The sequence below is a fragment of the Anomaloglossus baeobatrachus genome, chromosome 1 (assembly GCF_048569485.1).
Source record: "Anomaloglossus baeobatrachus isolate aAnoBae1 chromosome 1, aAnoBae1.hap1, whole genome shotgun sequence".
In the NCBI taxonomy this organism is placed as follows: Eukaryota; Metazoa; Chordata; class Amphibia; order Anura; family Aromobatidae; genus Anomaloglossus; species Anomaloglossus baeobatrachus.
Genome location: NC_134353.1, coordinates 63339430 through 63411518, shown reverse-complemented (window position 1 = coordinate 63411518; position 72089 = coordinate 63339430). Strand labels below are relative to the sequence as shown.

The window sequence follows — 72089 nt, the reverse complement described above, 5'->3', positions numbered from 1 at the left end:
AGCAGGCTGTGGTACTTGGCAAATGCCACACGGTTTTTTAATTGTCTTTTGTTTAGTGCTGGCTTCTGGGCACTGATTCGACCATGGAGGCCATTTTAAGACAGAATCCTACAAACTGTTCTACTTGACACAGGGACTTGAGGTGACCAGGCCTGTTGGAGCTCTGCTGCAGTGGAAGAGGGGCTTTCTTTGGATTTTCTAACCAACAAACGTTCCTCCTGAGCAGTTGTCTTGCGGGGTCTGCCAGACCTGGGCTTGTCAAAAGCATTTCCAGTCTCTTCAAATCTTTTTTTAATTCTTTGTACTTGACACTGAGACACATTAAAGGTGCCAGCCACCTCTGCAGTGGATCTGGTCTTCAGCCTCTTGATAATCAAGGCTTTGGTCGCAGGGTGGATTTTTGGCATGTGGTCAGAGGTCAAGTTGCAGTTCAACTGAAGGTCTGGGGTGCTGGGTTTCTATTTATACACACCCACTAATTAACCGATCATTTAGTGAGCACAGGTGAGGATGTAAACTAGGATTGGGTGCATTATATGACAAGGCGAAAAAACGTTTGTCTTGCCAAAATCTGACCTTTCTGTGTTCATTAAATGATCAATATTTCAGCTTTGCAGCAACTTTATTTTCATAACCTAAACCAAATTTGGGAGTGTTTCAGTTTTCAAAAGAGTAATTTATAAAACCATTGGATGAATTTAAAGTCAGGTTATAATCTTTTATTTACATAACATGGATAAGCGACAGAACTTCTCAGTGACTGTATGTGTCCTAAGGGCACAGACAAAGTTGCTGTTGGACATATTCCTGACCTCTGGTGACAGCTCCCCAAATTTGGGTCTGTCCCTTTGTATGTTGGAAGGTATGATGCCACATGTATCAATTATGTCACTTAATCATTGGCGTTCTGTAATTCCGTAATTCTAGAATTCTTGCAGCCGTCACTGTATATCAAGTGACTTCACATATCTCCAAAACAGTGACAATAATTGCATACATCATTGGTAATATTCCTTTTTGATGTACTTCGTAATGGCACATCTCTCTACATCTGGTCTCAGGATATAAGTATATATACATTTGCAGGGTCTGCACCAAAATAGGGTTTCATTTGCAGAATATGTTAGAGCGCCATCTACTGGATAAATATTGTATTTGGTGAATATAAGGTCATCCAGAGTAGGAAACAACCAAAACAAACATAAACATGTAAAAAACAACTCTTTGACTTTTCTCTTTTTTGGTACATTAAGTGAAATATATATAAAAGATATATAATAAAATATACAAAAGTGAAATATAAGTAAAAATATATAATAAAATCTACAAAAGTTAAATATATGTTATAAAAATAAATAAAATATACAAAAAATATATAAAAAAAAATAAATGAAATCTGAAATAAAATTGTATTTTTCTTTCGCTAAAATCTTCAAATTCTATCACTGGTGGTATTTGTAGGGTAGTCAGGCTCAAGGTCCTTAACATCACATATGACACTAAGGGGTACTTTGCAAGCCGATGCTGCGATGCCGAGCGCGATAGTCCCCGCCCCCGTTGCAGCTGCGATATCATTGTGATAGCTGCTGTAGCGAATATTATCGCTACGGCGTTTTCACATGCACTCACCTGCCGTGCGACGTCGCTCTGGCCGGCAAACCGCCTCCTTATTAAGGGGGCGGGTCGTGCGGCGTCACTGCGATGTCACACGGCAGGTGGCCAATAGGAGCGGAGGGGCGGAGATGAGCGGGATGTAAACATCCCGCCCACCTTCTTCCTTCCGCATAGCCGACGGGAGCCACGGTGACGCAGGTAGGAGATGTTCCTCGCTCCTGCGGCTTCACACACAGCGATGTGTGCTGCCGCAGGAGCGAGGAACAACATCGGACCATCGCGTCAGCGTAATTATGGAATTCGACGATGCTACACCGATGATACGATTATGACGATTTTGCGCTCTTTAATCGTATCATCTAGGATTTACACACTACGATGTCAAGAGCGACGCAGGAAGTGCGCCACTTTCGACATGACCCCACCGACATCGCACCTGCGATGTCGTAGTGTGCAAAGCCCGCCTAAGCGTGAGAGACAGACTTTTTTTAACCCTTGTACCATAAACAAAAATCACTAGTTGTACCAAACTGCTTGGGGTCACATTGACTCACTGTGACCAGGCAGGGGTTAGTGAAATCTCCATTATGATATGACCATATGTATTTATGACATCAGCACATAAGTAGTTACAGGTATTATACCAAGTGTCACATGGTAGGTGGGGTTGAAAATGTCACCGTCAATGGGTGGTCCATTGCAGAAGCAACATTTTTTCATGGAAAGCCATAGGGGAGGTCATGTGGTGACCATAGGGGTGATGGATATGGATATAGGTATAACAGCAAGACAAAGAAGGCATAAGACTGACTGATGGCTGCTTGAGGACAGTGAGCACCATTGATTCTTGTTTGATGGACTCAGATTGTGCGGTGCCTCATTATAATTGGGGCTTATGTGACGCCCCTGGACTAGTCAGGGCGTCACAGGGTACTGCACTTTCTACTCTTTAGTGCAGGACTCAATCCCCCATAGTTCTGGGTTCCCAGCCTATGGTACTGCCCCCATCAGCGTCCAAATCCCAACCACACCTCACACAACACCCTGTTAGGCACACCAGTGGGCTGCCTAGCTGGAATAGGGCCATCCACCTAGGGGTCAGGCAGACTGGTGGGAGGGAAGTAGAGAGAGTAGTGTTAGCCCTTGAAGAGTGAGGAGCTGAGGGAGTGGTGGCTCCCTGTATGTTACAGGTTGGGTCGCAGATGGTGGTCTGGGCCCGGAGGAGTCGGAGACCCAATCGCAGGGTATTGAGGCTGGGTGCCTAGACCCAGTCTTGGAGGACTGTCAGCAGCTCGATCCTAATAACCAGTCCGGGACCGAAAGCACAGCGGGGTACAGGACCCTAGGTCGAGGAGTAGCTTCAGGCAACCTGGCAATTAACCTGTGGAGGATAGTGACTTTATGGACTGTCCCCAAGAAGCTCAGAGATCAGGGGCACTAGCGCAACGAGGGGGATAGGGCTTTCCAACCCACGCAGCCCACAGAAATCCCAAGTATGAGCCCTTGAGAGTGCAGCTCCACTAACAACAAGTAGGGAGCGGGGCCCGGACAGTTTTAAGCCAATGGGCAACCAGAACACTTCTAATTTGTGCACGGAGGCAGGCTCCGGACCACCCGGCAGTACCAGAGAGGACGGATACCCGGACGAGCACCCCCAAGAGGGCAGCAGCACCCAGAGACTTGGTTTACCTTGTCAGAGTCTGCTTTGCGGTCGCTTCATCACCAACACTGCCTGAGTGAGTACGTGGTCCTCCCATGCTTCCAACCAGCTCTGCACTCCCCTACACCAGTGTGCCGCCCCCGTGCCAGCAGCCGACGCTGTTCGCATCCGGGCCTTCAGGGGTGGTGGCTCGAGGGTCTCTGGACCCGGGGGTCTCGCGGACACGCCGAATAAATGGGGGGGACGTAGATGTACGGGCTAGACCGTAGTAAGTTCGTAACGCCACCCACGGTGTGTGGTGAAGTGGGACACCACCGCTGCTGTTATGGCGCACCCGGGGGAAATGTTGTGCAGCAAGTTGTTAACCCCTCCGTGGGCAGGGATGGTGGCCCCGGGACCCGGTGGCTCAGTGCAGGAGATGGCGACCGCAGGGGTTGCTGGTGTACTCACTGTTAGTAAAACACACAAGTCTCTGGTAAACCAAGGTGATGGTGGCCGGTGCCGCGGCCGGTTGCGTTCGGGTCCCCCACCCGGCTGGTGGTCTCTATCCTTTTCCTGCACTGCTTTGTGTAAGGTGGACTTTCCTAGTGTGAAACTCAGGAGTCTGCTCCCGGCTGGATGTGGCCTAAGGCATTGGATTTATGGACCCTGGCTGTGACCTCTTATCCGTAATCGGTGGGCTGTTGTCTTCTATGAGGGACTTTGGGTGGGACAGGACCTCTAGTTCTGGCCTCAATCGGTTAATCAACCAGTTCCGCTTGGTTCCGGTCCTGGCTTCAGGGTCCGAGTACCCCCCTTTGTGCTACGGTTTCCGGGTCGGTTCCCCGTGTCGGTACCGGCGAGCTACAACCCTGTCCCGGTCCACCTCGGTTCTGCCGAACCGCCTTCCCGTCTCCTGCTGACGGAGACCACCGTCTGCCTCCTAGCCAGTGGCATCAGGGCTCCTACCCTGGTACCGTTCAACTTCAACTTCCTTGCTGGAGCTACCCTTAGCTCCAGCCCATACTCCTCTCCAAACTGAACTTCCAAGCTTAACTGCCTGTTTTCCCGCCCCGGGCTGTCTAAACCCCTGGGTGGGCGTGTCCCAACTGCCTGGTCACGCCCACTGGTGTGTCTATCTTTCCCTAAGGGGGGGTGACTAGGGTTTCTGGTTGGCTGTGTGTTTCCTAGTGAGGGAACGGTGTAATGCGGGGACCTAACTGTGCGCAGATGGAGCTCTTGCCTCAAGATCTCATCTGCACGCGGTGCCTCCAGCCCATTGATCTCCCAGCAGTGGACTTAAAGGGAACCTGTCACCACTTTTTTGGCGTATAAGCTGCGGCCACCACCACCAGGCTCTTATATACAGTATTCTACACCCTACGCCACCACCGCTCCTGCCTCCTTTGGGGTGCGTCTTATAATCCAGTGCGTCTTATAAAACGAAAATTATAGTATATTCTATATAGCAGTAATGCAGTTTACATTTCATATAGTCTATGTTTGCATATGGTACAGATCACTGCCTACCTTCTTGTTTGTGTTTTGTGTAGTTATAAACGCTGGCACCTGTTCACACTAGCTATGTTTTATTTGGAGATGCAGTTTTTTAGTATTTGCCTTATACATAGACGGTATGTATGGAGTTACTGGTGAGTTCTACCTTGGAGGCACAGATCACACACATCCCTAATAAGAAACATTTTCACTTTCCGTTGTCAGTTCGGCACAAGGATCCCTTCCCTACACGGCCCAATTTGCCCACTGGAGATATTGTGCATATTCAGCGAGGAGGAACTGATGTTTGAGATTTTAGCAGGGAGCAATTTGCGGCCACCGTCTTATATGTTATTCCTTTTTTTTCTGCTGTCTACCCTATTAGATCACATAAGAGGCTGCCTTCTCACCAGGCGGCCGCGACCGCGCTCTCATCCTTATGTACAGGACATCTAACTCTACAGCGGATCTCCAGGGGTGCAGATGGAAGGCGTTCAGACGTAGCAGTTGTATTCTTGCCTTTATGCCTGAGGGCGGAGGGGGGCCAAAAAAATTCTCCAGATAAAAAGACTCCAGTATTATAAATAGTACAGAGCAGGTAGGGGGCCTCTCACTGAGCTTATACTGAGGCCTAGATTTATTTCTTTTACTAAAATTTCCTTAGTAAAGCTTGTAAAGTTTGCAAGTATTTTTAGACAACATAATACCGCCATATAGTGCCAATAGAATGCTACCGCTTTACTACTTAAATTTATTCTTTTCAATTGTATATTCTGGGAGCTGTAGATAAGAAAAGCCTGTAATTGAGGTTTACAGTAAATGACATACAGATAATATTACATATAATACTACATAATGTAACATCAAATGCAAACACAGTAAACCTGACTACACCAGAGACACACCGGCAAGAAGGGAGACAAGACCGTGCCTGGAGGAGATTCAGTGCTACAATAGAAGGGGGAAGAAGCAGACATTGCTCACATGGCAGTGTGGGGCTCGGGTTTCATATTTTTTTTTTAAAGGTATTTAAGGAGGAGAAGAAGAGGACTTGTTGCTGTATCTGAATGTCTATCGAAGTAATAAGGAGGGTAGAGGTCAAAGGACAGGTCTGGAGGAGGAGCACAGAGTAATATAGAAGGCAGAGGACAGGTCTAGGAGGAGGAGAATAGGGTAATGTAGAAGGTAGAGGACAGGTCTAGGAGGAGTAGCACAGAGTAATGTAGACGGTAGAGGACAGGTCTAGGAGGAGTAGCACAGAGTAATGTAGAAGGCAAAGGACAGGTCTAGGAGGAGGAGCACAGAGTAATGTAGAAGGCAGAGGACAGGTCTAGGAGGAGGAGCAGAGAGTAATGTAGAAGGCAGAGGACAGGTCTAGGAGATGGAGCAGAGAGTAATGTAGAAGGCAGAGGACAGGTCTAGAAGGAGGAGCAGAGAGTAATGTAGAAGGCAGAGGACAGGTCTAGGAGATGGAGCAGAGAGTAATGTAGAAGGCAGAGGACAGGTCTAGAAGGAGGAGCAGAGAGTAATGTAGAAGGCAGAGGACAGGTCTAGGAGATGGAGCAGAGAGTAATGTAGAAGGCAGAGGACAGGTCTAGGAGGAGGAGCAGAGAGTAATGTAGAAGGCAGAGGACAGGTCTAGGAGATGGAGCAGAGAGTAATGTAGAAGGCAGAGGACAGGTCTAGGAGGAGGAGCACAGAGTAATGTAGAAGGCAGAGGACAGGTCTAGGAGATGGAGCAGAGAGTAATGTAGAAGGCAGAGGACAGGTCTAGGAGGAGGAGCACAGAGTAATGTAGAAGGCAGAGGACAGGTCTAGGAGATGGAGCAGAGAGTAATGTAGAAGGCAGAGGACAGGTCTAGAAGGAGGAGCAGAGAGTAATGTAGAAGGCAGAGGACAGGTCTAGGAGGAGGAGCAGAGAGTAATGTAGAAGGCAGAGGACAGGTCTAGGAGATGGAGCAGAGAGTAATGTAGAAGGCAGAGGACAGGTCTAGAAGGAGGAGCAGAGAGTAATGTAGAAGGCAGAGGACAGGTCTAGGAGGAGGAGCACAGAGTAATGTAGAAGGCAGAGGACAGGTCTAGGAGATGGAGCAGAGAGTAATGTAGAAGGCAAGAGGACAGGTCTAGGAGGAGGAGCACAGAGTAATGTGGAAGGCAGAGGACAGGTCTGGGAGGAGGATCACAGAGCAAAGTAGAAGGCAGAGGACAGGTCTGGGAGGAGGATCACAGAGTAATGTAGAAGGCACAGGACAGGTCTGGGAGGAAGAGCAGAGAGTAATGTAGAAGGCACAGGACAGGTCTAGGAGGAGGATTACAGAGTAAAGTAGAAGGCAGAGGACAGGTCTGGGAGGAGGATCACAGAGTAATGTAGAAGGCAGAGGACAGGTCTAGGAGGAGGAGCATAATGATCAGGTTTAGAAAGAACAAAGTAATGTTATGATGCTTTGACAGCTCACTACTAATGATTGATTACAGTGACGTCTGACTTTGGTCAGAAGACAGATTGTAGCTGGGTAGTTAAAAATTGAGTTGGATAATGTCGCGGGCGGAGGAGGGGACGCTGCGCTCACCCACTGCTCGGGTCCGGCTGCTGCTGCTGCTCTCTCGGTGGCTCGAGCGGTGGGCCGGATCCCGGGGGCTCAAGCGGCGCTCCTCGCCCGTGAGTGAAAAGGGGAAATGGTATTGGGGATTTATTGTCCGTGACGCCACCCACGGTTGTGGTGAGGTTGTGGCACCACCGCTGCTCTGGACGGGGATCCCGGGAGCGATGACAGGGAGCAGCTTGGATGTTGTTTCTCCCCTCCGTGGGTAGGGGGATTGGTTGTCCCGGGGCCCGGTGAGGGAGGGATGGCAGGTGGGTTACGGGGCCTGGTGAGGTGCAGGGTCGCGGGGGCCTATGATGAATGCAAAGTCTCCGGTAAAACAAACGGCTGGATGGACGGGTCCCATAGACGGCTGCGGTAGTTCTCACGGTAGGTTGGCGGTGACTGCCTTTCCCTGCACCTGTGTTGTATTCACGGTTCCAATGGCTTCCAACCGGTAACCCGCTCCCCAGCTTGGATGGATGCTGAGGGAGCCCCTTTTGCCCGCAGTCTCTAGCCCTGGGAACTGTAGCCTTGGCGGTGACTGTGTTTCCCTTCACGGTTTGAGCTGTTGCCTTCAATCGGGTCTTGGCTGCTGGGAAACCCCGGAGGTTCCCCTCGCTAACGGATTTGACCGGTTTTCTGGCGACTCCTAGCCTGGTCGGGGTCCGTAAGTCCTGCCGAATGGTGCTGGCTTCTCTTCGCTCCCCGATCCTGTACCGGCGGGCCACCGCCCGTCCCCGGTCCTTACGGTTCACTTCAATCAGCCTCTCCTGCAGACGGTCACCATCGTCTGCCAACCTTGCTGTATGTGCCCGGGCCACGCACCCGGACACGGTTAGTCTCCTCTACTACCACTTCACTCTCCAAAAACTAATCTGATCTGACTCCTTTTCCCGCCTCCAGGACTGTGAACTCCTCGGTGGGTGGGGCCAACTGCCTGGCCCACCCCCTGGTGTGGACATCAGCCCCTGGAGGGAGGCAACAAGGATTTTTGTTTGACTACGGTGTGCCTAGCCGGGGTGTGGGATGTGTTGTTGTAGTACCTGTGACGTCCTGGCTTGTCCAGGGCGCCACAATAAGAGATAGGAAGTCAGTCCGATGATGACATGTTGTTCTAGGAGATTTGAGTCAAGCAACAGAGATGAGGTGGTAGTTGGAGAAATTACAATACCACCACTAGTTTTAATAAAAAATGTCAGTATCCATAATATAGAGGAATAAACATTGGAGAGCTAAAGAGAGTATTAACATTTCAAGTGTATGTGTGTCGCGGGCGGAGGGGACGCGCTAGCCACGCTCGGGTCCGGGGCTTCTGCTGCTGCTGCTTGGTGGCTCGAGCAGTGGGCCGGACCCGGGGACTCGAGCAGCGCTCCTCACTCGTGAGTTAAAGGGGATGGTTTGGGTGGGGAGATTGTTAGTGACGCCACCCACGGGATGTGGTGATTATTAGCACCACTGCTGCTGGTGACGGGGATCCCAGGAGAGATGGTAGAGAGCAGCTAGAGTGTTGTCCCCTCCGTGGGTAGGGGGTTGGTGATCCCGGGGCCCGGTGGTGTAACGGGGAGGCTGGATGGCTGGGGTGCAGGGTTGCAGGGACAGCGCGGCGCGGTGCCGGACGGCACTGGTGTACTCACTCAGATAATCACTGACAGAGTCTCTGGTAAACCAAAACGGCCATTGATGTAAACAAAAATGTTTGCATTGTCTGACAGTCAGCACAGATCTTGAAAATGGCACGAAAAAATAAAAAAACACTAAAAGCTGTAGAAGTTTTTTTTATTAAACATCGATTGGGTCAAAGGGTTAAATTACAGCTCCTAGGTCCCTCCAGGCTAGGACTGGCCCACCAGAGAACCGGAGAATCCTCCGGTGGGCCCCTCTGCGGTAGTTTGTCACTTACCTCCCAAACATAATGAGTAGTTGGCACAATACACTGGGGTATGAAATATACATTACCAGTAGAGATCAGGAGTCATTGCTCATTTAGCAGTTGCCGTCAGTTCAGCGCACGCTTGCCAAGAAGCCCACTATCCGACAACATGTGCTTTCTATTGCTCTTTCACAATTTTCTTGCTCTACTGCAGTATGGCTAGGATTTTATCTACAGTATAATGACATGTGCCAGGAGGCAATACACAAAGGAAGATTAAAATGGGCATGTAAACATCTAAGGCTGCTTTCACACATCAGTTTTTTGCCCTCAGGCACAATTCGGCAGTAACATGAAAAAACGCATCCGGCTTCTGTTGACGCCGGATGCGTTTTTCCCCCATAGACTTCTACTGGCGCCAGATTGTGTTGGATGGTCTTGCGTTCCATCCGGCTTTCTCCGGATCCGGCAAAATTTGCTTGTCCGGCGGCCAGATGGAACGTTGAGGTGAACGTTTTTTGTCTCCGGCCAAAAACCGTATCGCCGTACGGCGTGTTTTATAATGGAACCTAATGGATGCAGGATCCGGTGTAAAAATGCAAAATCGGATTACGGACGTTTTTTGAACTGAGCATGCTCAGTATCAAAACGGATTCGTCAAAAAATGGAAGAAACAGATGGAAAAAACTGATCCGTTTTTTCGCCGGATCCGTCACATCACTTTTTTCGCCGGATCATACCTGATGGCAAAAAACTGATGTGTGAAAGTAGCCTAAACCCTCCCGATTCCCACGCTTTTCTCATTTTCCACTTTTAGTTTTTATTACATTTATTAATTTTACTTTTATCTGTATACTAACTATAGTACCCGGCATTACCCGGGATAGAAACTGTCTCTGTGTTTCTCTCCCAGTCTCTGTCTGTCTCTCTATCTGTGTCTGTCTCTCTCTCTCTCTGTCTCTCTCTATCTCTTTGTCTGTCTGTCTCTTTCCCTGTCTCTCTGTCTCTTTCACTGTCTGTCTCCTTCCCTGTCCGTCACTTTCTCTGTCTTTCCGTGTCTGTCTCTCTGTCTCTTTCACTGTCTGTTTCTCTCTGTCTCTTTCCCTTTGTCTCTTTCCCTGTGTCTGTCTCTTTCCCTTTGTCAGTCTCTTTCCCTGTGTCTGTCTCTTTGTCTGTCTTTTTGTCTGTGTCTGTCTCTTTGTCTGTCTCTGCCTGTCTCTGTCTGTCTCTTTCCCTGTCTGTCTTTCCCTGTCTGTCTCTTTCTCTGTCTGTCTACTTTCCTGTCTCTTTGTCTGTCTCTTTCCCTGTCTCTGTCTCTCTTTCCCTGTCTGTGTCTGTCTCTTTGTCTGTCTCTGTCTCTTTCCCTGTCTCTTTGTCTGTTTCTTTCCCTGGCTGCATTGTGACATGCCAACATTCTATTTAAGGGCGGGGCTGCGCATTCTTCTGAAGTTCTGGCTGCATTGTGGCTCCCAGCTCCATTGACTTTAACGGAGGCAGGTTTATTGGCAAATAACTAACGCACGGGGTTAAATTTTCCCCCAAAAACATAGTCTATGACGTTCTTTGAGCCAAAAGGAGTGTCTGTGCAAAATTTTGTGATTGTACATTCGACGGTGCAAATTCCTTTTAGCGGACACACACACATACCTATCTACATACATACATACTGCGAAGACCAGAAATCCCAGAAAAAACCCACATAAACCACAAAAGAACACACAAACTCCATGCAGATATTAGATTCAAAGTGGCCTATTTCCATTAAATTTTTATGTTAGGTTTATGCTTTAATAGTTTTGTTGGGCTTTTTTTTTCCATATTACTCTCCATTTTAAAAAAAAATATAAGTAAATGTAAAATCTTACCTTTTTTTTATCTAGTCACAGAGCCTAGTGTAACTTGACATTGTGGTTCTGATCTTTCCTGTAGAAAACACAGTATTTGCTATTGTACTTCCTCCTCCCTGAATAATAGACCTCTGCATACGTCTTAGAACATGCCTGTCTGAAGGTTAAAAACCGCTACTCTCTTACAAATATTAATGGGAAGGTGTCACAAAAAAAAAATAATTTTCAAAACAGAAAAAATATAAAGTATTAATGTTTTACTGTTATGTTTAAATAATATTATTTGTTTTTAATTCAGAAAAAATAAAAAAAACATTTAAAAGTTTCATATTTTCCACTCTTAAACACTAAGGGGAGCAGGTGCTGAAATCCTACTGTAGAAATAGCTCACATTACAGCTGCAGTAAAAGTGGGCGGAGTCTGCTCTCTTCGGTATGTGATGTCACCTCCCCTCCCAATCTGGGTGTTTCCAAAAGGATAAGAGAATAAAGTTTAGGATCACAGCGCGGAGCCATTTTGTGGTTGGCCGCAAAGTGATTGTAAAATGTCTAAAGTATCACCAAGGACAGCTGCATAGTGCTCCACTGTCTTCCTAACAAGGGAAAGGGGGAGAGGGGCTGAACGGCGGAGCGGGACGGGGGCTGAACGACAGAGTGGGGGAGCAGCATGCCAGGATCAGTAACGGTGCAATCACCGTTGCCTGGCGTTGGTACTCACCCCATCCATCCTGGCGGGTGATAGGGGGAAAGTGGAGCACACAGCATACGCTGTGTACTCCACAAAGATGGTGCTGATCTCCTCCCTTCTGATGTGATCTGGACAGCCCAGGGGGCGCGTCCATTTCACAGCAGATGCCTTCTCTAATGTTAGTGTGAAGCCCCACAGGTGTTGTATCAGTGCATACCTTCAGGGACTCCACGTAGCTGGTGCTGGTCACAGGTAGGGAATCTTCAGTTTTGATCGTGACGCCACTCTCAGATTTGCGGTCAGAGGGGACCGCCACTGCAGATTAGGAGGCACCTGGGGCCGATGGTGGGTGCAGTCGGGTGTAGTAGCCTCCTGAGAGTGAGGCAAGCCCCAGGGCCCTTTGTAAAGCTGTAGTACCACAAGTCGCAGAATGACCACACACAGGCAGAGTGTCTTTCAGGGTTTTTACTCACTTCAGGTGGCAGGGTGAGTAACCCGGGCGTAGCTGGGATGAACCAGGTGGGAACCAGGTATCCTTCCGGCTGACTGTATGAGGGTGACTACAAACTCGCCTTCCTTAGCCCTTGGTGGTTTGGGGTGACCCCGACTTTGAGTCCCTATGGGGGTCACCCAGGGAAGATGCTCCAAGCCTCTCTCCCCTTCTTGTTTTGCCGTGTGCTTGTTCCCCGGGCCAGGCCACTCCAGCCTCTTGCCTCCTGTGACCTATGGGCCCTACTTGCGGTTACGTGGCTGCGGCTTTTGGTTGTTGTGGTGTGGGCTGTAAGAGCCCCACACCGGCAGGTTTAGCAGGGAAAGGTGAATCTATCCTTGCTTCGGGATCTGCCGCCCGGTTGGGCCTGGTGCTCTCTAGAAGTCTCCTTACTTCCCACTCCGTGCACTCTCTAGCTGAAGCTGGCTTTCAGGCAGCACTCCTAGTTGACCGTTCTCCCCCGTCTGTAGCCACTGCGCGGGCGCTGTTAGACAGCAGCAGCCCCACAGGTCTGCTCCTCACTGAGCCCTCTGGAGTTCTCTGCTCTAACTGACTCACTGCTCCTCCTCTCCTGTTCTTGCCTACGCCACCTAGCAACCAGACTCTCCACCACACCCCTTGAGAGGAGATGGAGGCTTTTAACCCCCTGCCACTATTCCAGTGGAGGTATAGGCTTTGCCCCCTCCTGGGATCCCCAGGGGTCCTCTCATGGGTACATGTGTGAGACCTGATCACTATGCGCCTGTGTTCCACACCCCTGTCAGCCTTCTGGATTACCTGTATTGTACTGTTCCCAGCATGGGTGCAGCACTTAGTGGTGCCTGACCAGGTCAGGGGCGCCACATTCCCCCTTAGTTATCACCAGCACGTCCTCGGGCTGCAAGACAACATTTTAAAATGCATAAAACATTAAAACATGTAAAACATTTAAAAGCACCAGGTATCAGACATCACCACCCTCCACCCACAAGTCCGTTAACCCACCCAAAACCCTCTCAGGAGGCAGGTCACCGGTCCTGTTGGTAACCAGGTCTGGGCCATCCGTTTCCCCAGACCTTTCCTCCAATCTTCCTCTCCCGTTGGCCGCGACTTCAGCCACTTCTGGCAGGATGTAGAGGCGGCTTTCATGGGCTGGTGGTTTCAGGGTATACCTGGCCTGGTGGATCCGCGCCTTCAGCCTCTTCTGGCAGGATGCAGAGGCGGCCTCCACAGTTGGTACTGACCAGGTACCCTCTTTGTGGTGGTGAGCCAAGGCCCCATAAACAGGCGTGCTCTCTGGTCGCAGGTGAGCCAAGGCCCTTTTCTACGGACGGGCCCCCCTGGTTGCAGACGAGCCAAGCCCCTAAACAGGCTGGCCCTGGTGGTGGTGCCACTGGTGTAACTATTTACACTGCGAGAGTTTGTGGCTATAGCAAGTTCATAGCCTTAAAGTTTATTTCTCACAATAGTTTTTGTGGGCGCATTTCTTTAACGTTGCAAACAAAACTTTCAAAACTTTAACTTCTGTACTTCTTTTCTGTACTTTACTTTACTCCTCTTTTTCACTAGGGCGAGGGCACGTTGGGCACTGGCACCTGTGACTTTCTTGCTCTTTGTCTCTTTCTTCATCTGTGGTTGCCTCATCTGTAGGTTCTGTGTCTTTCCTTTCTTGGTCTGCATCTGATTCCTTTTCTGTATCTGTTTCTTTATCTCTGTCTTGTCTTTCTTGTCTTTCTTGTCTTTCTTGTCTTTCTTGTCTTTCTTGTTGCAGGGGATGGCTGTAAGGTTTGTTGGGACATAGCGTTACGCCCAGAGCATACAATCCTCTTTCGCCTTGATGCAGGGTGAACTGAACGGAATCTCCCATCTTTAGATTTCTGCAAGGGTGTCCTCTTGGCAGATGAGCATTCACATCTCTGCGGTTTACAAATATCCCTTCTTTTATTCCTGGTGCTACAATGAATCCATAGCCGCTTTTCAGATTAAAGTCTTCCACTACGCCATAACACAGGGGTCCTCTAGCCTGGGCTTTGGACTCTCTCAACAAACGCTTCTCCTTTAGGTCTCTGGCGGTGACTGCTCTCTGTTCAGGAGACTGTGGTGCTGGAGCAAACTGTGTTCTTCTGCGCCGTGTCTTGCGGGCTGGATCCATGCCTGTGGGCTCCCAGGTGAAGCTCTTAGGCAGCTCTTCTTCTGCAGAGGGGGTCAGGTCCTCCTCGTCCCAGCGGGAGTATGGCAGCATTTCCGGCTCTGAATACACAACTGCTACTGGTGGCACTGGAGTCGGAGTCAACCCTTCTGCTTCCTGGCCTCCTCTCCCCCTTAGTTCTTCCTGGCACTCCAGCTGTGGCAGTGCCGGGGATGGCTGCTCTTCGGCCGGCCCAGGTGAGGGACTCCTTGGTGTAGCTGCTGCAGGAGTTAGCAGGAGACTCTTTGGGGTATGCGGAGGGGGTATGTACTGGCTCACCAACCATTGTGGAAATTTGGCCTCCAGGTCAGCCCTCATCTGCCAATATGCAGGGTCTTCACCCACCGTGGGCTGCCTATCAGGAACCTCTGTGGACCGGGGAGCGGTGTCTGCTCTGGCCTTACAGGCCGGGGTAAATGCTGAGGTAGTCTTTTCTTGGCGGGCCGCGCCTGGCATGGCGGCGGCCTGGTCTTGGCGGGCCGCGCCCTGTATGGCGGCGGCCTGGTCTTGGCGGGCCGCGCCCGGGATGGCGGCGGCCTGGATCAGTGTCGCTGTTGCAGGGGGCTCTGTGCAGGCTGGGCTGGACGTCGCTGCAGCAGTCTGGGCTTGGCGGGCCGCGCCCTGTATGGCGGCGGCCTGGTCTTGGCGGGCCGCGCCCAGGATGGCAGCGGCCTGGTCCTGGCGGGCCGGGCAGGGCATCGCTGCAGGGACTGGGTCTTGGTGGGCCGAGCAGGGCATCGCTGCAGCCGCTGGGGCTTGGAGGGCCGCACCTGGCGTGGCTGCGGCCTGCTTCAGCGTCGCCGCACCGGACGCCTCTTCAGGGACCGCGGACGTGGCAGCAGGGGTCGGGGCACTTGCGCGGGCCGGGGCATCATTCGACTCACCCGTTGTTGGTAGCACTGGGGTCTGCGTCGTCGCCGTCCCGCCTGACACCCGGCGCGCAGCTCTCCCTTCATAGGCCCGAACCGCCGCGGTCATCTCCTGCAGTTCCATCCGTTCCTCCCGAATCTGCTCCACGACCCGGGTCTCCAGCCGGTTGCAAAACTGGGCCAGCTCTCGGTACCACCAGGCAGCGGAGCCTGGTTCTGGGTTCCTGCGGTCAGACGCCATTTCTTCTGCGCCGTCTTCTGCACGGTCTCCCAGCAGTGGACTCTTCGCTGCCTCCTGTAACAAGCTGTCCAGTTTCTGCTCTGCCTCTTTCAGCAGCTCCTCTCCCAGCAGCAGGCTTGTGGCTTCCTTTCCTTCCCGCCGTCTCTCGACGCTTCCACTCTCATAGCTGGCAAGGTCAGAACTCTGCAGGGGATCTCTGGGTAGCCACACCTCTTCGTGGGCGGTAACTTCTTCCAGCGCGGGCTGCTGTTGTTTTTCAGCGCGCTTTTCATGGTGGCAATATGGCGGCGCTTCCAATTTTTCACGCGGACCGCCCAGGCACATGGTCACCTGTCTGGACAGGTCTAGTCCTTATCCTGTTCGTGACGCCAGATGTGAAGCCCCACAGGTGTTGTATCAGTGCATACCTTCAGGGACTCCACGTAGCTGGTGCTGGTCACAGGTAGGGAATCTTCAGTTTTGATCGTGACGCCACTCTCAGATTTGCGGTCAGAGGGGACCGCCACTGCAGATTAGGAGGCACCTGGGGCCGATGGTGGGTGCAGTCGGGTGTAGTAGCCTCCTGAGAGTGAGGCAAGCCCCAGGGCCCTTTGTAAAGCTGTAGTACCACAAGTCGCAGAATGACCACACACAGGCAGAGTGTCTTTCAGGGTTTTTACTCACTTCAGGTGGCAGGGTGAGTAACCCGGGCGTAGCTGGGATGAACCAGGTGGGAACCAGGTATCCTTCCGGCTGACTGTATGAGGGTGACTACAAACTCGCCTTCCTTAGCCCTTGGTGGTTTGGGGTGACCCCGACTTTGAGTCCCTATGGGGGTCACCCACGGAAGATGCTCCAAGCCTCTCTCCCCTTCTTGTTTTGCCGTGTGCTTGTTCCCCGGGCCAGGCCACTCCAGCCTCTTGCCTCCTGTGACCTATGGGCCCTACTTGTGGTTACGTGGCTGCGGCTTTTGGTTGTTGTGGTGTGGGCTGTAAGAGCCCCACACCGGCAGGTTTAGCAGGGAAAGGTGAATCTATCCTTGCTTCGGGATCTGCCGCCCGGTTGGGCCTGGTGCTCTCTAGAAGTCTCCTTACTTCCCACTCCGTGCACTCTCTAGCTGAAGCTGGCTTTCAGGCAGCACTCCTAGTTGACCGTTCTCCCCCGTCTGTAGCCACTGCGCGGGCGCTGTTAGACAGCAGCAGCCCCACAGGTCTGCTCCTCACTGAGCCCTCTGGAGTTCTCTGCTCTAACTGACTCACTGCTCCTCCTCTCCTGTTCTTGCCTACGCCACCTAGCAACCAGACTCTCCACCACACCCCTTGAGAGGAGATGGAGGCTTTTAACCCCCTGCCACTATTCCAGTGGAGGTATAGGCTTTGCCCCCTCCTGGGATCCCCAGGGGTCCTCTCATGGGTACATGTGTGAGACCTGATCACTATGCGCCTGTGTTCCACACCCCTGTCAGCCTTCTGGATTACCTGTATTGTACTGTTCCCAGCATGGGTGCAGCACTTAGTGGTGCCTGACCAGGTCAGGGGCGCCACATTAGTAAATGGGGTCGGAATCCGACCACTGTCTTCTATGCCCAGAGGGCTGCCAAAAAGGAGGTGAGTAACTGTCGTTACAAACACCACATCCAAGATGGCAGTCCCCAGTGCTTCAGTAACACTAGAATTAAATGAAAACTAAATAAACAGTGATTTTAATTTTGTATTACAAATACTTGATTTCATAATCACTATTATTAATACAAAAATAAAAACTGCAACACCTTACCTTTAAGAATTATACTATAATGTTCATCAGTGTGTGCATTAGAGCTAGCTAGTATTCAGGGAGAGTAGCCATCGGTACATATGGTGCGCTATACCTTAGCATGTACACTTGTCAATGTCGTTAACTCCATTACAGAGGAGGGGTGAAGATATCCACCACCAAAAGGATTATGTAACGATTGCTGCTGGACATCGTAATGTGTCAAGCAGAAATGGACCCACTGGACCACAGGGGAAACCCGGGCTTAGCCTTTAATCGGAGGGGCTTCACTAAGTGCCTGCCGCTAAGCAGACACCTGGTGCCACTCCTAATGCAGTCACCGGGACTATCGCTGCTGACCCCCAGGGCAGGGACAGACACAGGTGCAAACAGACAGAGTCACTAGTGTAGAGCGGGACCATTGGGACGGCTGAGGCAGATATCATGGCCAGGACAGACAGGTAACAGTCACTAATGTAGACAGGGACCACTGAGACGGCTGAGGCAAATAGCATGGCCATTATTATAGACAGGAACCACTGGGACTGATGAGGCAGATAGAATGGCCAGAACGGACATGCACCGAGGTACTGGCAGGGCAGAGGTACAGGAATCTACACTGGCTTGGACATGAACAATGAACAAGGGGACTTGACAACTAGCTAGCTAGGGAACTGAACTCTAACAACATTGCTCATGCATCTCCCCTAATTGGAGAGTGCCTGAAGTACCCAGTAACTGAGTCAGCATGTCTGCAGGGAAGAATGTGAGCAGTGCAAGGACACCAGCACTACCTATTATTTCTGTAAGGACAAGAGTGTAAATGTTGATAAAGCAAAAACGTATGGCCCACAAGGGTCGAGGAGATAACCACACCAGATGGACTTTTTATTCTATTGTCTGTGAGTAAAGAGGCAAGTACAAAGATACTGAGAAAACTAGAGCCTAAGTGTAAGGGGCAGGTACTTGGTAACTATGTGAGCAGCCTGCTGCAAAGTATAGGATTGGCAATTTAGCAATAATAGTACACTTCAGTCAATAAAGTAGGCAGAGAGAGAGGAATGATGAGGACTAAGGAAGCATGATACATTAAAAGGAAGACTGTGCAGTGGTAAAGGAAGAGCTGCTGAAGTGGTTGCCAGCAGGTTGTTTGAGATGTTCCATGTATCAAAGCACTGTTGTTGTTAACAACTACATTTTTCACCTCTGTTTAAGTAAATTGCTTCTTGTATGACTCATTAACCAACAAGACCAGACAATAGTTGACATTATTTCAAAAATCAATATTTAATCTGGTCCTTTGCAACTGCATATTTCCCTGACTACTTTACGGATCATGTGTCTCAGAGAGTAGTCTGAAACTATACACTGTAAAGACCCCTCCTACCATTGGGTCTGACTTGACACCTTTACTTACAAACCATTTTAGAAGTATCCCATGCGTCATCATCATAAAAGGTATGAGGTCTCACTGTCACATAGTGTTGTCTCTAAACTCGCCAAGTCTCATGGCAGCATCAGACGCTGTTAAAACTACAGACTTTGACACTACAAGCTATGCTTTCTCTGCTGCTTCTGAGTTGCACAAGCTCGGGCATCAACCAGCTGTGTGCTCATTAGTGGTCGGACTAGCAGGAGTTAATTTGTGCAAGCCTGCAAAACCCTTTTGAATCACATGTTGTGGGAGACCTATTACAGGTACTCCCTGGCTTTTTAAGATGGAGGAATCTGTCTTCCCATGCCGATTATAGCTTTTGATAACCCAGTCTGTGTGCTGTTGTGTTCCTTTGCTGGTGCTTTACTGTGTGCTGTGGAAATCCTCTTGTCGTCTGTTTATTTCCTCCTGATCACAAATTGTCTTATTTCTCCATGTGTACTTGTGTAAGGGGTGGGCAGACCCCTCACTAAGAAGCCTAGTTAACCCGGAAATGTTATTAATAAAAATGTTTTATATTGTATGCATGTATGCTGAGTCAGGGTACCCCCTAGGTGCCAGTGTAGTGAGTGGTTCCCCTGGTAACAGTGACAGGGAAGGAGGAGGAGCTGGCAGCTTAGGAGGGAAGAAAGTGTGTAAGTCAGGCAGTTGTCTCTGGGACAGGAAAGAGGAAGGAACAGCCAGGGGCAGAGTGTGGCAGCTGAAGTACAGGGAAGCCGGAGAAGACAGGAGCGGGCGGAACCTCGTAGGGTGAAGCAGTCCGGTGTGGGTCCGGGCTGTGGGTAGCCAGAAGTGGGAGCCGGGCGAAGTAAAGTAGTCAGGCAAGTCGCCCACTTGAGGGAACGCTAGAGTAGACTTCCCCTCAGCTGAAGGAAGCGCCATAGCATTGTGCTGTATTACTGCCAAGTGTGAAGAGCTGCAGAGAATAAAAGATGTTTGTTGTTTGCATTGACCCATGCCTGAAGAGTATTTGTGCGCCGGACAACACCTGCACCACCACACTCTGCCCCACAAAGGCACCTCCTGTCCCCCCAGTGACGGCGACGCCAGGGGTAAGCCTGTCAGCAAGGGCCACGACTACAAGGCCGGAGGCACCCCTGGCACCCCGTTACATTTGGCGTAGTCGGCAGGATCCGGATCGTATGCAAGGGGACCCGCTCCAAGAAGATGGAGACCAAGTGGTGCCAAGGGCCCCTGATCCGGACTTTCAGCGAAGATTTCCAGTCCCATGGTGGGAAGAAGAAACAGTGCCTGAGGCGTTGGACCGGGCACAAGATGGCGGCAAGATGGCCGTTGTCTGTGAAGACACAGAAAGCGCGCGCAGAATTGGCGCCAAAAGAAGAGCCTGGGGCTGGCCGGTGCCGAAAAAGAAGTTCGGAGTACTCCGCCCAAAGAGGGGAGGTGCCGGTCCCAGGGCACAAAGGAAGATATGTGAAGTGGGCGGTGTTCCAGAGAAAAAGAAGAACCGCCGCGTAGGGGTCGAGCTGTGGTGCGAGGCTAAGGGTGGAGTATCCTCAAGAGCGGGAAAAGTGAGCCCGCCTCCACTTCCTCTAGTCTCGCCACTGACCCAGACGCCATTACTGAGTACTAGTGTTGCCGAGAATATGGAGAAATTGGACGAGAGCCGTCTGAAGCAGGTGGTGTCTGCGGAGGGATTCCCTACCTACTTGCCGGCTGTACCCGGAGGACCGGGGCAAGCCAGTAGGGTGACGTGGCTCACAACATGGGACGCGGAGACCGGTGCGACCACAACCGAGGTCCGGGCGACCTACGCCGCCCAACTGCCGTCGGGGAGCCGGATGTTGGGAGCCCCATATCCCTGCCCGGAGAGACCCCCGCCAGCCGCGGAGGGGTCTGGAGCACCTAGCCAAACTCCGGCAGAAACTTACGCCCCGAAATTAGAGAGAGACGACTGGGGTTTCTATTGGGACCCGGTGCTGCCGTCTCCCCTACCAACCCGAAGATCCCCGTCACCCGAGCCGGACCCAGTGCAAGAACGGCTGCTTGTCGAAACCGTCGCCCGGGAGATCATGGCGGGTCCCCACGGCGAAGAGCTTGAGCGTCAGTATACCACCGGAGTGGTCGTCAAGTTCAACCAGAGAGAAGGGTATGGTTTCATCCGGGATGGCGAAACCGGCGACGACTATTTTTATAATCGTGTCAACTTGGATACAGAAGGCCTCCCGCAGCGGCTGCATACCCTATACCCTGGGGAAAAGGTACGATTCCTGAGGGAAGTGGGCTGCCGGGGCTTGTTTGCGGTGGGGGTGCATCGTACGCCTACCGAGCAGGAGGCTGCCCAATGGCAGCAGGAGGTAGAATGGGAGGAACACCAGGCCCGGCGACAAGTGCAACGAAGACCGGTGCTGGCTGAAGCCTCCCGACCCCGACATACCGTCGCTGTAGCTCCGGCAGTCATGCCCGTGCAAAGTACCGACCCGGAGAAGGGAACCTCGCCGGTACTGGCGATTAACCAGAACATTATCACTCACCCGACGATTGTTATGGGCAGTCCGCCACCGTCCCGCGCAGCGACCCCCTCACCTCCGTCAGAGACTGAGGAGCCCAAGCCGGGGGCTGTAGCAGCGGAGCAGCCCACCAGTCAGGAGCCTTTCCGGCGGCTGCGCCGACTACCCGGGCAGCCCCTATCGGAATACATCCAGGCTCAGAGGGCTGAGTGGCAACGGGCCTTCCACCCGGAATGAGTGTCAAGACTGGAAGATGGCGGGCTTGTTTTGTTTGATGCCGGCGTGTTTAAGCCGGAGAAAGTTTTGTGTTTAAGTTGCTGATTCCGGAGAGAGCCTGCTTGCTGGACTGAGCCAGGGGCTCCTCCGCGTTATGGAGAAGAGAAGATTCCGTGTTCCTGCGTTTACCACCAAAGACCGGGAGCGCTGCCAAGCCTCCGGGCACACCAAAGACCGGGAGCGCTGCTAAGCCTCCGGGCGCTGGACAGGTTCGCAGTTGATTTAACATGTTTAATGTGGTTTTAACAGTTGTAATTTTAGATTGGAGCCTGGGAGGCTCAGGTTAAAGAGGGGAGGTGTGTAAGGGGTGGGCAGACCCCTCACTAAGAAGCCTAGTTAACCCGGAAATGTTATTAATAAAAATGTTTTATATTGTATGCATGTATGCTGAGTCAGGGTACCCCCTAGGTGCCAGTGTAGTGAGTGGTTCCCCTGGTAACAGTGACAGGGAAGGAGGAGGAGCTGGCAGCTTAGGAGGGAAGAAAGTGTGTAAGTCAGGCAGTTGTCTCTGGGACAGGAAAGAGGAAGGAACAGCCAGGGACAGAGTGTGGCAGCTGAAGTACAGGGAAGCCGGAGAAGACAGGAGCGGGCGGAACCTCGTAGGGTGAAGCAGTCCGGTGTGGGTCCGGGCTGTGGGTAGCCAGAAGTGAGAGCCGGGCGAAGTAAAGTAGTCAGGCAAGTCGCCCACTTGAGGGAACGCTAGAGTAGACTTCCCCTCAGCTGAAGGAAGCGCCATAGCATTGTGCTGTATTACTGCCAAGTGTGAAGAGCTGCAGAGAATAAAAGATGTTTGTTGTTTGCATTGACCCACGCCTGAAGAGTATTTGTGCGCCGGACAACACCTGCACCACCACACTCTGCCCCACAAAGGCACCTCCTGTCCCCCCAGTGACGGCGACGCCAGGGGTAAGCCTGTCAGCAAGGGCCACGACTACAAGGCCGGAGGCACCCCTGGCACCCCGTTACACTTGCTGTGTGATCAAGTTTTGGTTTCCCTGCTTCTCCGTGTCTGTGGGTTCACCACTCCTGTCTTGGTCCTCCCCAGGGGTGTGGGAGAGGGGTATTAGATCAGTGCTTGCCAGGAGCAGGGTTAGGAAGGCGGCCCAGACATTATCACCATTAGATGTATCTCTAGGAGTAGGGACAGCTATGGCCCCCTAGCCAGAGGGCCAGTTTAGGAGCCCTGGTCCCCTCTTAGCCTCTGTCAGACCATGACACACACATATCTTTTAGATTTAAATCACTTCTCAAATGACTTGGAACTTGGGGAGAGAAAAAGGAGAAAATTGTAAGTGCACCCCTTCCCCGGACTAGTCAAGGTAATTTGCATATGCCAAAGACAGCATTAAATGTTGATTATTGCAATAATAACAACTATTGTCTGATCTAACATTCCTAGAATGTAGGATGAAATGTCTAAATTGGAGTGGTTTATGACGATTTGGGAATTTGACAGGTTCCCTTTAAAGGGGCACGTAACCAGCCAACCAACTCTTACATGTCCAAAATAATCACCCATAGAAGTAAAAAAAAACCCAACATTTCCAGCCTATTTTTTTTCCATATGGCTGCTGTAAACCATATCTCTTAAAGGGAACCTGTCACCACTTTTTTGGCCTATAAGCTGCGGCCACCACCACCGGGCTCTTATATACAGCATTCTAACATGTTATATATAAGAGCCCAGGCCGGGGGTATAACATAAAAACACTTTATAATACTTACCTAACGGTCGCACTGTGGACCTTATGGGTGTCTCCATTGCCCGGTGCCGGCGCCGCCTCTTTTGGCCATCTTTGTTCTCCTTTTTCTCTAGCCGCGGTGCATGACGGGTCCAACATCATACACACTCGCCGGCATTCGGCTCCTGAGCAGGGCAGATCAAAGTATTGTAGTGCTCCTGCGCAGGACCGGCAAGTGTGTATGACATAGCCGCATCATGCACACAGGCTTCAGAAAGAGGACGAAGATGGCCGAAAGAGGAGGCGCCGGCACCGGACAACAGAGACGCCCATAAGGCCAACAGTGCGACCGTTATTAAGTAAGTATTATAAAGTGTTTTTATGTTATACCCCCGGCCTCGGCTCTTATATACAGTATGTTAGAATGCTGTATATAAGAGCCCGGTGGTGGTGGCCGCAGCTTATAGGCCGAAAAAGTGGTGACAGGTTCCCTTTAATGCTGTAAACAGCGGCTAAACAAGATGCATGACGCCATAAATTACGTGCGGAAAATTAAATGTTAAAAATCAACAATCAGACAAGAAAATCAGATGCCAAAAATAGAATATTTATTAGTATTTGGTTTTAATTGGTAAACAAATATTAATAATACTATTGTGTGCATATATCTACAAGTGCATCTCAATAAATTAGAATATCATCATAAAGTTAATTTAATTAAGTAATTCAATACAAAAAGGGAAACACATATATTATATAGCGTCATTACACACAGAGGGATCTATTCCTATATATTATATAGAGTCATTACACACAGAGGGATCTATTCCTATATATTATATACAGTCATTACACACAGAGGGATCTATTCCTATATATTATATAGAGTCATTACACACAGAGGGCTCTATTCCTATATATTATATAGAGTCATTACACACAGAGGGATCTATTCCTATATATTATATAGAGTCATTACACACAGAGGGATCTATTCCTATATATTATATAGAGTCATTACACACAGAGGGATCTATTCCTATATATTATAGTCATTACACACAGAGGGATCTATTTCTATATATTATATAGAATCATTACACACAGAAGGATCTATTCCTATATATTATATAGTCATTACACACAGAGTGATCTATTTCTATATATTATATAGAATCATTACACACAGAGGGATCTATTCCTATATATTATATAGAGTCATTACACACAGAGGGATCTATTCCTATATATTATATGAAGTCATTACACACAGAGGGATCTATTCCTATATATTATATAGAGTCATTACACACAGAGGGATCTATTCCTATATATTATATAGAGTCATTACACACAGAGGGATCTATTCCTATATATTATATAGAGTCATTACACACAGAGGGATCTATTCCTATATATTATATAGAGTCATTACACACAGAGGGATCTATTCCTATATATTATATAGAGTCATTACACACAGAGGGATCTATTCCTATATATTATATAGAGTCATTACACACAGAGGGATCTATTCCTATATATTATATAGCGTCATTACACACAGAGGGATCTATTCCTATATATTATATAGAGTCATTACACACAGAGGGATCTATTCCTATATATGATATAGTCATTACACACAGAGGGATCTATTTCTATATATTATATAGAATCATTACACACAGAGGGATCTATTCCTATATATTATATAGAGTCATTAGACACAGAGGGATCTATTTCTATATATTATATAGAATCATTACACACAGAGGGATCTATTCCTATATATTATAGTCATTACACACAGAGGGATCTATTTCTATATATTATATAGAATCATTACACACAGAAGGATCTATTCCTATATATTATATAGTCATTACACACAGAGGGATCTATTTCTATATATTATATAGAATCATTACACACAGAGGGATCTATTCCTATATATTATATAGAGTCATTACACACAGAGGGATCTATTCCTATATATTATATGAAGTCATTACACACAGAGGGATCTATTCCTATATATTATATAGAGTCATTACACACAGAGGGATCTATTCCTATATATTATATAGAGTCATTACACACAGAGGGATCTATTCCTATATATTATATAGAGTCATTACACACAGAGGGATCTATTCCTATATATTATATAGAGTCATTACACACAGAGGGATCTATTCCTATATATTATATAGAGTCATTACACACAGAGGGATCTATTCCTATATATTATATAGAGTCATTACACACAGAGGGATCTATTCCTATATATTATATAGAGTCATTACACACAGAGGGATCTATTCCTATATATTATAGTCATTACACACAGAGGGATCTATTTCTATATATTATATAGAATCATTACACACAGAAGGATCTATTCCTATATATTATATAGTCATTACACACAGAGGGATCTATTTCTATATATTATATAGAATCATTACACACAGAGGGATCTATTCCTATATATTATATAGAGTCATTACACACAGAGGGATCTATTTCTATATATTATATAGAATCATTACACACAGAAGGATCTATTCCTATATATTATATAGAGTCATTACACACAGAGGGATCTATTTCCAGTGTTCATTTCTGTTAATGTTGATGATTATGGCTTACAGCCAATGAAAACCCAAAAGTCATTATCTCAGAAAATTAGAATAATTACTAGAAAACACCTGCAAAGGCTTCCTATGCCTTTAAAATGGTCCTTTAACGCCGCTTTACAGTCTGCGATCTCGCTAGCAAGATCGCTAGCGAGATCGCTAGTGTGCGCACCCGCCCCCATCGTTTGTGCGTTACGGGCAAATCGCTGCCCGTGGCGCACAACTTCGCTAACACCCATCACAATACTTACCTGCCTAGCGACGTCGCTGTTGCCGGCGAACTACCTCCTTTGTAAAGGGGGCGGTTCGTTCGGCGTCACAGCAACGTCACTAAGCGGCCACCCAATCAAAGCGGAGGGACGGAGATGAGAGGGACGAACATCCCGCCCACCTCCTTCCTTCCTCATTGTCGGCGGCCGCAGGTAAGGAGAGGTTCGTCGTTCCTGCGGTGTCACACATAGCGATATGTGCTGCCGCAGGAACGACGAACTACATCGTACCTGCAGCAGCAACGATAATTGGAAATAGGGGAGCATGTAAACGATTAGCGATTTTGTACGTGTTTGCGACGATTTTCGATCGCACCTAGGTGTCACACGTAACGACATCGCTAATGCGGCTGGATGTGCATCACGAATTCCATGACCCCAACGACATCGCTTTAGCGATGTCGCAGCGTGTAAGGCGGCCTTTAGTCTCTTTCAATAGGCTACACAATTATGGGGCATTCTGATGACTTGACAGATGTCCAGAAGGCAGTCACTGACACACTCCTCAAGGAGGGTAAGCCACAAAAGGTCATTGCTAAAGAAGCTGACTGTTCACAGAGTGCTGTATACAAGCATATTAATGGAAGTTGAGTGGAAGGAAAAAGTGTGGTAGAAAACGGTGCACAAGCAACCAGGATAACTACAGCCTTGATAGGATTGTTAAGAAAAAGCCATTCAAAAATTTGGGGGAGACTCACAAGGAGTGGACGCTGCTGGAGTCAGTGCTTCAAGAGCCACCACACACAGACGTATCCAGGACATGGGCTACAAGTGTCACATCCCTTGTGTCAAGCCGCTCATGACCAATAGACAACGCCAGAAGCGTCTTACCTGGGCCAAGGAGAAACAGAACTGGACTGTTCTCAGGGGTCCAAGGTGGTGTTTTCAGATGAGAGTAAATATCGCATTTCATTTGGAAATTGCGGTCCCAGAGTCTGGAGGAAGAGTGGAGAGGCCACAATCCAAGCTGCTGAGGTCTAGTGTGAAGTGTCCACAGTCAGTGATGGTTTGGGGAGCCATGTCATCTGCTGGTGTAGCTCCACTGGGTTTTATCAAGACCAAAGTCCGTGCAGCCGTCTACCAGGAAAGTTTACAGCACTTCATGCTTCCCTCTGCCGACAAGCTTTTTGGAGATGGAAATTTAATTTTCCAGCAGAATTTGGCCCCTGTCCACACTGCCAAAAGTACCAATACCTGGTTTACTAACCACAGTATCACTGTGCTTGATTGGCCAGCAAACTCACCTGACCTAAACCCCATTGAGAATCTATGGGGTATTGTCAACAGGAAGAGGATGAGAGACACCAGAGCCAAAAATGTAGATGAGCTGAAGGCTGCTATCAAAGCAACCTGGGCTTCCATAACACATCAGCAGTGCCACAGGCTGATCACCTCCATGCCACGCCGCATTGATGCAGTAATTCATACAAAAGGAGCCAGACCAAGTATTGAGGCATTTACTGTACAGACTTTTCAGTAGGCACCAACATTTCTGAGTGTAAAATAATTTTTTCAGTTGGTCTTATATAATATTCTAATTTTCTGCGATAATGACTTTTGGGTTTTCATTGGCTGTAAGCCATAATCATCAACATTAACAGAAACAAACATGTGAAACAGATCCCTCTGTGCGTAATGACGCTATATAATATATAGGAATAGATCCCTCTGTGTGTAATGACTCTATATAATATATAGGAATAGATCCCTCTGTGTGTAAAGACTCTATATAATATATAGGAATAGATCCCTCTGTGTGTAATGACTCTATATAATATATAGGAATAGATCCCTCTGTGTGTAATGATTCTATATAATATATAGGAATAGATCCCTCTGTGTGTAATGACTCTGTATAATATATAGGAACAGATCCCTCTGTGTGTAATGACTCTATATAATATATAGGAATAGATCCCTCTGTGTGTAATGACTCTGTATAATATATAGGAACAGATCCCTCTGTGTGTAATGACTCTGTATAATATATAGGAACAGATCCCTCTGTGTGTAATGACTGTATAATATATAGGAATAGATCCCTCTGTGTGTTCTGACTCTATATAATATATAGAAATAGATCCCTCTGTGTGTAATGACTCTATATAATATATAGAATAGATCCCTCCCTCTGTGTGTAATGACTCTATATAATATATAGGAATAGATCCCTCTCTGTGTAATGACTCTATATAATATATAGGAATAGATCCCTCTGTGTGTAATGACTCTATATAATATATAGGAATAGATCCCTCTGTGTGTAATGACTCTGTATAATATATAGGAACAGATCCCTCTGTGTGTAATGACTCTGTATAATATATAGGAACAGATCCCTCTGTGTGTAATGACTCTATATAATATATAGGAATAGATCCCTTTGTGTGTAATGACTCTATATAATACTGTATATAGGAATAGATCCCTCTGTGTGTAATGACTCAATATAATATATAGGAATAGATCCCTCTGTGTATAATGACTCTATATAATGTATAGGAATAGATCCATCTGTGTGTAATGACTCTATATAATATATAGAAATAGATCCCTCTGTGTGTAATGACTCTATATAATTTATAGAATAGATCCCTCCCTCTGTGTGTAATGACTGTATATAATATATAGGAATAGATCCCTCTGTGTGTAATGACTCTATATAATATATAGGAATAGATCCCTCTGTGTGTAATGACTCTATATAATATATAGGAATAGATCACTCTGTGTGTAATGATTCTATATAATATATAGGAATAGATCCCTCTGTGTGTAATGACTCTGTATAATATATAGGAACAGATCCCTCTGTGTGTAATGACTCTATATAATATATAGGAATAGATCTCTCTATGTGTAATAACTCTATATAATATATAGGAATAGATCCCTCTGTGTGTAATGACTCTATATAATATATAGGAATAGATCCCTCTGTGTGTAATGACTCTATATAATATATAGGAATAGATCCCTCTGTGTGTAATGACTCTATATAATATATAGGAATAGATCACTCTGTGTGTAATGACTCTATATAATATATAGGAATAGATCCCTCTGTGTGTAATGACTCTATATAATATATAGGAATAGATCCCTCTGTGTGTAATGACTCTATATAATATATAGGAATAGATCACTCTGTGTGCAATGACTCTATATAATACTGTATATAGGAATAGATCCCTCTGTGTGTAATGACTCAATATAATATATAGGAATAGATCCCTCTGTGTATAATGACTCTATATAATGTATAGGAATAGATCCATCTGTGTGTAATGACTCTATATAATATATAGAAATAGATCCCTCTGTGTGTAATGACTCTATATAATTTATAGAATAGATCCCTCCCTCTGTGTGTAATGACTGTATATAATATATAGGAATAGATCCCTCTGTGTGTAATGACTCTATATAATATATAGGAATAGATCCCTCTGTGTGTAATGACTCTATATAATATATAGGAATAGATCACTCTGTGTGTAATGATTCTATATAATATATAGGAATAGATCCCTCTGTGTGTAATGACTCTGTATAATATATAGGAACAGATCCCTCTGTGTGTAATGACTCTGTATAATATATAGGAACAGATCCCTCTGTGTGTAATGACTCTGTATAATATATAGGAATAGATCCCTCTGTGTGTAATGACTCTATATAATATATAGGAATATATCCCTCTGTGTGTAATTACTCTATATAATATATAGGAATAGATCCCTTTGTGTGTAATGACTCTATATAATATATAGGAATAGATCTCTCTGTGTGTAATGACTCTATATAATATATAGGAATAGATCCCTCTGTGTGTAATGACTCTATATAATATATAGGAATTGATCCTTCTGTGTGTAATGACTCTATATAATATATAGGAATAGATCCCTCTGTGTGTAATGACTCTATATAATATATAGGAATAGATCCCTCTGTGTAATGACTCTATATAATATATAGGAATAGATCACTCTGTGTGTAATGACTCTATATAATACTGTATATAGGAATAGATCCCTCTGTGTGTAATGACTCAATATAATATATAGGAATAGATCCCTCTGTGTATAATGACTCTATATAATGTATAGGAATAGATCCCTCTGTGTGTAATGACTCTATATAATATATAGGAACAGATCCCTCTGTGTGTAATGACTCTATATAATATATAGAAATAGATCACTCTGTGTGTAATGACTCTATACAATATATAGGAATAGATCCCTCTGTGTGTAATGACTCTATATAATATATGCATTTCTCTTTTTGTATTGAATTACTGAAATAAATTAACTTTTTCATGATATTCTAACTTATTGAGATGCTCTTGTATTTATAGAACTGCAGTAGTTGGAAATGTCATTTGATGCTTGATTCCTTCTTTTTCCTGCTTTTCTTCCCCTGATATCGGAGCTTTTCCTTCGATTACATTATTTTTATTGCTTTCTTCATCCTAGAATTGTTTTTTTTTTCTTTAAGATCATTTTTTACTTTTCCTTATCTTTTTATTAGCTAAAAGCGTCAGATCTTCCCGTATATGACGATAGCGGCAAAGACATATTTCCATCCTTCTCCCGCTGTGTAGCAGGAGTTAATGGCAGACTCCATACATTACATGCGGTCCTCCTGACAAACAATAGCACAAGCCGGGCTTATTATTACACTTCAAGTATCCGAGCGGCCGAGGAGCAGTGCGGATATTCCCAGGAGCATCCTGATACTTCTTTCAAGCTGTAAAGTAATCTCTCCGGGGAGAGTCAACCACTGCGATTGGATTACTATCTCCATCATACCTGCTATTAATAATGTATATGTGCCTGGATTTACTGCAAAATCAACATTGTCAGTGTGCGCATTACACCAGGGCGGCTCGTCAGGGCACCTGTAATATTCATTTATATGCGTCAGGGAATGAGGCATTATGTTATAGAGTTGACGGGGCTCCAGTTTTAACACAAAATGTATACATTATTAAAGGGAACATGTCAAGTCCAGATACACTACTGAACCTACGTATATAAAGGTAATATACTGTAGGCAAATAGTGCTTAAATCTTGTTTACCATCTAAGATTAAAAAAGCAGCAGCTACAGGGAGAAAATTAGGTTTTATTCTCTCTGCAGCTACTCACTTCCAGTCATCAGGACAAGGCAGGAAGCGGTCACAGTCACCACTCAATATACTGTGAGTACGTCTCTGATCACTCCACAGGACTCTGATTGACATGCTGCTGTGCAGTGAGTGTGTGCAAAGGAGACTGTCAATCAAGATGCTGGATAGTGATTACGGCGCGATGTCTGAGCAGTAGTGCCCCATAGACTGGAAGAGAGTACTTGAGTACTTGCAGAGGGAATATATAATGGCAGAGATGTAGGCACACCACCCTTAGGGGTACTTTGCACACAACGACATCGCAGCTGCGATGTCGGTGGGGTCAAATCGAAAGTGACGCACATCCGGCGTCGCAGTCGATGTCGTAGTGTGTAAATCCTTTATGATACGATTAACGAGCACAAAAGCGTCGTAATCGTATCATCGGTGTAGTGTCCGACATTTTCATAATTGCGCTGCCGCGACGGTACGATGTTGTTCCTCGTTCCCCATGCGGCAACACACATCGCTGTGTGAGAAGCCGCAGGAGCGAGGAACATCTCCTACCTGCATCCTGCGGCTTACGCCGGCTATGCGGAAGGACAGAGGTGGGCGGGATGTTTACGTCCCGCTCATCTCCGCCCCTCCGCTTCTATTGGCCGCCTGCCGTGTGACGTCGCTGTGACGCTGCACGACCTGCCCCCTTAGGAAGGAGGCGGGTCGCCGGCCAGAGCGACGTCGCAGGGCAGGTGAGTGCATGTGAAGCTGCCGTAGCGATAATATTCGCTACGGCAGCAATCACAAGATATTGCTGCTGCGACGGGGGCAGGTACTATCGCGCTCGGCATCGCTACAATCAGCTAGCGATGTTGTAGTGTGCAAAGTACCCCTTAGGCACTTGAGTTACAATTCAGCATTCACAAGTAGTGATGGGTAAACCAGAACAGTAAATTTGGGGTCTGTACCTGACACCTAGTGTCAGTGTATGGACCCTGAACACAGACTTCTCAGGAAAGTTCGCGTTACTGTTTGGCTTTGGCCACCTGGATTAAAAAAAAGGCAAAATTCAGATTAAAGCAGGACAATTATACTTATCGAGTCTCTCGCATGGCTGTCACACTGCCTCCGGGTCTGCTCATTAAACCTCCTGAATATTCACTGCTTCAACCCCACCCTCTATTACAGTGTTTGTGATTGCTTGCAGTCAGACTGAGATCTATGATTTGTTGTCCTCACAGTAGCTATCTGGGTCCCGGAAGTGGAGTGTAAAATTAGAAAAAAGGACTTGAGGTCCCCCCCAATTTTGATAACGAGTCAAGATAAAGCAGACAGCTGAGAGCTAGTACTCTCAGGCTGGGGAGGCCCATGGTTATTGAGCCCTCCCCAGCCTAAAAAGTGCAGCCTCCAGCCACCCCAGAATTGGCGCATCCATTAGATTTTTTCCCAGGAGATGCAAATTTGGTGTCTGCAACTCAGTGTAAGCAACAGAGAAGAAAGAAGTTCTGGACAAAGGGGATCAACCATAAAATACAATATTTTATTATAATGACAATACACAAATAGAGAGCAAAACGTGACTATTAAAAACATTTAAAAAGTCAATTGAGGACTAGCAGAAAAACAACCCACAAATGTGCCCATAATAAGGTACATACACAGTATCCACTGAAAATGTAATAAGTAAGCCCACAATGTTATTAAACATACAATCCAAAAATGAGACACAATTGTGTACCAGAAAATGCACGAAGGCTAAGGGTAAGTAAGGCACAAATTCTAACATCACCCACAGGCCCTATGATACTCACAGATATAAGGAACCCTGGCATGGAAAAATATAGTAAATAGACCACCTCTTGAAATAGAGAGGTGTCTGACAAAATTACTGACAGAGACCACAGTAGGTGGTAAAAAGCCAGAGAGCCTGGAATACAGGAGGTTACCCAAGGTGGTGTCACCATCTCTTGTATCAAACTGGCAGCCAAACATATATATTACCAGAAACCAGAGCTGGGGTGAGTGGTGGGAAGTCAGGGAGCCTGTGAGAGTGGGATGTCGCTCCACTTGTATCGCCACTGGATGTGGCTTTCTCAAGGGCTGAGTAAAAATAAGCCAATTATTATTATAATAGGCCTTATTAACTCTTTTTTTAATTTGGGACTTCCAAGGGCAAATATCCCAGTGCAGTCCACTTTAGGAGGGCACTCACTGGGAGAAGATAGCGCAAGTTTAGGAAGCTGACAGAGCACAATAAGTTATGTAGCCAGGTGATCAAATTGTCCCAACCTGTGTTCTCCAAGCAAATTTGTTGGCTCAGCATTGAGCAGTGAAGCAGTTCTGTGATCCTCCAGCTGGAACCATGGATCCTAGGCTGAAGTGCTGTAGAATGAATGAATCTGGTGACAGGAGCAAGGCCCTTTTAATACCCCTTATTTCAGGGTACTGTGTCTTACAGGATTGGTGGTATATGGCCATTCTGTCATTGGTCACTAGTTCAATCTGACTCCATAATTTTCCTCTGAATTATGTAGTTAAAGGGTCTGAGGTAATCCACACCCCCATGTCGGACTGGCTACCAGAGAAACTGCCAGTAATACCAGGCCTGGCTGCGGTTACCTGTATTGAACTCCGGAGCTCTCACCTGAGCTCCGGAGTGCAGCCTGGACGGTACTCAGGGTTTGCAGGATTGAACCGCAAGAGCTGTTTCAGTTCATGACAGCTGCGAACAGGCCGGGATGAAATCCGAAGCTCCAAAGCTCAGGTGATTGCTCCGGAGTTCAATGCAGGTAACCGTTGCCAGGCCTGGTATAACTGGCGGTTTCTCCAGTAGCCAGTCTGACACTGTCCACACCTAACAGACAATAGGGCTCTGGTCAGTCTGACATGAAAGAAAGGCTAACTTGTCTTGATTTACCAAACAAAGGAACAATAGGTCTGGCCTAATTCAGAATCGTTCACCCGCCACACAAGTGGCCAGATGTTGAGTTGTCACAACTTGGAACAAAATCGGACATGTCCACTGGGAATCACAGACATATGAATGGTCCCATTCACCATTGTAGGTACTAATGTTATTTGTGAAAACCACGGATAGTAGGGAGTACGCAAGAAAAAACAGCTGTCTGTATGAGACCTTAAAAAGTGAGGCAAAACGTAAAGAGAATAAGACACAAAATCAATAGCCACTAAAAGAAGGAGTAAAGTATTCCAGTAAGTCGATAAACATCAACCATGAATTTGGGGCCATCGGGTATAGTAGGAAAAACCCAGTCCAATAATAAAAAATTCTACGTTTTTGAGTGTATTCAGCAGATTATAAAAAAAATATATAGTTGTCGTATGTGGTTATAATAGGATGCCTGCAATCCTGTGGATATCAAGCTTATTATTACGAGGCACGACAGGTGCACAAACCGCAATCCTCCGTCCTCAAAAAAAGCGCCTCTGTCTGAAAAACAAAGCAAAAAAGTACGTAAACAACATAGTAACTAATGTCTGGTGATTTTACAAAAAATCCCCCAAATCACATCTGTTTACTTTTATCAACACTATGAATATATCTATCTTTAAGTGGTACATATTCTTGTTAGGTGGACATGTCGTATGTCCCTGGTAACCCAGTGTTAGATATCACTTGTCCCAGATGACTGGTACATGTTGCCAGATGTCACCGGTGAATATATATACAAACTATATGCTGAGCCCTGGTGACCTAGTGGTACATACTGTAATCAGAACTTATATACCAGTTATACAAAGAGGATACGAAGTTACTGGACCCATATCTGTTACTGGGATACCAAAAACACATAACAGTATCTACCTATGGTGACATATGACACTATATACCATGTGAGGTAGAAACCACCTCTATTGTAAACGGCCGCTTTGTATGGCAGTGAAGGAGGTCCTCCACAGTATAAAACCTGAAATGTTTACTATGGGGTTCTACAAGTCTTGTTAAATGTATTTTGATGTATGAATTGTCAGAGTGCTGGGCAGCTCTGGCTATTCACATACTTCCACCCATGGATGTGTCTGGTGTGATATATGAGATTGGTTGTTTGGTCACATGATCTCTGGGTGCATGGAAGCAGTTTACATCCTAAAGGCACCCTACGTGCCGACCATGTGGGTTTAGAGCTGGATGCAGACTTCCTGGAGACACATTGGCTAGGAGGCCAGGTGTATGGAGCCTGTGGTCGCTCTGTGCTTAGGAAGCTGGAGTTCTTCTGAGAATCTGTACTGGCAGGAGACAGTGTCTGGAACCAGTCACAGTTCCTGGTTGGTTATCCTGGTGAGGCAGTAGTGTCTGTTAGAGCCTTGCTCAAGCTCCAAAAATGTAACCTTACAAAAGGCTACTAACCAAGGACAGTGAGTGGATAGTGCTATACCTGCACTGGGATACTGCTGCAAGGGAATGTATCCGAAGCCATGTGAGTGTACCCGCACATGAAACGGACTGTATGTTATATACGTTTCTGTAATGCCGCAGGAAGGTGTATGTTTGTGTTACTTTGAAGCTGCAAGAAGGCCTTTATTATGTTGTTGCAGTCCTGGCTTATATGTGTGAATAAACCATCTGGACTGTTTAAATAGAAAACCATTCCTATGTGCCTTAATCCAGCAGTTCAGCAAGTGTGCCCCATTACATTCAATGAGTGCAGCCTCACCTAGGCTAAATATATATACCACTTAGTCATTTAGGACATATGACAATATCTACCACTTTGTCACCAGTGATTTATGACAGCATTTACCTGTGGTTTACTTGGGACATATAGCAAAAAAATCAACCAATGGTTTACCTGGAACATATAACGTTATCTATCTATGGGTTATTTGGGACATATTTGAGAGTATCTACCACCAGCTTATCAGGGACATATGACAGTATATACTGTACAACTATATCAACTATATCATATATATATATATATATATATATATATATATATATATAATCACTTAGTTCATATAGGACATTGACAGTATCTACCACTGGGTCACCAGACACATATGACAAAATCTATCTATGGGTTACTTTGATGTATGACAGTATATACCAATAGATTAACAGCCGGCTAAGCATATGTACCACTGGGTCACCTTGGACATATGATATTATCTACCACTGAGTCACTAATTACATATGCATGTATCGCTCTATGGGCTACCTAGAATATATGAAAGCATATACTACTGGGGACTTACAGTGACATGTAAAAGTTTGGGCATCCCTGGCCAACATTATTGTTATTGTGAACAGTTAAGCAAGTTATATATACTGTATATAAATAAATATATATATATATACCTATATATATATATATATATTTATGTATATTTATATACAGTGTATATATTTATGTATATTTATATACAGTGTATATATATACAGTGCCTACAAGTAGTATTCAACCCCCTGCAGATTTAGCAGGTTTACACATTCGGAATTAACTTGGCATTGTGACATTTGGACTGTAGATCAGCCTGGAAGTGTGAAATGCAGCAAAAAAGAATGTTATTTCTTTTTTTTGAATTGTGAAAAGTTTATTCAGAGAGTCATTTATTATTCAACCCCTCAAACCACAAGAATTCTGTTTGGTTCCCCTAAAGAATTAAGAAGTATTTCAGGCACAAAGAACAATGAGCTTCACATGTTTGGATTAATTATCTCTTTTTCCAGCCTTTTTTGACTAATTAAGACCCTCCCCAAACTTGTGAACAGCACTCATACTTGGTCAACATGGGAAAGACAAAGGAGCATTCCAAGGCCATCAGAGACAAGATCGTGGAGGGTCACAAGGCTGGCAAGGGGTACAAAACCCTTTCCAAGGAGTTGGGCCTACCTGTCTCCACTGTTGGGAGCATCATCCGGAAGTGGAAGACTTATGGAACTACTGTTAGCCTTCCACGGCCTGGACAGCCTTTGAAAGTTTCCACCCGTGCCGAGGCCAGGCTTGTCCGAAGAGTCAAGGCTAACCCAAGGACAACAAGGAAGGACCTCCGGGAAGATCTCATGGCAGTGGGGACATTGGTTTCAGTCAATACCATAAGTAACGTACTCCACCCGTAAGGTACCTTTACTTTCAAAGCATCATGTCAAGGCTCGTCTACAGTTTGCTCATGATCACTTGGAGGACTCTGAGACAGACTGGTTCAAGGTTCTCTGGTCTGATGAGACCAAGATCGAGATCTTTGGTGCCAACCACACACGTGACGTTTGGAGACTGGATGGCACTGCATACGACCCCAAGAATACCATCCCTACAGTCAAGCATGGTGGTGGCAGCATCATGCTGTGGGGCTGTTTCTCAGCCAAGGGGCCTGGCCATCTGGTCCGCATCCATGGGAAGATGGATAGCACGGCCTACCTGGAGATTTTGGCCAAGAACCTCCGCTCCTCCATCAAGGATCTTAAGATGGGTCGTCATTTCATCTTCCAACAAGACAACGACCCAAAGCACACAGCCAAGAAAACCAAGGCCTGGTTCAAGAGGGAAAAAATCAAGGTGTTTCAGTGGCCTAGTCAGTCTCCTGACCTTAACCCAATTGAAAACTTGTGGAAGGAGCTCAAGATTAAAGTCCACATGAGACACCCAAAGAACCTAGATAACTTGGAGAAGATCTGCATGGAGGAGTGGGCCAAGATAACTCCAGAGACCTGTGCCGGCCTGATCAGGTCTTATAAAAGACGATTATTAGCTGTAATTGCAAACAAGGGTTATTCCACAAAATATTAAACCTAGGGGTTGAATAATAATTGACCCACACTTTTAAGTTGAAAATTTATTAAAATTTAACTGAGCAACATAACTTGTTGGTTTGTAAGATTTATGCATCTGTTAATAAATCCTGCTCTTGTTTGACGTTTGCAGGCTCTAACTTATTTGCATCTTATCAAACCCGCTAAATCTGCAGGGGGTTGAATACTACTATTAGGCACTGTATAAATATATATATATATATATATATATATATATATATATATATATATATATATATATACACATATATATATATATATATATATATATATATATATACATATACATATATATATATATATATATATATATATATTACATTTTAAAGTTCACAAAAAAGTAAAGTGGGCAAAAGCAAAAGTTTGGGTGCTCTACATGGTTTGTGCCTAGTAGCACCCCCTTTGGCAAGTATCACAGCTTGTAAAAGCTTTTTGTAGCAGCTAAGAGTCTTTCAGTTCTTATTTGAGGGATTTTCATCCATTCTTCCTTAGAGTTGTCTTCCAGTTCTGTGAGATTTCTGGATCATCTTCCAGTTCAGTGAGATTCCTGTTTTGTCTTCCAGTCTTGTGAGATTCCTGGCTCGTGTTCTAGTTCTGTGAGATTCCTGGCTCGTCTTCCAGTTCTGTGAGATTCCTGGCTCGTGTTCTAGTTCTGTGAGATTCCTGGCTCATCATCTTCCAGTTCAGTGAGACTCCTGGCTTGCTTCCAGTTCTGTGAGATTCCTGGCTCATCTTCCAGTTCTGAGAAATTCCTGGCTCATCTTCCAGTTCTGAGAAATTCCTGGCTCATCTTCCAGTTCAGTGAGATTTCTGGCTCGTTTTCAAGTTCTGTGAAATTACTGGCTCGTTTTCCAGTTCTGTAAGATTTCTGGCTCGTCTTCCAATTCTGTGAGATTCCTGGCTCATCTTCCAGTTCTGTGAAATTACTGGCTCGTCTTCCAGTTCTGTGAGATTTCTGGCTCGTCTTCCAGTTCTGTGAAATTCCTGACTCGTTTTCCAGTTCTGTGAGATTTCTGGCTTGTCCTCCAGTTCTGTGAGATTCCTGGCTCGTCTTCCAGTTCTATGAGATTCCTGGCTCATCATCTTCCAGTTCAGTGAGACTCCTGGCTTTCTTCCAGTTCTGTGAGATTCCTGGCTCGTCTTCCAGTTCTGTGAGATTCCTGGCTCGTTTTCCAGTTCTGTGAAATTACTGGCTCGTTTTCCAGTTCTGTGAGATTTCTGGCTCGTCTTCCAATTCTGTGAGATTCCTGGCTCATCTTCCAGTTCTGTGAAATTCCTGGCTCGTCTTCCAGTTCTGTGAGATTTCTGGCTCGTCTTCCAGTTCTGTGAGATTTCTGGCTCGTCTTCCAGTTCTGTGAGATTTCTGGCTCGTCTTCCAGTTCTGTGAGATTCCTGGCTCATCTTCCAGTTCAATGAGATTCCTGGCTCATCATCTTCCAGTTCAGTGAGATTACTTGCTTTCTTCCACTTCTGTGAGATTCCTGGCTCATCTTTCAGTTCTGTGAGATTTCTGGATTATCTTGTATGCACTGCTCTTTGAGATCTAGCCACAGATTTTCAATGATGATTAGATCAGGGGACTGTAAGGACCGTTGTAAAACCTTCAGATGCGGATATCAGCTGCTGATGTTTGAGTAGCATGCGATGCATATCCCGCTAAAATAGGCGCTGTTATTGGCAGACCCCTCCTTTTGCATGGGCCCTGTCACTGTTGCACCCCCAGTAACAGCAATCATTATGCCCCCGACCAGCAACATATGACACTATCTACCACTAAGTTATTAGGAATATATGACAGTATCTACCACTAAGTTACCAGTGACATATAATATTATCTACCGCTAGGTTACTAGGGACATATAATAGAATCTACCACTAGGTTACCAAGTGACATATGACAGTATCTACCACTAAGTTACCAGAGACATATAATATTATCTACCGCTAGGTTACTAGGGACATATAATAGAATCTACCACTAGGTTACCAAGTGACATATGACAGTATCTACCACTAGGTTACCATTGACATATGACAGTATCTACCAATAGGTTACCTGGGCTATATGACAGTATCTACCACTAGGTTTCCAGTGACATATGACAGTATCTACTAGTAGGTTACCATTGACATATGACAGTATCTACCAGTAGGTTACCTGGGCTATATGACAGTATCTACCACTAGGTTACCAGATTCATATGACAGTATCTACCACTAGGATACCAGGGAGATATGACAGACTCTACCACTAGATTAACAAGGCTATATGACAGTATCTACCACTAGGTTACAAGATTCAAATGACAGTTTCTACCACTAGGTTACCAGGGACATATGACAGAATCTACCAGTAGCTTACCTGGTATATATGACAGTATCTGCCATTATGTTACTAGTGACATGTTACAGTATCTACCACTAGGATACCAGGGACATATAATAGTATCTACCACTAGGTTACAAGAGACATATGACAGTGTCAACCACTAATTTACCAGGGACATATGACAGTGTCTACCACTAGTTTACCAGGGACATATGACAGTGTCTACCACTAGTTTACCAGGGACATATGACAGTGTCTACCACTAGTTTACCAGGGACATATGACAGTGTCTACCACTAATTTACCAGGAACATATGACAGTGTCTACCTTTAGGTTACCTGTGATATATAAGAGTGTGAACCACTGTATTTTGAGAGAGGAACATAAAATCTCTCTCTTGAATATTCGAGACAAATAGCATTATCTATTACAAGAAAAACAGTGAAGGCATGAACCACTGTATCACCAGGACAGAGCATAAATTATTGCACCTGGTCATTTTGGACATATGATGATATCTAAACATTAGTAATGTGTATTATATGTAACATGTACAATTTATTGCAGTCGTAGCCCCCTGACACCCCCCAGCTCTAGAACATGGTGTGTTATTACTTATATATATATGGAAATACATCATAGTCGCCCTATTAATCCTTGATTGACCTCCCACGTGCAGACCAGACATTGACATTTCAGAGACTATATTCTAACACAAGTCTAAATACTAGAGATGTGATTTGCTTGTAGTAGCCAATAATCCATGATCCCACGAGCCACGCTGATGTAGATTCTCTCTACCACATATTTCGTAGTAGTCATTCATCTGCACCGTAATATCTAATGTTAAGCCTAGAAGCAATGGTAACCCAACCTTACTCTCCCCCAGAGGCAATGCTGATTGTGCGAGGTGCCTGCTTAGAGTAAACTGACTAATTTATCAAAGTCATTACAAATACTGGATTTAATGAATGGCTTTTGCATAACAACTACTGTTTTGTGTCTCCCACTGCTCTTTATGGCCTAATTCTACTCTAGATCTCTAAATATATCTTTGATTTTCCAATTAATGAGAATGGAGCCAGTGGGAGCCGGATAACGAGAGATAGTGACGCTATCCATATGCAATGACAAATAGAGTTATAAGTGTAAGATCTTTGTTTTGCAGTTTCTTGCACTGGAAAATATTTTCTTTTTTTTCTCCACTACAGAGATGTTAGTAATCAAAATATTTGGCAGCTAATGAGTTAAGTTTTGTTCAGTCCAATGTGTGTTATCAGATATTTTTCATTATTTTCCCTGTATGAGTTGCCCAAGCATAAGCAGGCAGCAAAACAGCAGAAAAAGAATACAATCCGACAAACGTTTTGGTTTCTCACTATGAGAATAATTAATACAGCTCTGATCTTCTGGTCAGACCTCCTGCGTGATTAGAAAGTGCTGGGGGGAGAGCAAGTTACAGTACATATGACTCACACCTGACAGACTACAAAATGGCATAGGTGTCTCACTGTGTGAGATGTAAGGATTCAGCTCTGATCATACCTCCTGCATGATTAGAAAATACTGAGGGTGAGAGGGAGTTACAGCACAGATGACTACAAAATGGCATAGGTGTCTCACTGTGTGACATGTAAGGCTGGTTTCACATCAGCGTTTTTCTGCCGCACTGCCGGATCCGGCACAAGTACAGTACAGTTCAATACAGTTCACAGACAGTGCGTCAAGCCCCGGTCACATGCTGTCACATGCTTTGGTCACATGACCGCATGTGCCCGGAGCTTGCCAGTGAACTGTATTGAACTGTACTACACTTACGTCGGATCTGGCAGTGCGGCAGGAAAACGCTGAAGTGAAACCAGCATAAGGGGTGCTTCACACACAGCGAGATTGCTGCTGAGATCGCTGCTGAGTCAGGGTTTTTGTGACGCAGCAGTGACCTCATTAGCGATCTCGCTGTGTGTGACACTGAGCAGCGACCTGGCCCCTGCTGTGAGATTGCTGTTCGTTACACACAGCCCTGGTTCGTTTTTTTATTGTTGCTCTCCCGCTGTGACGCACAGATCGCTGTGTGTGACAGCGAGAGAGCGACGAAATGAAGCGAGCAGAGAGCAGGAGCCGGCATCTGCAGCTGCGGTAAGCTGTAACCAGGGTAAACATCAGGTAACCAAGGTGGTTACCCGATATTTATCTTCGTTACCAGCCTCCACCGCTCTCACGCTGCCAGTGCCGGCTCCCTGCTCTCTGCACATGTAGCTGCAGTACACATCGGGTTAATTAACCTGATGTGTACTGTAGCTAGGAGAGCAGGGAGCCAGCGCTAAGCAGTGTGCACGGCTCCCTGCTCTCTGCAGTACACATTGGGTAATTAACCCGATGTGTACTGTAGCTAGGAGAGCAGGGAGCCAGCGCTAAGCAATGTGCGCGGCTCCCTGCTCTCTGCACATGTAGCGACGTTATGATCGCTGCTGCGTCGCTGTGTTTGACAGCTAAGCAGCGATCATAACAGCGACTTACAAGGTCGCTGTTACATCACAGAAAATCGTGACGTAACAGCGACGTCGTTATCGCTGTCGCTATGTGTGAACCCAGCCTAAGGCTACAGCTCTGATCTCTTGGTCAGACCTCCTGCTTGATTAGAAAGTACTGGGGGAGGGAAAGGGAGTTACAGCACAGATGACAAACCTCACAGACTACAAAACGGCATGGGTTTCTCCCTGTGTGAGATGTAAGGATACAGCTATGATCTCCTGGTCAGACCTCCTGCATGATTAGAAAGTGCTGGGGGGAGAGTAAGTTACAGTACAGATGACTCACACCTGACAGACTACAAAATGGTATAGGTTTCTCACTGTGTGAGATGTAAGGATACAGATTTGATTTCCTGGTCAAACTTCCTACATGATTACAAAGTGCAGCTGAGTTTAGCTGTGTCATATTACAAACCCTTCTACTGGCAATCGTCCTTTTATAGCACTGTCACCTCTGCTGTACTGCCATATCCACCACACTGGAGTAGTCACACTTATGTCTGTTGTCTCAGGGAAACTTGTAAGCCTGTAATGAGAGCCCAACAAGCTAGCCTTTTGTGAGATGTAATGACACCCAGCATTACAATATGTTGTGAGCACAACAGACATAAGAGTGACTTATCTCCAGACAGGCAGTGTGAGGGGAGAGGCAGTACAGCAGTGCTGGCCGTTCTATGAAAGGAGGAGAGCTGATAAAAGGATTTGCAGTGTGACCCAGGTAAACTCAGCTGCACTTTTTAATCATACAGGAGGTTAGACCAGGGGACCAAACTTGTATCCTTACATTTCACACAGTGCAATTTTGGGGTTGTGTTCTTTTTTTCCTGTGATCCAGCCTGGTTATTACTAGGCAACTCATACAATGAGAAGAAGTACTGTATGTGCCACCAGTGGGAAATTTTTTTTATATATATATATATATATATATATATATATATATATATATATATATATACATAACTATTATATTATTATATCACCAAAGTGAACACACCCCTCACACTTTTGTAAATATTTTATTATATCTTTTTATGGTACAACACTGAAGATATAACACTTCAATACAATGTACAGTGTGAGTGTGCAGCTTGTATAACAGTGTAAATCTGTTGCCCTCTAAATAACTCAACACACAGCCATTAACACTAGAAGTCCCAGAGAGGGGTCATTTAACATTTCTACCATTGGAACCCTATGGAGCACGAAATTCCGGGGACTTCTAGTGTTAATGTCTATACCGCTGGCCACAAAAGTACACCCCTTAATGAAAATGGCCAAATTGTGCCCAATTAGCCATTACCCTCCCCAATGTCACGTGGCTCATTTTAGTTACAACGTCTCAGGTGTGAATGGGGAGCAGGGGCGTTACATTTGGTGTTATTTCTTACACACTCTCTTATTGATCACTGGAAGTTGAACATGGCTCCTCATGGCAAAGAATTCTCTGAGGATCTGAAAAAAAGAATTGCTTCTCTACATAAAGATGGCTAAGGCTATAAGAAGATTATGGACACCCTGACACTGAGCTGCAGCACGGTGGCCAACACTATGCAGCGGTTTAACAAGACAGGATCCAATCAGAACAGGCCTCGTCATGGTCGACCAAAGAGGTTGAGTGCACGCGCTCAGCATTATATCCAACGGTTGTTTCTAATTCCTGTACCCTCTATCCCTTTTACTCTTTTGCATCCATTTATTACAGTTAAAAATTTATAAAAAATATGTGAATAAACAGAGGTTGTCTTTTCAGAATAGATGTATGAGTGCTGCCAGCATTGCTGTAGAGGTTACAGGGGTGGGGGGGTCCGCCTGTCATTGCTCAGACCATACACCACACACTGCACCACATTGGTCTGCATGGCTATGGTCACATAAGGAAGCCTCTTCTAAAGATGATATATAAGAAAGCCTGCAAACAGTTTGCTGAAGACAAGCAGACTAAGTAGATGGATTACTGGAACCATGTTCTGTTGTCTGATAAGACCAAGATAAACATATTTGGTTCAGATGGTGTCAAGTGTGTGTGTCGGCAATCAGGTGAGGAGAACAAGGACAAGTGTGTCCTGCCTACAGTCAGGCATGGTGGTGGGAGTGTCATGGTTTGTGGCTGCATGAGTGGGATTATGTGGGAAGCTACAGATCATTGAGGGAACCATGAATGGCAACATGTACAGTGACATACTGAAGCAGAGCATGATCGCCTCCCTTCATATTCCAACATAACGACCCCAAACACCTGCAAGCCGTCCACTGCCTTGCTGAAGAAACTGAGATTATAGGTGCTGAACTAGCCAAGCGACTCCAGACCTAAATCCTATGGAGCATCTGTGGGACCAGGAGGTGGAGGAGTGCAAGTTCTCTAACATCCACCAGCTCCGTGATGTCCAGCTCCTGTGAAGCTCTAGTGTACTCCATGCAAATGAGAGTCAAGGAGGTGCTAGAGATGATGGTTTGGGTTACAATTTGGTCATTTTTACATTGGCGTGTACTCACTTTTGTTGCTAGCAACAAGCTGCACACTGACACTGTACATTGTATCACCAGGTCAGATCTGCAGTGTTGTCCTAAGGAAAGATATAACAAAATATTTACAAAGATGTGAGGGGAGTATTCACTTATGTGATTATATATATATATATATATATATATAGATATATATATATATAAAAATATATATATATATATATATATATATACTGTGTGTGTATATATATATATATATATATATATATATATATATATATATATACATACAGAGGGTGGAGATTTGGTTAAATACATCACCAATTTTCTAAGCAAAAGTTATGAGAATAGTTGTCCGAGAGCCTAGGACCACCTGTGAAGAGCTAGAGAAAGACCTGGAATCGGCAGGTACAATTGTCGCAAAGAAAAAAAACAATACGTAATGCACTCACCTTCCATGGCCTGTATGCACGCTCCTGTATGCACGCTCACCATGGAAGACTCCGTTGCTGAACAAAAAGCATGTTCAAGCACATTTAAAGTTTTCTCAAAAACATTTAGACAAGCCTGTGAAATATTGGGAGAATATAATCTGATCAGATGAGATCAAAATTGAACTGTTTGGATGCCAAAATACACACCATGTTTGGAGGCCAAAAGGCAAATCACCCCCCAAAACACCAACAACAGTAAAGTATGGAGGTGGGAACATCATGGTGTGGGGCTGTTTTTCAACATACTGTTTAGCACTGGCAAACTTGAAGGAAAGATTATTGGACAAATACCAAGAAATTAATCTGCTGTAACTTACCGTGATGAAAATGAAATGAGGGTGGATATTTTAGCAAGACAATGATCTCAAACACACAGCAAAGGTAACTCAATTGGTTTCAGAGAAAGAAAATAAAGCTGAGCTGATCACCTGACCTGAATCCAGTAGAAAAGTTATGGAAGGATCTGAAGCTCAGAGTTCATAGAAGGAACCTGCAGGATGTGGAGTGTTTCCGTGGAAAAATGGGCCAAAATCACACCTGAGCAATGCATGTAATTAATGTTGTCTCAGTACAGGAAGCGTCTTGAAGCTTCATCACCAACAAAGGCTTGATACATTTCAGTAATGCTTGGTAAATAGTGACCATCTGTGCCATTGAAATTGTCAAACTTTTGTGCCCACGTGAATCGATATTTACCTGGGAGTCCAGATTATCAGCGGCTCTGTACAGATCCTGCACAGCTTGTTCCAGAAATTTAAAGCTTTGACAGTCCACACAAAGGCGAGCTAAAGAATAGATAGGATACATATCACACACTATGTCTACAGAAAAAAAACATGGTTCAACCCTTTCCCACCCAGACGATTTTTCAGTTTTGTGCTTCGTTTTTTTCCCCACCCTTTATCCATGATCCTTAACTTTTTTGGGGAGGCATGGCGAGCTGACATTTCTTTTGGTACCATCTTGGGGGTACATATGCAGCTTTTCTTGCTTTATATTGCATTTTTGGGGTGAGGTATAGGAACCCAAAAACTCAATTCTGGCAATGTGATTTTTTTTTTCTCTTCATGTACGTGGCGATACTAAATGTTTTATTTCTAATTTTTCTAGAACGTTGAAGAAGGGGCAATCTAAACTTTTATATTTATTTTATATTTAAAAAAAATGTTGTTTATTTTTTACTTAATTTTTTAGTTCCTTTTAGTGGCCTTGAACCTATGATCATATTATCACTTGTCAGACAGTCATGGCCAAAAGTGTTGGCACCCTTGAAATTGTTCCAGAAAATGAAGTGTTTCTCCCAGAAAATGTTTCCAATTACACCTTTTGTTACACACAAGTTTATTTCCTTTGTGTGTATTGGGACAGCATAAAAAAACAGAGAAAAAAAAGGCAAATTGGACAAAATTTCAAACAAAACTCCAAAAATGAGCAGGACAAAATTGTTGTCCCCTTCAGCTTAATATTTGGTTGCACCCTTTACCCTTTGGAATAAATAACTGCAATCCATCACTTTCTGTAATCATGCACAAGCTTCTTACTCCTCTCACCTGGAATCTCGGACTCTTCTTTATAACCTGCTGCAGGTCTCTCATAGTCGAAGGCATCTTCTCTTCTCCCAACAGCAATTTTAAGATCTCTCCACAGGTGACGATGAGATTTAGATCCGGACTCATTGCTGCCACTTCAAAACTCTGCAGTGCTTTGTTGCATCCATTTTTGGGGCTTCTTGAAGTCTGTTTGGGGTCATTCTCCTGCTGGAAGACCCATCATTTACGACGCAAACCCAACTTTCTGACACTGAACACTTCATTGCAATCCAAAATCCTTTGGTAATCTTCAGATTTCATGATGCTTTGCACACAAGCAAGTCACTCAGTGCCAGAGGCAGCAAAACACCTCCGAAACATTTTTGAGCCTCCACCATGTTTGACTGTATGTGCTGCGTTCTCTTCTTGGAAGGCATCATTCCGTTTTCAGTAAACAGTAGAATGATGTGCTTTACCAAAAAGTTCTAACTTGGTCTCATCTGTCCACAAGACACTTTCCAAGAAGGATTGTGGTTACTCACATATATTTTGGCAAAGTGCAGTCTAACTTTTTTATGTTTCTGTGTCAGCAGGGGGGTCTTCCTGGGTCTCCTTCACAGTGTTTTATTTCATTCATATGTGGAAGGATAGTTAGCACTGACATTGATGCCCCCTTAGCCTGCAGGACAGCTCGATTTTCTTTGGAACTTGATTGGGCAGGCTTATCCATAATCTGGACTATCCTGCGTTGAATCGTTTCATCAATTTTTCTCTGACATCCACATCCAAGGAGATTAAATTTAGTGCCATGGGTTATAAACTTCTTGACTATGCTGCGCACCATGGACAAAAGAACATTATGATCTCTGGAGACAGACTTCTAACTTTAAGTTTGTTGATGTTTTCAACAATTTTGGATTACAAGTCCTCAGACAGTTGTCTTCTTCTCTTTCTATTCTCCGTGCTTAGTGTGGCACACACATATACACAATGCAAAGATTGAGTCATCTTCTCCCCTTTTTATCTGGTTTCAGGTGGGATTTTCATATTGCCCACACCTGTTATTTGCTATAGGTGAGTTTGGACGAGCATCACATGCTTGAAACAAAGTTTACTGACAATTTTTGAAAGGTGCCAACAATTTTGTCTTGAAAAAAGAGAGAGAGGACGCTCCTGTGTGGGATCTTAATGTACCGAGGTATGTACAATGTGAGGTGCACACTCACCTGATAGTGTTGTACGTCAGGTACAACACTGATAGTGGTATTGAAGGGGGATCACAAGTTCACCGCTCCTTGTCAGCAGGGATCCAGTCCTCCTGACTCCGCAGGACTCTGCTCACACGATCGGGGTTTCCACGTGCAGTGTGCAGCCGCCGGACCGGCGTCTGATAGCAGCTCCTCCTCCGGGTCGGACGGTCCCGTGATCACAGATGTGGTGATTCCCCAGCCCCTGGTGTTAGATTCAAACGGATAGTACGATCCTGGTTCTGGCTGCAGCAGCCCCGTGAGCTCCCATAGGGAGATAATAATGCAGGGGAAAAAAAAAAAAATGCACGGTTGCGCTGCGCTGCTCAGAAAGGTAGTGATAAGGTTATTTGGGATGTAGATTTATTAATTATTTACATGCCACTACGCATTTCGGGGGTACAACCTCCCCCTTCCTCAGGTAGCCTGCAGCGCAGCACAACCGTGCATTTTTTTTTTTTTTCCCTGCAACAATTTTGTCTTGCTCATTTTGGGGGTTTTGTGTGAAATTATGTCTAGTTTTGCTTTTTATCGCTGTTTTTTGTTGTTTCACCCATATACACAAAGGGAATAAACATGTGTATAATAAAACATGTGTACTTCCAATAATTTTCTGTGAGAAATACATCATCTTCTGGACCAATTTCATGGCTGACAACACTTTCGTCCATGACTATTTTTCTTACAATAAAACAGTTTGGCAGTATATGGAAAAAATTGTAGATGTTTTATGAAGCCCAGTCTGTGGCTGGGCTTCATGGGAGTACAAAAATTGCTGCAATGGGTGTCTTCATTAGGACCACAGCTGCTAATTAAATCTATTGTCACTGTGTAATACGGAATGGGTACAGCAAGATCTGTCCCTGCTCTTAGAGGCAGGTACTTGATGTATAATACAGCCTCCACCCGCTATATATGGGACAGGCTCAGGTCCTGAGCCCGCTCCATACACCTGCACCCAACAGTTTATAAACTGTTCATGCTTGTCACCCATCCAGATGGGGTTATAAAGTATTAAACAAAGCGCCACTTGTCACTTACTGTCAGCGGAAATTACATTCCCTGTGTCAAAATTAACTCCAACAATCATCTCATTCATTGGTGTAGCTGGAGATTTACCCCCAACCATCACCACAACCATTATCCACCAAATAACAGGTCTGACTGCAAACTGCAACATCATGAAAATCTGTAATATAAGAAATCAAGGTTTTTGTTAGAAGGTCAATGTTGTTACAACAAAAAAATGCATAAATCAATAACACAAGTGAATATATAAAATAACTCAAAAATATATCTTACCAAAGAAATATGCTTCTTTCTCCCTCCCCTCCTTATTTCTCCACTCATGAGTCACTTCTTCCCCTCCTTCTTTCTCCACTTATGAGCCACTTCTTCCCCTCCTCTCCTTCTTTCTCCACTTATGAGCCACTTCTTCCCCTCCCCTCCTTCTTTCTCCACTTACGAGCCACTTGTTCGACTTCCCTCCTTCTTTCTCAACTTATAAGTCACTTCTTCACCTCCTTCCTCCTCCACTTATAAGCCACTTTCCCCCTCCCATCCTTCTTTCTCCACTTATTAGCCATATCATCCCCTTCTCTCTGTCTCCAGAACTCCAAAAGTGAAGGAGCTGCAAAACCACACACAAGATGTGGATAGATGTGGAGATTTTTTCTAATGAAAAGCCACCCATTTTATGTGTAGCGCCCCTGAGACCCTCAGGGCACTACAGGGAACTGCATCCTCTTGGGGATGCAGGACCTACCCCCTGGGACCTGGAGTATCAGTGCCCTTTCCACCAAAACACAATCTAAATCCTAGTTCTCCTCTCCACACTGGGCATGGAGGGTTAACCACGTAAGGGGATGGTCGCCATGGAAACGAGTCCCTGGGTATAGCCAGCCTGGTGGGAGGGGTCAGCAGTCAGGGAGGATCTAGAGTTGGGAGCACACAGGAGAGGTGTGCGGACGTGCCTGAGCTGGGTCCGTGTAACGGTGACTTCGGGGGCACAGGAGAGAGGTCGCCAGGACGCGTACCGAGATAGCGCTGGGACCAGAGCACGCACGGGGCACAGGGCCCTAGGTCAAGCGCACGTTTTAAACTTTTTGGCAAATACCTACCCGGTGAGGACACCTTCACGGACTTCACTGAACCAAATAATCTGGGGGCATCAGCAGTAAACTAGGATCAGGGTTCGGACACTTACATCCCCGCAGGGTCCACACTGCCTGCCGTATGGAGGAGACTGTACCCCAAAAGGGACAGTCAGAGTCCCCAAATGCTCCACGCTACGGGGACTCAATCTACAGAGAGTGCCGGGGACAGAGCAACCTGGGTCACTACATTGGCACTGAACCTCCTGGGACCGGAACCAGCAGGCCGAGGGTCCATGTGAGTAGAGACTGTTAAAGACAAACTGGTGTGGTCTCCATTATTGCCCCACTACAACTCCCAGGCACAGCGGAGGGCCTACCATCACAGCTGCCACTACCACCAGCCCTGGGAGTACCCACATTGAGCAGCGGCGGTTCTCCATCATTAACCGGAACCCGCAGGTGGCGTCACATGACAAAAACTCTTATCTCCCCTCTAAATACCCCCGATTAATGAAAGTGACCAGACCAGAAACGAGTGACATTCCCATTTGTTACTGCCCGGGACCGAGTACCCCCTTCTCTGGGTGCTACATATGTATGTCGTGTTTTTTGTCACCTGTGTAGCCTTTTTGGAAGGGGATTGTGGAGTTTTGTTTTTTACAAAATTGCAGCCACTTCTAAGTATTGCAACATTTCCGGCATGCCTGACAAATCACATCACAAATGTAACAAAGTATAAAGATCTACAAAAATTTGTTGCAATTGACAAATGCTACAAAAAAGTAAAAAACAACAAACAAACAGGTATGGTACATGCAAAAGCAACAAAAAAAGGCTCAAAATGAGCTATTACAGAAAATAAACCAAACACAAAAATATATAAAAATGCCAAAATATAAAGATGATAATTAAGCCAAATGCATTAATAAAGTTTCCCCAAAGTCATAATATATAGCAGTCTTGAAAATTCCATAACTTGGATCCTAAAAGGAGCAGATTTATGGAAAACCACCATGCCCAAAAGTGTCTGTTTTAGGGTTGTTAGGGTGTTGATTGGTTGGTCCTGGGGGTTAAGGCTAAAGTGTTGTAATGTTTGCAAAATATAGAAGTTTCCTTAACTTCGCTATTCAGGATACGCAGCAGCCTGTACATTGACTGCGGGTAATATATACAGACAAGTAATTACACGACATGAGCTGTGCTCCTATGTCAGTCCATGGAATGAACACTGGCACACATACCCACGTCAATGGATAATGGACCCATTTCCTACCTTTGGGACTGAGCTGTGAAGCTGCGGCAGACACTTTCAGATGAGCGCTGAGCAGATGTGACATAGCACACTGCTCCGACTTGTTCTCTCCCACGATGAGTGGGTCATTACTATGGAGAATTCCCACAGCAACAGAGTGGACTGTCAAAAAAACACAGCTGGCTTCAAACAAACCAGGGTTGTCTGCTTCCGAAGTTTATTTGCAGGATGTTCAGTCCAGATATGGCTCATAATTCTTGCAAAACATATTGCGTAACATTGATGCAGCTGGAGACGTAAACTTGACTTTATATTCAGATGAAGCAGAGCTTAAAGGGGTTTTCTGGGCATATGGTATTAGGGTACGGGTCCACGATACGGTCACGTTGCATTCTGGACACAGCGTGTCTTCTCTTCTGGAGATGCTAGTGTTCTTCATGGGAAAACGCAGCGTCCGTGCCCACGATCAGGGTTCTGGACACACCATGTCTTCTCTTCCGGAGATGTTAGTTTTTCCACAGGAGAATGTAGAGTCCGTTACCATGATCAGGGTTCTGGATGCAGCATGTCTTCTCTTCCGGAGATGTTAGTGTTCTCCACAGGAGAATGTAGAGTCCGTTACCATGATCAGTGTTCTGGATGCAGCATGTCTTCTCTTCCAGAGATGCTAGTGTTCTCTGCAGGAGACCATAGTGTCCATGCCACAATCAGAATTCTGGACGCAGCGTGCCTTCTCTTTTGGAGATGCTAGTGTGGCGCCCTGGACAAGCCAGGGGCCACAGAGAACAACACCACCACACCCCACACTCCCGGTCAGGCACACCAAAGTCAGACACAAAACCCTTGTTGCCTTCCTCCAGGGGCTGATGTTCACACCAGGGGGTGGGCCAGGCGGTTGGCCCCACCCACCGAGGAGTTCACAGTCCTGGAGGCGGGAAAAGCAGGCAGATCAGTTTGGACATTAGTGAAGGCAGTGGAAGTGGAAGGAAGGAGAGTGGTAGTTGAGCAGACTGAAGTTGGTCCGGGTGTGTGGCCCGGACAGATCAGCGAGGTTGGCAGACGGTGGTGACCGTCTGCAGGAGTGGCCTATCGGAGTTTACCGTAAGGACCGTGGACGGGCGGTGGCCCGGCGGTACCGGACTGGTACACAAAGAGAAGTCAGCACCATCCGGCAGGGGCTTACGGACCCCGGCAAGGCTAGGAGTCGCCGTGAATTTGCCAAATCCGTTAGCGAAGGGAACCTCCTGGGTTTCCCAGCAGCCAAGTCCCGAAAGAAGGCAACCGTCCAACCGAGAGAGGGAAACACAGTCACCGCCAAGGCTAAAGTTCCCAGGGCCAGAGCCTGCGGGCAAAAGGGGCTCCTTCAGCCCATATCAAAGCTGGGGAGCGGGTTACCGGTGGGAACCCATTGGAACCGTTACACTACATAGGTGCAGGGAAAGGCAGTCACCATCAACCTGCCGGGAGAAACAACACCGCAGCCGTCTGTGGGACCCGTCCATCCAGCCGTGTGTTTTACCGAGAACTGTGTCCTCATCATTGGCTGAGTGAGTACCACCGTGCCGTGCGGCACAACGCTGCCCCCGTGACCGTGCACCTCACCAGGCCCAGTAACCCGCCTGCCATCCATCCCTACCCCATCACCGGGCCCCGGGACAACCAACCCCCTACCCACGGAGGTGAGAACTAACATCCTGGCTGCTCCCTGTCATCGCTCCCGGGATCCCCGTCCAGAGCAGCGGTGGTGTCACCAATATCACCACAACCGTGGGTGGCGTCACGGACAATAACCAAATCCCCACCATCCAATCCCCATCCTTTTCACTCACGGGCGAGGAGCGCCGCTCGAGTCCCCGAGATCCGGCCCACCGCTTGAGCCGCCACCGAGCAGCAGCAGCCGCAGCAGCAGTGGCCGGACCCGAGCAGTGGGAGAGCGCAGCGTCCCCTCCTCCGCCCGCGACAATAGTGTTCTCCGCAGAAGGACATAGGGTCCGTACCCGCAAGCAGGGTTCTGGACGCAGCGTATCTTCTCTTCCGGAGATGCTAGTTTTCTGTGTAGGAGAACGTAGCGTCTATGCCCACAATCAGGGTTCTGGACGCAGCGTATCTTCTCTTCCGGAGATCCTAGTGTACTCCGTAGGAGAACCAAGTGTCCATGCCCATTATCAGGGTTCTGGGCACAGCGGATTTTCGCTGTGTTCCCCTGCCGAAAACACTTGAGTATCCACACACATAAATTGACATGGTGTGGCTCGGAAAGCCGAGCCACAGATCAGTTTACGCTGCAGAAAAAAGAAGCGCAGTGCGCAGGAGATTTCTAGAAATCCATCCATTGTGCTTGTACTGTACAACGCAGCATTGTGGTCCACACGCTGCATCCAAAACGCTGCTGTTCCTGATCTCGGACACGTACCTATAATGACCTATCGAAATGTTAGGTCCTCAATAGCAGATAGGTGGGGGTCCTACACCCAGTGCCCTCACCAGTAAAGTGTTTTTTCTTTCGCTAGTCCCCTGTGCAAAAACACTTGTTCATCGTCTGATTATATAGTTTGTTGGCAGAGTAATCATTACTTATGACACGCCTGCACCGGGGCCTGGGGGTTACTCATCACCGGGCCATGGCTCTGCTCTGGGATGTTACAGCAGCAGGACCCAGTTCCGTGACCCCAGCAGTGTCATTCAATAAAAAATGGATATTTACAGGGGATGATGAGAGTTATTTGTGACGCCACCTGTTGTACTCGGCCAGAGATGGCCGATGCTGCGAGATGAGACCTCTGGGGCAGATGGTGATGCAGTTTGGTTGGTATAGCTCTCCACAGATAAGGGCACTTTACATGCTGCGATATCGCTATCGATATTTCTAGCGAGCGTACCCACCCCCGTCGGTTGTGCGTCACGGGCAAATCGCTGCCCGTGGCGCACAACATCGCTTACACCCGTCACATGGACTTACCTTCCCTGCGACGTCGCTGTGGCCGGCGATCCGCCTCCTTTCTAAGGGGGCGGTTTGTGCGGCATCACAGCGACGTCACACGGCAGCCGTCCAATAGAAGTGGAGGGGCGGAGATGAGCGGGCGGAATATCTCGCCCACCTCCTTCCTTCCTCATTGCCGGTGGGCGCAGGTAAGGAGATGTTCGTCATTCCTGCGGTGTCACAAATAGCGTTGTGTGATGCCGCAGGAACGACGAACAACCAGCGGCATGGGCCACCAACGATATTATGAAAAGGAGCTACGTGTCAACAATCAACGTTTTTTGACGTTTTTGCGATCATTGATCGTCGCTCCTAGCTGTCACACGCTGCGATGTCGCTAACGATGCCGGATATGCGTCACAAACACCGTGACTCCGACGAAATATCGTTAGCAATGTCGCAGCGTGTAAAGCACCCTTTAGAGCTGGGCACCAGGGCCGATGGGGGTAGTAATTGGTGATGACGGAGGTGCAGGGTTGGAGGCTCAGGTGAATAACGGAACGACACAGGGATGCAGTCTCAAGGTTTTTACTCACTGTAGTAGGTTTCAAGGTAACACGACATGTCAGTGACCGCCTTTGGAGTGCTGGGTTCCACTGTGATCGGCTCCAGTCAATCCCGGGTAGTTCAGAGGTCAAGACCGGTGCACCCTTCTTATGTTCCTTCCCTGGTCATCTTCCTGCACTAACTTCTCGCCTGCCTATCGCACGCCTATGCACACAGTGCCCTGAGACGGTCTCCACGGGCCCTGTTGGGTGGCTTGAAGCTCTATCCCTTGGCCCTATATTGTCACCTTCCAGCGGATTCATGTGCGGAGTTGGCTTCGGTAGTAGCTGTATCCTTAGCTTCTGGTTTTACTAGATGAGCACATTGGTTCTTCTCCTCTAGTGTAGGGACCAGATCCCTGTTTGCGGCCAAGTCTCTCCACTCCAATATGTCGTATGTGGAATGAGACCACTGGTGTATGCCGCACTTCCCGTGGGCTCTAGGACCCCTTCTCTTTTGTGCCTGGGCAAAGCTGCACCAGCTCCAGACCACAGGTCTTCACTGCTCTTTCCGACTCACCAATTTCTACAGGCTGCTCCCACTAACTAGTCTCCACCACCCAGCGGCCAACATTACCCTGGTCTGATGAAGTGTTGCTAACTGAGAGTGTCTGTGTTTTGTGTGCATACCAGTGGATGACCTCTTCCTTACCCAGGATGGAATACCACACCTCTGGCTGAGATGCAGTACCTCTGTGTCGACTGAAGCCTCAGGGACGCCACACTTACATGGGGCAATGACATATTATTGTTATACTGTATAATTGATTGGTGCTCGTTAAGGTGCACGGACAGTCCGAAATTGGCACGTCTAAGTGCACCGTTAGTTCCTATCTTCCCCTTTGTGGAGGCTGCAGATGATCAGCATTATATATTTTCTTTCTATGGAAGGGATTTTGAGCTCTGAATAAGAAAACACACAGCTCTGATTGTTGGAAAGATAAATTGTGAAATTAATCAGCACAGAGATAGATAAATGGATTTCTCCCTTTTCACAGTTTTATCAACTCGCTGATCCATGAAATACAATGAGAGAATCGATTTATCTTTTTTTTTTCTCATCTCTTTTTCTCATAAATCAACCCAAAGAAAATCACAAACATGGTGAATTAATTCACTAATCCTTCCCAATGGGCAGTGAATCAGCAAAATGCAAATTAGGTAACATTTTTCCTCACTTCCTGTCATGAGCCTGAAATTTACGACATACAAAATACTGTTATTCAGTAGTCTTGTAAAGAGATCGCCATGTATATTATGCATACCAAGCAAAAGCAAGAGGAAACAGCTGCTTCTAAAAGGTTATTTTGCAGGAGGAGGACATACCTGCTTCTAAAGGGTCAAGCTGCGAAAAAAAGGAATCAGCTTTTTGTAAAACATTCATCTGAGTCTCTCTCTTCCTCTTTACATACTATAAATAGACACACAGCCACAGAGGACTGTGACAGGATTTACAACAGCTGCTGTTTCTAAACTTCTCCATCTCCTGCTGCGTAATACACAGGAATCCATCTTACATTTTACCCACAAAGTCTATGAACTTTGTGACTTATATGAGGGAGGCTTGCATAGAGGTTGACAGTTGACATTTGTGATTGTCTGCTAGCACTTTCTTCAGCAGCACTTCCATCACTTTGCAACTGTCTGTGTTTTGCTATCTCATTAGCACAGCACAGTATATGTCACGACGTCTCTCCTGGTCACCTGCAATAATATCTTCCAGTAACCCGTCTGGCTCTTCACACACTAAAGCGGGCTTTACATGCTACGAGATCGCTACAGCGATCTCGTTGGGGTCACGGATTTGTGATGCACATCCGGTCGCTTTAGCGATGCCATTGCGTGTGACACCTATGAGCGTCAGAAAAAAGTGCAAAATCGCTCATCGGCGACATGGAGGTCCATTCTCAAATATCGTTACTGCAGCAGTAACGAAGTTGTTCCTCGTTCCTGCGGCAGCACACATCGCTCCGTGTGACACCACAGGAATGAGGAAGCTCTCCTTACCTGCCTCCCGGCCACAATGCGGAAGGAAGGAGTTGGGCGGGATGTTCGTCCCGCTCATCTCCGCCCCTCCACTTCTATTGGGCGGCGGTTCAGTGACGCTGCTGTGATGTTGCTGTGACGCTGAACGAACCGCCCCCTTAGAAAGGAGGCAGTTCGCCGGTCACAGCGACGTCGCACGGAAGGTAAGTAGTGTGACAGGTCTGGGCGATGTTGTGCGACACGGGCAGAGATTTGCCCATGTCGCACAACCGATGGGGGCGGGTACGCACGATGGCAATATCGGTACCGATATCGCAGTATGTAAAGCGGACTTTACAGTTATCAAGTCACAGTCTCTAGCTATATTGGGAATGGTACACGTGTTCACATTTAGGCATCATCTTCTAGACTTCTTTGGTGTGTCTAGTCCTCACAACCATTTACCACTTTACCTCTTAAAGGTGGCTGCACCCTTCACAAACAGGAATAAGTCCCACTTTACCACCTCTGCTTTGGAAGTCCTCGTCCCCCTAATAGCAGCTATCTCTTGTGCATGTTCACTGAGTTCCTTCACTTGGGACAACTCTTTTGGGTACTTTGCACACTACGACATTGCAAGCCGATGATGCGATACCGAGCGCGATAGTCCCCGCCCGCGGCGCAGCTGCGATATCATGGTGATAGCTGCCGTAGCGAACATTATCGCTACGGCAGCTTCACATACACTCACCTGCCCTGCGCTCTGGCCGGCAACCCGCCTCCTTCCTAAGGGGGCGGGTCGTGTGGCGTCACAGCGACGTCACACAGCAGGCGGCCAATAGAAGCGGAGGGGCGGAGATGAGTGAGATGTAAACATCCCGCCCACCTCTTTCCTTCCGCATTGCAGATTGCAGACGGGACGCAGGTAGGAGATGTTCCTCGCTCCTGCGACTTCATACACAGCGATGTGTGCTGCCGCAGGAACGAGGAACTACATCGTACCGTCGCTGCAGCCAAAATAATTAAAATAACCGACACTACACCGATCATATGATACCGACGCTTTTGCACTCCGTAATCGTAGTTAAAACGATTTACACACTACGATGTCGAGAGCGACGCCGGAAGTGCGTCACTTTCGATTTGACCCCACCGACATCGCACCTGCGATGTCGTAGCGTGCAAAGGGCCCCTTACATAATTACAGCTCAGATTAGAGATTTTTCTCCTTTTCTCCTCCTTCTACATCACCCCCTCTCCTAAGAGGGTGCACTGTTATAGCAAAAGCATTTCACTGGTGTGCCGCCCCCGCGTCAGCAGCCGGGCTGCTTGTATCCGGATCCACGGTGGCTCGAGGGGCGTCCGGACCCGGGGGTCGTGTGGCCACTCAAATAAAGGGGGCATTTACAGGGGATAGTGTCTAAGGTTCGTGACGCCACCCGTGGTGTGTGGTAAGGAGGAGTACCACCGCTGCCATTGGGGAGTACCCGGGGTGATGACAGGGACAGCCAGGTGTTGCAACCCTTCACGGGTAGTGGGGAATGCCCCGGGACTCGGTGGTGGAGTTGGGAAGTGCCGTTGGGGGTGAAAGGGTCACTTGCGTACTCACTCAGTACAATAAACTGACACCGACAACTTGGTAAACCAAAGTTCTGGACACCGCTGTCGCTGAGGGGAGCACGCCTGGGTCCCGTCCCCGATGGTGCTGCCTGATGATCTGTGACCTTTTTCCCTTGCACTTAGTTTTCTTGCTAATTGGCCCCTGTAGTATAAAACTAGTCAGGTCCCGCTCCGCAGTGTGGCTAACTGTGGGAGCTTGCTCTCAGGGTTCACACTTGGGATTTTCTGGACCGTTTTGTGGAATGTCCTATCCCCCTCGTTGCGCTAGCACCCCAATTTTGGAGTGGGTGGAGAGCGGATCTTGAAGGTTCCGTTCTCGTTGGGTAAATTGTCAGGTTGCCTGAAGCTACTCCCTGACCTAGGGTCCATGTACCCCGTCGTGCCCTGGTCCCAGCCCTGTAATGGTACAAGGTCGCTGGCTGACCTCCTCGATAGTTCCGTGCCTCTTGCCACGATCCCCTACAACCGGGGGTCCAGCTCCTAATAGGCCCAGATCACCATCTGTCACCTAGTTACTTCCAAGGAGTCCGGCTCCTGACCTCCTCTCTCCTTCACTTCCAACACTTCACTCTCCCTTTCTCTGACTGACTCCTGACACTCCTGACCTCCCCTTACCCAACCCCCCAAGTGGGCGACCCTATTCCAATCAGGCCGTTCACTGGTGTGTCCGGTGGGTGTGGTGCAGAGTGTTCCTAGGATTTTGACTGACTGCTGATGGCAACACCATAGTTGGGGACCCGTAACCAAGGTGGAGGTAATATTGCACAGAAGGGCAGATTGCACAATACCCTGTGACGACCTGATAGGCCAGGGCGTCACACTAGCATTAAACTTTAATGGTGTTATGGTGTTTAATGTCATGCCTTCCAACTGAACACTCCTTTCCCACCAGCTTACAGCAGTTTTTAATTTCCTATTAGAAGGTTCCTGTCACACATAAAATTGTAGGCTTTTTCTGCCCAGGTCGAGGCATTAGGTAGGGACCCAGCAAAAAGAGATATGCCTTGACGTTGGCTACTGGGCTCACATAAAACTGGCCTTTTTTATGCACTAAGTGTCTCAATCTATACATTTATTTCCTTAGCCTTAACGCATGTCCAAATTCCTATATTCATTGTTTGCATGCTGTTTCATGATCAGTGTGCACCTGTTCACACTTATCTTTTAGGAAGCGCCATCAGTTTTTTCATTTTTGGCATGTGTATGTCATAACACAGTAAAAAAAAAAACAAGTCCACTTCTAGGAGCATCTCAGATTTTCCATCTGCCACACAGCAACACTTTTCATTTTTTTGAGTTCATGGACATACAGTACAGAACAAAAGTTTGGACACCCCTTCTCATTCAATGAATTTTCTTTCTTTTCATGACTCTGAAAATTGTAGATTCACATTGAAGGCATCAAAACTATGAATTACCACATGTGGAATGAAATACTTAAAAAAGTGTGAAACAACTGAAAATATGTCTTATATTCTAGGTTCTTCAAAGTAGCCACCTTTTGCTTTGATTACTGCTTTGCACACTCTTGGCATTCTCTTGATGAGTTTCAAGAGGTAGTCACTGGAAATGTTTTTCAACAGTCTTGAAGGAGTTCCCAGAGATGCTTAGCACTTGTTGGCCCTTTTGTCTTCACTCTGCGGTCCAGCTCACCCCAAACCATCTCGATTGGGTTCAGGTCTGGTGACTGTGGAGACCAGGTCATCTGGTGTAGCACCCCATCACTCTCCTTCTTAGTCAAATAGCTCTTACACAGCCTGGAGGTGTGTTTGGGGTCATTGTCCTGTTGAAAAATAAATGATGGTCCAACTAAACGCAAACCGGATGGAATAGCACGCTGCTGCAAGATGCTGTGGTAGACATGCTGGTTTAATATGCCTTCAATTTTGAATAAATCCCCAACAGTGTCACTAGCAAAGCACCCCCCACACCATCACACCTCCTCCTCCATGCTTCACGGTGGGAATCAGCCATGTAGAGTCCATCTGTTCACCTTTACTACAAGGACACGGTGGTTGGATCCAAAAATCTCAAATTTGGACTCATCAGACCAAAGCACAGATTTCCACTGGTCTAATGTCCATTCCTTGTGTTCTTTAGCCCAAACAAGTCTCTTCTGCTTGTTGCCCGTCCTTAGCAAAGGTTTCCTAGCAGCTATTTTACCATGAAGGCTGCTGCACAAAGTCTCCTCTTAACAGTTGTTCTAGAGATGAGAAGGTGTGTCCAAACTTTTGGTCTGTACTGTATCTCCCCTGCTTACTCCAATCATCAAATAATCAGTCACTTCTATACAGCTTAGCAGTATCAGTATCACTTGCAGATCTGCCACCTGACAGCCATAATAAAATTAGATGTACTATACAATAACATAGCACTGCTATATATATAAAGTTAATTAGTCAGATGTAAAATTAGCAAAAATGTTCCCTCTTTGTAAGGATATGATCACCTGGGCCTGCAAATGGTTGATTTAACTGACTCCTTGTGTAGCTGCACATAGCAGATTTATCTAGGAGCGACCTGCTATGCTTTAGTCTTGTCCATAAATTGGATCAGACTTGTGCATGCTGCAAATTTTTTGCACACAGGTCCAAGGGCCATCAGAAAAATAGGCTAGAATTAGGTTTCTGTGATTTTCCACTTTCACACAGATAAAAAAATATATTTTTCTGACTGTACTCTAAATGTCACAGGGTATGTAATAACAGAACAGGGGCCCCTAGCCTGGCCCTCAGACTTAAGACCCTCTGCTGTCCCTTCTCTCAGAGATAAGCTTGATGGTAGCCAGGTCCGAGCCGAAGCATGACCCTGACTCCTGTCTGAGCCCTGATCTTACTCCCCCTCTCCCCCACCCTTAAGGCGGGTCGAAAAATACAATAACGAAACCCCACAAAAACAACATGGACAAGGGAGAACAGAAACTCGTGCACACTGCACTCAAAACACACAGGAGAGACAATATGTGTACTGGGAAACAAAGAAGCACATAAGAGGGGAACGTTTACATCACTCAATATCGCAAAACGGATCACCATAAACAGGAACATCAGAAAGACTGGGATCGCTGGAGCCATGCTAAAGCTATAATCGGCGCATACTGGAAGAAAGCTGTGCCTTAAATAGGAAAGAGACAACTGCACGTGGCAATTATCAACTTGAGCTCTTAGGTCCTACTCACCAGTTTGCAGGAATTAACTCCTGCAGAACTGAAGACGAGTGAACCTTAATCAGTCGACGCCCGACTCTGGCTGCACAATTCTGAAGCCTCAGGTTGCTCATCAGACTCTGTGGTATGAACAGAGTCTGACTCCGCTGTGCCACCAAGTGCGTGCAGAGCCGAACATTGCATGACACTAAGGCTATGTGCGCACCTTGCAGTTCAATTCTGCAGCGTGTAAGTCGCTGCGTGTGCGTCTCAGAACGCAGCCGAAAAAGCTGCGTTCTGAGACGCATTCAGCAGAACGCAACGTGCGCACATTCCTGGAGAGAATTCATGCGTTCTGGATGCTTTGTCTGCCATAGACAGAGTGGGAAAAGCATCCAGAACGCACATTTTTCACAGTACGCACCCACTCGGCTCTGCAGCATCCCCATAGACTTGCAACAGAGCCGAGTGGGACCGCACAGTCACTGTCATGGCTGGCTGCTGGACAGTGCCGCGCGATCAGAATGAACTCGAATGAACTTCACCCGACTTCATTGTGATCGCGCTGCTCTTTGCGTGTGCCGCGGCTTGATTTGCGGTCACACATGAAGGACTCAGCTGTGATCGCAAATCCCCTGAGTGACTGCAGTGAGCAACGCGATCAGCTGTGCTTTCACTCAGGTTACTCGCAGTCACAGCTCCAGTCCTCCAGCTGATCGCGCGACTCACTTCAGTTGCTGCATGGAGCTGACAGGAGCGGCGGTGTTCTATTGCCGCTCCTGTCAGCTTCCGATGTAACAGAGCTGGAAGCGTCGTGGGACCTTGAATGGATTACATCGGACCTGGAGGTGTTTTTGAGGGATTAATAAAGTGGTGAAAGAGGGTGTTTTTTGGTCTTTCATTTCAAATAAAGGATTTTTTGGATGTGTGTGTTTATTTACTTTAACTTTCAGGTTCATCATGGACAGTATCTTGGGGAGACGCCTGCCATGATTAACCTAGGACTTAGTGGCAGCTATGGGCTGCTGCCATTAGCTCCTTATTACCCCGTTTCGCACCGCACCAGGGCAATTCGGGATGAGCCGGTAAAGTCCCAGGAGTGTCGCATCTAATGGATGCGGCAAATCTGGGCGGCTGCTGGCTAATATTGTTAGGCTGGGGGGCTCCACATAATATGGAGCTCCCCATCCTGAGAATACCAGCCTTCAGCCGTGTAGCTTTATCCTGGCTGGTATCCAAATGGGGGGACCGCACATCATTTTTTTTCATTTATTTATTAATTTATTTTACTGCTCGATATAGACACGCCCACCGGCGGCTGTGATTGGTTGCAGTGAGACAGCTGTCACTCAGCATGGGGGCGTGTCTGACTGCAACCAATCATAGGCGCCGGTGGGCGGGGGAAGCAGGGAATACATAATGGATTAATGAGCGGCCGACATTTTCAAAAGAGAAGAAGCCGCCACAGTGTGAACGCCGTGCAGCGCCGCATCGGTGATCGTGGATCGGTGAGTATGAGAGAGTGGGTGGGAGGGAGAGACCGACATGGATAGAGAGAGAGATAGAGACAGAGAGAGAGAACGACCGACAGACCGACCGACAGAGAGAGAAAGACTAAAGACCTGACTTTGTTATGTTAAATAAAAACATGTGGATCGCAATAATAATGCAATGCAAGCGCACTGCTTCACATTTTGGCAGCGATTTACTACAACTCATTGATTTCAATGGGTGTAGAACGCAGCCAAAATGGCAAAAACAATTGACATGCTGCTTCTTTGAACGCATGGGTTTTGCCCAAAATTATGCAAATTAAACGCAGCGTTTGGAAACGCAAAGTACGGACAAGAAATTCACATTTTCCATAGACTTTGCTAGAAAATCAAAACGCATGCCTTTTGGCACGAAAACGCTGCAGTTCAAAACGGACCTAAAAAGCAGCTGAAACGCAGGTGGAGACGGAAAGTGCGGACACAGCCTAAAGCGGGCTTTACACACTGCGATATCGGTACCAATATCGCTAGTGTGGGTACCCGCCCCCATCTGTTGCGCGACACGGGCAAATCGCTGCCCGTGACGCACAACATCGCCCAGACCCGTCACACACACTTACCTGCCCGGCGACGTCGCTGTGACCGGCAAACCGCCTCCTTTCTAAGGAGGCGGTCCGTGCGGCGTCACAGCGACGTCACTGAGCGGCCGCCCAATAGCAGCGGAGGGGCGGAGCTGAGCGGGACGTAACATCCCGCCCACCTCCTTCCTTCCGCATAGCGGCCGGGAGACAGGTAAGGTAAGCTTCCTCGTTCCTGCGGTGTCACACGGAGCGATGTGTGCTGCCGCAGGAACGAGGAACAACCTCGTTACTGCTGCAGTAACGATATTTGAGAACGGACCCCCATGTCACCAATGAGCGATTTTGCACGTTTTTGCAACGATGCAAAATCGCTCATCGGTGTCACACGCCACGGCATCGCTAATGCAGCCGGATGTGCGTCACCAATTCCGTGACCCCAACGAGTTCGCATTAGCGATGTCGTAGCGTGTAAAGCCCCCTTAAGAGAATAAAGGATCCATTTTTGAACCCTATATGAAGGAATGCTAAAGCCATGTCAAGGGTTCAACGGTTCATAGCAAAGAATCGAGATGACTGCCCCTTCCTCGCGCACTTCACGCTTCGGCGCAGGAGCATCTTTACTGCTTGTGTCAATTGGAGAGCATCATGTACAGAACATCAATACCATCATGTGGATACATTATGGGTTAGTTACTGGGAGAGATGCTGAGTCAGATACTCTGCAGAGGATTTGCATCGATTAATCCACAAGACTACTGGTTACAAGAACGATCCTGTTAATGTAAAGTGATTTTCCTCATAAGTTGTTTCACATTAGAGCGGAATTCCCAGCCCCTGGTACAAGGCAATCGTCCAGAAAAATAGACTGAGAGCTCTCCTATTATAGAGTACTTATTGCTCTAACAAGCAGCACCCACAAGTGTTCACCCAACCCTGGAGACATCACTGTCTTCAATGAATGGGTAATGGCCTTTGAAGATCTGAAGTAATGAGATTTGAGGGTTTTATTATGGTGCAGGAGGGTATCTGCCAAAAAAAAAAAAGAATCATCCTTTATTCCTGGAACTGGGAAATGTACACAACCTTTCTCTATATAGTAGCATAAAATTGGGATGTTAAAAACTGGGGCATGCCTACCCTAGAGGTAGATCCTTGGGCTGCTTTGCAACCTTTGGAAACAAAGGGCAAAACCCCAATTTTTTTATGACGAAGATTAAACAGAATTAGCAAACCAAGAGTGCAGAACTGGCCCAAGGGTCCAAGGATCAAAGAGAGAGCATGGAGAGGAAACAAGCACCAGGCACTTATATTAAAGGATTGCAAGAAGTTGCTTTCTCTTTACCATTTTTTCTGGTTCTGGATTCCACTGTCATGTGTAGAATGTGAAAGATATAATGAGGAGGATTAAGGTAAAAAACTGTAGAAGGTTCTGGCTTTATTTTTTCTTTTTAAACCTTCAGTGCTACAATAAGTGGGGTTAGTGTTAATGCCGAAGTGAGGTGAGATTGGTTTTGTTATACAGCTAGGTCTAGAAATATTTGGACAGTGAGAAGTTTTGGAATTTTAACCGTTTCCCAAAATATATTCAGTATATGTGGCGCCCCTGAGGCTTCCGTCGCCACAGGTCATTGCACCCCATCTGCGGTGTGATGCCCCATTCTGGGAGAGGAAGAGAGTGAACTCCGGTCCCCTGGTAAATTCACACTACACCCATTGCTAGGGACACACAGGACCAGGGAAAGTGGCAGGCAACCCTCCCATGCTGCATGCTGAGAGGGGCTGTAAGACCCATCCCTGCTCCCATAGGGTGGTAGCTTAGCAACTGGGGAGGTGGGAGGAGCCACCAGAGAGCAGATAGAGAAAGGAAGGTCAAGTTAGTTTCAGTTTTACCTCAGGGAGTGAGAGAAGCAGCATGTAGTTGGAGGAGAAGAACGAGAGAAAGGAGGGAGGAGGAGGCCTGCTGAGGCAGGCAAGGAGGAGAAAGAAGAGAAGGAAAGAAAGGGTCGCAGGGCCGCGGGTAGTCCTGTAGGTACCACGAGCTGTCCTTGTTGGGTACCGAAGCCGAGGGCCCAGAGGCGCTACGAGTAGCTGCAGGCTGCGGTGGCCTGGTCCACCGTGACATCGGTGGAGTGACTAGCTGCGACAGGGGACGGTCCCTAGAGACTGGAGGAGTGAAAAGACAATCTCCAAACAGTAAAAACCGAGGCCCAGGGACGTTGTAAGCTCCCAGGGCCAGAACCCAGAGCAGCCCTTCAGAAAAGGGGTAATCAGCCGACAGGTGACCCCCCAGCCTGGAGGCTGTAATGGAGGCCAAGCCAAGTCCATCTTAACAAAGGCAAGGCTAGTGAAGACAGCAGAGAAAGAGTCACTAAGAGAGAGGGTACCGGATTTTACACTCTGAATCACCCAGAAGACGGAGGTCCCTGACAGCGGTCCCAGCAGTCCAAGGGTTCTGCCTGCCCTGACAAGAACTGTGAGTAAAAGAACTTGAACTGCACCTCTGAAGTTGCCTCAGTTATTTCATCTGCATAGACATTTACAAGCACCAACTGTGCCCCGGGCATTGCTCCACCTGTGGGGAGCAGTACTACCATTGCTGCCGTAATATCATCCCGGAGGCCTCACACAGCAGCGGCGGCTTATTAGCCGCATACCACAGGTGGCGTCACGAACACAAACTTTAACTTAAGCCACTTATTCTACTGACACCCACCAGGGCCACGGAGCCGGGCCCAGCCACCACTGACTACCACCGGACTAGTCCGGCCCGGCACCGAGTGTCCCATAGCCCTGGGGTGGGCGAGTCAACGTTTGGCGCTGTGAACAGGATTTCGTGCCCGGTCACACCGGGTACTGTGCGCCTGGAGAACCGTGTGACAGACTGTGTACTTTACTGAGAAATCGCCGCCATTAGCGCTGCTGAGAGCGGGAAGAAGGGGGGCGTGCAAGAAGAAAGGGCGCGAAGAGAAGCCCCGCCCCCTTGTCCAAGAAAAGCGCGCGAAGCGGTGCCCGCCATAGAAAGCGGAAGAAAAAGAAGTGGTGACCAAATAAGCTGGCCGGCTGGCAGACAGAGTTTAAAAAGCCAGACCAGCAGACAACGAAAATGTACCTTATCGCAAGCGGAGTGATGCCGGTCGTGGTGGGCTGGGCGCCAGTCTGGCGCCAGATGCAAGTGCAGCCTCCGGCCCCGCCGCCGAGAAGGGAAAGGGAGAAGCCGAGTGGCGTGGTCGAGCACCCGAGCAGTAATCCAGCAAGCGTTCCCCAGGTCGGCAGCATGGCAGAGAGGCTGCAGGAGTGTACACCTGGGACCGGGAAGATGGATCCCGAGCTGGACCTGCTCCGGGAGGAAATGCGAATCCTGGCTCGGAGACTGCGTAACCTGCAAGCAGAGGTGGACCGGCGGAGTGAAACACCGATGGTGCCGGAGAGTGTGGGCCACAGGATGGAGGCCGCGGAGCAGCGACCGGGTGAGCAATGTGAAGCCCCGACCCGTCCGGACCCACTGACCCACCAAGCGCCACCGCCCTGTCCCTCCACTGTTCCGCAGGCCTTCCCCGCCAGCCCCGCAAATGCTCGGTGGGGCACCGGAGGCCTGCCCGAAACCCCCGCAGACGGAGCCTGGGGAGGGGTGGACCCCGACCAGCTAGTGGGCCCCCTACCGAGTCCCCCTGTGAGTCTCCTGGGAGCGACATCCCCGGGAGTGCACTGGGACGCAGCGCCCATAGAGAGTAGGGGACTGCAAAAGCCCCTGCGCCCCAAGGAAACCGCACTGGCAAACGAGCTGACCTGCCGGAGATTGGTGCAGGAGTACCAGCAGGAGCGGGAGGCCCGGGAGGAGACGGCCTCAGAAGAACCGGAGTGGCGCCGCACTATGCCAGCGTGCGGCGTCTCTCCTGTCAGCAGCAGCCGCAGCACTACCTCAAGGCAGACCCAGGTCACAGAACTGAGCAGAGGTCCTGTGACAGCCACGCAAGAAACGCAGACCAGGATCTCCATGGCCTACATGCTGCCCAGGGCCCTGCCAAAGAAGGACCCCTGCAATGAAGAGTAAAGATGAAGAGCTGCTGAACTGTAAATAGCCCCTGTTTGCCCCTGATTCTTTTCGAAGATGACACCCTTTCCTACTGTACTGCCCCTGATGCTTTTTGAAGACGTCACCCCCCATGTTATGTGCTACCGGGCCACTGAACTGGAATGTGGGCCCCGGTGAAAGTGTATGTGTTATGTCCTACCAGGCCACTGGACTTAGTGGCTGGTATGTTGTTTTTTGTGTCCTATGTAACCAGGCCATTGGACTTAATGGCTGGTTGATTGTCCCATTATTGTCTGATGGAAAGAAACGAACTGCCGGGCTACTGGACTTGTAGTAGCCAAAAATGTAATTAGTTGCACCCGTTGTGCCCCCTACCAGAATTATGGGGGATTTGCTTGAACCGTGCAATGGACTGGAAGTGCACACTTAGAGTTTTCTTTATAAGAAGTTCGCAACGTTCATGATATGTGCCTCCCATAAAGGGAAGAAATGTTTTGCTGTTTTATGTTATTGCATACCAAAAATGTTTTGCAGTTCTCCCATTTGTTTTTGTTGTTTTTCAGCCCGAGGACGTGCTGGGATTTGCTGTGGGGGAGTGTGGCGCCCCTGAGGCTTCCGTCGCCACAGGTCATTGCACCCCATCTGCGGTGTGATGCCCCATTCTGGGAGAGGAAGAGAGTGAACTCCGGTCCCCTGGTAAATTCACACTACACCCATTGCTAGGGACACACAGGACCAGGGAAAGTGGCAGGCAACCCTCCCATGCTGCATGCTGAGAGGGGCTGTAAGACCCATCCCTGCTCCCATAGGGTGGTAGCTTAGCAACTGGGGAGGTGGGAGGAGCCACCAGAGAGCAGATAGAGAAAGGAAGGTCAAGTTAGTTTCAGTTTTACCTCAGGGAGTGAGAGAAGCAGCATGTAGTTGGAGGAGAAGAACGAGAGAAAGGAGGGAGGAGGAGGCCTGCTGAGGCAGGCAAGGAGGAGAAAGAAGAGAAGGAAAGAAAGGGTCGCAGGGCCGCGGGTAGTCCTGTAGGTACCACGAGCTGTCCTTGTTGGGTACCGAAGCCGAGGGCCCAGAGGCGCTACGAGTAGCTGCAGGCTGCGGTGGCCTGGTCCACCGTGACATCGGTGGAGTGACTAGCTGCGACAGGGGACGGTCCCTAGAGACTGGAGGAGTGAAAAGACAATCTCCAAACAGTAAAAACCGAGGCCCAGGGACGTTGTAAGCTCCCAGGGCCAGAACCCAGAGCAGCCCTTCAGAAAAGGGGTAATCAGCCGACAGGTGACCCCCCAGCCTGGAGGCTGTAATGGAGGCCAAGCCAAGTCCATCTTAACAAAGGCAAGGCTAGTGAAGACAGCAGAGAAAGAGTCACTAAGAGAGAGGGTACCGGATTTTACACTCTGAATCACCCAGAAGACGGAGGTCCCTGACAGCGGTCCCAGCAGTCCAAGGGTTCTGCCTGCCCTGACAAGAACTGTGAGTAAAAGAACTTGAACTGCACCTCTGAAGTTGCCTCAGTTATTTCATCTGCATAGACATTTACAAGCACCAACTGTGCCCTGGGCATTGCTCCACCTGTGGGGAGCAGTACTACCATTGCTGCCGTAATATCATCCCGGAGGCCTCACACAGCAGCGGCGGCTTATTAGCCGCATACCACAGGTGGCGTCACGAACACAAACTTTAACTTAAGCCACTTATTCTACTGACACCCACCAGGGCCACGGAGCCGGGCCCAGCCACCACTGACTACCACCGGACTAGTCCGGCCCGGCACCGAGTGTCCCATAGCCCTGGGGTGGGCGAGTCATATACAGTTATATAATTGTGCCGCCCCCACGCCAGCAGACGGTGCTGCTCGGATCCGGATCTACGGTACGGATCGAGGGGTTCTCCCGGACCCGGGGGTCGCGCAGACACTTCGAATAAAAGGGGACGTATTTGTACGGGATTTGCTGTAAACTGCCTGTGATGCCACCCACGGTATGTGGTGAGGTGTAGCACCACTCCCGGGACGTTGGGCTGGCAGCTAGATGTTAACCCCTCCGTGGGTAGGGATGGATGTCCCAGTACCCAATCTCTCTATGCTGAGGATGGTGACTGCAGGGTCTGGGGCGTCCGGTCAAACCGGGGATGTTACTCACCGTTGAATAAATTACACAAGTCCTGTGGTAAACCAAGGTGATGGTGGCCGGCCGCCACGGCCGGGTGTATTCCTGGTCCCACACCTGGGCTGATGGTCAATGTCACTTCCCTCTGCACCCAGTGTTTGCTGTGTTGGACTTCCCGGCGTGTAACACGGTAGTCCGCTCCCGGGCCTTTGGTTGGGAGCTGTGCCCAGGGGCGGACTGGCCCACCAGGAGGTCGGGAGAACCCCCGGTGGGCCCCTGCTATTGATGGCCATGACCCCTAGGCCCCGCCCCCCTACCCCCCCTGGGCCCCTATGGATGTGTGTGAGAGGCCCCCCCCGGCCGGTAATTTCACTAAACATATCGGCACATTGCCGATATGATTAGTGACAATCCCATTCCCTCTGGAGCGACAAGCAGGGAGAGCGATCTCCAGCTCTGCCTGCTGTCACTGTCAGTGCCGCGCGGCTCTGACTCCTGTGTGCAGTGACACTGCAGGAGGAGGCAGTCTCAGAGTGATGACTGCTTCTTTCCTGTGCAGGTGCTGGCAGCATCGCGCTGCGCGCTGCGGAGGACGGACCGGCGTCACCCCACTGGCTGCAGCAGCACGTGAGTATAGAAGGCGGGGGTCCCGGGGGAGGGTGCGGGGGCCCGGAGAGCAAGCAGGGGCCCCAGGGGGGGGTGCGGGGGCCCAGGGAGCGAGCAGGGGCCCCGGGGGGGTTGCGGGGGCCCAGGGAGCGAGCAGGTGCCCCGGGGGGGGAAGTGCGTGGGCCCGGAGAGCGAGCAGAGGCCCCGGGGGGGGGTGCGGGGGCCCGGAGAGCGAGCAGGGGCCCCAGGGGGGAGTGCAGGGGCCCAGGAAGGGTGTACGGGGGCCCCGGAGGGAGAGTGCGGGGTCCCGGGGAGTGAGCAGGGGCCCCTCATACTCACCTGTCTGCAGCCTCCCGGTGCCATATCCGCTCCCGGTACCGCGGCTCTGGCTGTGTGCAGACGGCCGGGACACCTCCGATAGCTGCAGGACCTGGCGCTGATCACCTGATGCGGTCAACTGATGGAATGAGCTGACAGTGATAGTGACAGCGGTGACGCCGGCTTTTTACTACCCGGCCGGCTAAACTATCAGCTGATGCCGTCAGGAGACTTTATCAGCTGATTACCGCCGGGTCCTGCATTGATCGGTCTGACAGGAGTATGCACAGAAGTGTGTGGGTTCTTTTTCTTTTTTTTTTTGTACTGATGCATCAGCTGATTGTATAAACGACTTTTATACAATCAGCTGCTGTGTGATGGAATTCACATCCTTGATCCTGACACATCATCTGATCGCTTTGCCTTCCAGCAAACGATCAGATGATATTGGATCTGGATTGGACGGCGCGGGACCCTGACCCAGGATTACTGCGGAGGGGGTTCTTTATTTCAATAAAGATGGAGTCACTAATTGTGTTGTGTTTTATTTCTAATAAAAATATTTTTCTGTGTGTTGTGTTTTTTTTTTTTTATCTTTACTAGAAATTCATGGTGGCCATGTCTAATATTGGCGTGACACCTTGAATTTCGGGCTTAAGGCCAGCTGATAATATACAGCTAGCTCTAACCCCATTATTACCCAGCGAGCCACCCGACATCAGGGCAGCTGGAAGAGTTGGATACAGCGCCAGAAGATGGCGCTTCTATGAAAGCGCCATTTTATGGGGTGGCTGCGGACTGCAATTCGCAGAGGGGGTGCCCAGAAAGCTTGGGCACCCTGCACTGCGGATTCC

At 47.5% G+C, this 72089-nt stretch overlaps 1 protein-coding gene across 1 annotated transcript; it reads right to left on the bottom strand.

Moving 5' to 3' along the window:
- Nucleotides 1-32643: 32643 nt before the first annotated feature.
- LOC142281978 (NELL2-interacting cell ontogeny regulator 1-like) lies at nucleotides 32644-51991 on the bottom strand. Its single transcript, XM_075332927.1, has 4 exons — nucleotides 51860-51991; nucleotides 49532-49679; nucleotides 46411-46499; nucleotides 32644-34575 (listed from the first exon to the last, which is right to left on the bottom strand). Exons 2-4 carry the CDS (start codon nucleotides 49671-49673, stop codon nucleotides 34516-34518), a joined length of 291 nt encoding a protein of 96 aa, XP_075189042.1. The 5' UTR covers nucleotides 49674-49679; nucleotides 51860-51991; the 3' UTR covers nucleotides 32644-34515.
- Between the last annotated feature and the right edge of the window lie 20098 nt (nucleotides 51992-72089).

Bases quoted from the DNA above. Each gene is read 5' to 3' on its own strand.
- LOC142281978 (XM_075332927.1), bottom strand. From the start codon at position 49,673: ATGATGTTGCAGTTTGCAGTCAGACCTGTTATTTGGTGGATAATGGTT. The intron at 46,500-49,531 runs GTAAGTGACAAG...TCTATTCTTTAG, and splicing joins GAATGTAATTTCCGCTGACA to CTCGCCTTTGTGTGGACTGT. The intron at 34,576-46,410 runs GTAAATATCGAT...TTTGTTTTTCAG, and splicing joins CTGATAATCTGGACTCCCAG to ACAGAGGCGCTTTTTTTGAG.